Here is a 65,436-nt window from a genome sequence, read left to right on the forward strand (position 1 = left end):
GTATGTACTTCAGGGAAGCCAGATCCATGGCAGCCACATCAAAACCCGCATTCAGGGAAACTAGATCCAAATCCATGGGTGCTACATCCAGAGAAGGCGGACCATGGCAGCTGCATCCAAAGAAGCTGGATCCATGACAACCCGCATTTGGGGATGCAGATCCATGGCCACCACTGGAAACCCGCATTCAGGAAACCGAGATCCATGCAACCGCATTCAGGGAAACCAAATCCATGGTAGCTACATCCAGGGAAGCCAGCTCCATGGCAGCTGCATCCAGAGAAGCCGGATCCATGACAACCCGCATTTAGGGCTGCAGATCCATGGCTGCCACGGGAAATACCGGTTTCAGGAAAGCCAGATTCATGGCAACCGCATTCAGGGAAACCGGATCCCGACGGCTACATCCAGGGAAAGCTGGGCCCTTGGCAGCCCCACACCCTACGCTCTTACCCCGCGGTCCCCCGCACAGTGCGCTCTTCCCCCTGTCGTGAACCTTGCCCCTCCTGCCCCCCGCCACAGCGAACAGCGCAGGCCATCAGCGTGATGGTAGGTATTGTGCTGAGACATTTCTGGAGTTGGTCGACTCGGCCCCCAGCATTTGCTTTGTTGAGCATAGGAATAACCAATGCGACCCAAAGGAAGATCCCTGCAGATTTTTCGAGAACTTTGTGTCTGAAATCCTCGGCTTGCTTCGAATCTTTGGCTCGCTTTGACTTGGGCAGGCTCAGCTTGCTTTGGATATACAGGGCGATGTCGTCGCTGTGCTCATCTTGGTCCTCTAGTATTAGTTCGAAGCCACACCCAAGTTTGATGAATGGATAGTGGCGACTCGAGAAACATATGCGAAGGCGTATGCTTTTTCCAGCCGCTCGCTCGCCCAGGTCTTCGAAGAAGGATACCATGTCGGCAACGTCGTCATCATGGCACTCGTCCAGGGCGTCAATGAAGACCGACAAGTCCCGGTCACCCAGATAGTCGATGGCCCTTTCTATGGTCTTTTTCAGAGCCTCGTTCTGCCAGCCAGATCTCTTTATGACACGCCAGGCGTTAAAATCGAACTCGTCAAGGACTCGTTGGAGGTCCTTGGCATGTTGAAGCAGCTGCCAGAGCAGGGACCGGTAGACACCCAAGGTGGATTGTTCAAGGTGCTCGCCACGGGCGTTGAAAAAAAATGAGGCGAAGAGACGATTGGGATCTTTAGCAACAGACAATCTGGTCTTTTCCTCGAGGAACTTCATCAGGATCGACTTGCCAGAGCCGGGTTTCCCCTTGATCCACAAGAAGCCATGATGGTCATCAATGTTCTGTAGGTCCAGCCACTGGCGGTATTTCTCATTCCTAAGGAACCATGCGCACGTCTTGTTGAGAGGAGCCTTCAGCGATAGCAACCGAGCACCAATCTCATCAAAGTCCAAAAGGTCCATGAGCTCTTGGCGTTTGGTAAGGACCTCAGCTGCCACTGGCGAGTCGATAGTGGGTACATTTGCGGGTAACGGCTCATTGTTGGGGAACACGTCATCCTCTGCGACACCACTCCGCTGGAGATGTGGCCCGGATGAAACTTGGATATGATCGTAGATGGAGCGCAGTGCGTGTGCGACTTTCTGGTATTCTGGGTCACTGTCGCCGGAGAACCGGACCATGTCCCGGTGATCTTTTCCGATATGGCGTTTAGTTTCGAGTTCAGGATCGCCAATGCAGGAGGATTCATCTTCAACAACCTGGGTAAAGGGAGTCAGCGGCAATTCAAGATTCTTTCTTCCGAGGAGTAGTGTGATCATATCTTTACCTTCTTGCCAAGGCGGCCATCTTCAAATTCTTCCTGAAAGGAGAAGATAGTCCAACGACGGTGCTTTGATAAGATTACAAAGCTGTCTTGGATTGAATTTAAATACTCCCCTCTCTGCAACAATGTCTGTACGATGCTATCATTGTATTGTACCCCGAGTCCCGCCAAGCTCTTGAGTACGCGGTGTGCAATGTTGAGTGGGTCTGCTCCCTGATGGGGAGTGCCAAAGAATAACAAGCCAACTGTCGACTGAGGAATGCTGAGCAGATGAGCCTGGGACTTAAGTTGACCGTGTTCATTGGCTTTGGTCAAGGCAACCTTCGAGAGCAGTCCACCTAGACTGTGGGCGACGAAGACGAGGGGTCGCGAAGGCGCGTCCCGACGGTTGTCGGCCAAGGTACAGAGCAAGTCCCAGCCATGGTCGCCCACGGACTTCTGGCTCACAGGACTGCCACCGAACCTGCTACGGATATTCGTATCGTAGCCGTATGTGAGAACTCGAGAATGGGGAAGTGTAGCCGGGACCAAGTCACGGGCCCAATAGACGCCGTGTGGTTCCTGGAGGGGGTCGGGGTCAAGTTTATCCAGCCCTGTGGGCTGTTGCGGATGTGACGAGAAGATGCGTGCGATTTTGGAAGGTGGAGGTTGGACGTCGCTGGAGCCAGGCACGGGGCGCTTCCTCAGCGGAAGATTTCGCTCAGGGGGGTAGTCGAATGTCCAGGTTCTTTCGGGATGACCGGTGAAGCCGTGGACAAAGAGGATACTGCAGCGGCGACGATTAGCGATGCCAAAATCCGCGGGTGGTTTGGAGGTGGACAAGGTTGGGGACGTGGGACGGCAAGAGGGGCACAGACTCGATAGTGGGGTTCTCAGCCTCATACAGGACGCTAATTCCATGTTCGTTCACTTCGGGACCGGAGATCGAGACATTTTGACGGCTCCTCGTTCCGGTGACGCATAAGTTGGAGGTTGCAAGATGTAAGGTGCAGAACAGCAGCAGGAGGAAGTGACAAGGCTCTGGACGCTGCAGTCGACGCCCAATCGTGGCTGAGCTCACATAGCTAATCGCTTGCCCGACGACCCGCCCGAGTCCACTTGTCGACCGCCACAGCTTGTCAAGCTCTTGGCACGCAACCGCAGTCTTACAGCCAATCAAGTCCGGTGCAGTGGCGGGTACCAGTGTGCCAGATCCCAGACACCAGTCTGATCGCGCCACCTCCGAAAAGCGAAACAGCCACGAGAGTCCCGTTTCGCGATCCTCTGGCAATCCCGATCTCATGACCATAAGATCCCGATACTGCCCCAAACGGAGGGAAGACGGACGTGATCGGAGCCAGGTATCCACCGATGGGTTGTTGCTGTTGTGCCGAGCCGAGCTAACAGCTTGACGCAGTCACCTCCATTCTCTGTTCACCTCGTGAAGGCTGAGGGCAGCGCAAGACCAACGCGACTTATCCTGGCAGCATGCAGGTCCCTACCACCTTGATCCGTCTTGCCGCACCGCCGCCAATGACCTGGCCCCGCCGATATCATCGTCCGGAAACACCTCGCTACAGCCGTCGTAGTTGTCACTGCTCGTGCGTTATCTCGTTTGTCAACCCCGCTTGGTGCCTTGATCGATGGCGGGACGGATGCATCCTTGGAAATCTGCGTGAACTGGGAGGACGTGGACGAGGACGTCTTTTCACGTTTTGCCTAGTTCGCGTATACCGATAACCTACGCGGCTTTTGCGCCTATCGATAAATATGACCCTGCTAGATGTTTTGAAGAAGCCCCGGGGGGATTGACCCTGGGGAATCCCCATCCTCGGCAGCCGATATGACTGTGCAACCGGTAAATGTCAAGGACGCTTTCAAATTGCCCTACTCCTAATGTCCTATAAGATTACTGCAGACCGCACGCACACCTTATTTTGCAAGTATTACGAGCGCAAGCACAGCTGTGGCTCGCGGGCTCGGGACCCGAGTTGAACGCCTTGGCATGCGACTGCAGCGCTAAAGGGGAAGGCAGTCCCTCCAAGAAAAAACAAGACTACATCTCGACGTTCATAGCAAAACAGGGGGACCTTGCATATGCCGGCGACGTCGACGTTTGGCAAAATGTTTGGCAGACCAAGCAGGTTTCCAAAACAACAAAGTCCTTCGAGCATGTGTTCATTGGCCACGCGGGGCTCGGAGCTCTCGTTGAGGTGAAGTCTGGGGTAGGCGCTGACGTCGTCTGCTGGTGGGGGTGCTTCTCGTGATCTGTTAGACCGTAGCCATCTGCGGAACAACATATTACTCTTAATAGTCACATAGCTAGGCCGTAGGAATCAGGCGTCGCAAGGCCAGCGCTGTGGCCAAACCCAGTGCCGCATAGCCTCGCGCAAGCAGACTGCCTCAGCAGTCGAAACGCAACCGGTCGGGCACTGCCGTTCGGACTGTTTCTACCACCTTCCGCAAACCACCCTTTACCGTAAACCTGCCTAGCATACGGAGGAGCTCACCAACTGGCTGCCAGCCACCTCGTGACACACAGGTCAAGGTGCGCAGGTGAAAAGGGCCTCTGCTAGCTAGCGTTATTTCATGAGTTTGTCAGTACCGCAATAGCAGCTGCTCTTCCTGTCAGGTGCCCTGCAAATGTAAAGGTCTGCTAAACCGGTCTGCTCGGCCGACCTCAGAATAGCAACAAAAAGAATCATTTGTCAAGTTCCACATATCGTCTCATTCACGGTGAATCTACTGCTGGGTCTACTGGCATACCTACTAGTAGAAACGTCCAGAGAGCATTTAAGAATTGGAATTTGAGAATGAATCTACCAGTAGATCTACTGGTAGGTGAGTCACGGAAAGCATCCAGGAAAAGGGATTTAAGAATGGAATCTACCAGTAGATCTACTGGTAGGTGAGTCACGGAAAGCATTTAGGAAAATGGATTAAGAAATCTACCAGTAGATCTACGGTACATTTTAGTCTGCGGGAAATGAATATACAGAAGGAGGTCGTGAACGTATCAACGATACCAAGCGACAAAGACGAGCTATTCTCATACCATGCCGACGGGGTTGTCGCTGCCGCTATTTCCCAGATATATCACTACATGATCATTGGCGGTCTTGCGTACAGCTATGTTACAACTGGCGAGGCAATCATCTTCTTGAACTGGGCGTGTTAGCTTGAGGAAAATTGCTCTGATCTCTAACAAACGTATGCTTGGGGGAGAACGAATAATCACCGCTATCATAGTTCAATTATTACTGTACGATGAGGCTAGTTTTGATCGAAAGTCTGCTGACAAAATGGTTTGCGCATTCTTCGTACGAGACTAGGGGCCCTAGAATTTCTTGGATTTGGTAAACTCCCGGTGTTTTGTGCCCTCAACTGCCGTTGGCCTCTCGCCCGCCATCCCTCTGCCTCCAGCCACCTTAGCAATGCTCAATCGTAAAGGGAACACCAAGCACAGCCCTAATGTGCGAGATAAAGAGCTCGCAGTCGCTGCAGATGGCCCGGCTGACTCGTATGGTTGCCCACACTGTGGGAATCCTAGGGCATAGAGCCGCGAGATGCTGCAGTTTGAGATCCTGCTGCATCCACTCCCCTAGCTGGTCGACGGCGACGCCTCCAAAGAACACGCTCGGAAGAATGACGTGCTGATTAATGTAGTAGGCCACGAGCTTCTTCTCGGCATGCGACGCATTATTTGTGCCCGGCCGCCTCAGCTCATCCCGAGCGTCCTCAGGCAGGGTGTATCCAATCAGTTGGCACAGCTCGAGGACGTTGTCTCGCCAGACGCGGTTGTCGAGGACGTGTTCGACGGCAAAGTCAGTGCGCCAACCGCTGGCGGCACTCACGACTGGAAACAGCCTGCCACGGTCAAGGCGCGCCACCGTCTTGTACCCATCCGGGACGTCGTAAGCGATGCTCTGCTCGTAGAAACCGATCTGGATGCCCCAGTCGGTGGTCTTCGTGATAAAGTGACCATGCTTGATCTCATTAGACGAGCCTAAGATCGCTGTTCCCTCGGCCGCCGTGACGGGCTCAAAGGCCTGGAGCTTGACAACGATGATCCTGCGGTTGGCCTCGGCTTCGCCACTCTCTTGGTAGTGACCGGACTCTTCTCGCATCCTCGCGGTCCTCCTCGAGGGTCTCGCGTAAAAGTAGGCGCCGCGCCCCTTGCGGTCCTTTGCGCGCGGATTGGCGCCGTGCTCGAGCAGAAAGTTCACGACCTTCAGCCGCCCCCAGAGCGCGGCCTCCATCAGCGGCGTCCGTCCGCGACTGTCGGCATTGTTGAGGTCGCCGCCCTTGTCGCGGAGTAACTGGATCATCTGATCATGGCCTTCGACTGCGGCCAGGGCGATGCAGTTGACGCCGTCCCTGTTTCTCCGGCTGACGAACGGATCATCCTTGTACGTCTCTAGCAGGGACGCGACTCCGCGCAAATTGTTAAGGATACAATGCGAATCGAAGAGACTCTGTCGATAACACGCATCCTGCATAAGCTCTCCCAAAATCTTATCGAACGAGGGGGGCTTTAGTGTTTCCGCATCGCCGATGCTAAGCCGCTCGACTTGGTCCTCGAGCGTTTGCAGCTGATCACGGTTGCTGTCGCTTCGCTCTGCTTGTAGGCTTCGGAGATCTCTGTTGGCTTCTTCGGCTTCCTCGCCCTCGCCCTCGTCATCGTCTTCCTCACTTTTCTCGTCCTTGCTCTCCTCGTCCTCGCTCTCCTCGTCCTCGCTCTCCTCGTCCTCGTCGTCACTAGGCAACTCGACGCCGACAGTCACGAAGAGGCCCCTTGCCTTGTCGATTCTGTAGGAGTATTGCGCTTGAGACTGCTCTTCGAACGGGTAGCATAGCTGGTAGTTCCCTGAATCTAGACCGCAGTGTGCCACCCGATTCCGGCCTGTCAGTGGAAATCCGCCGAGGCCATGACGATGGCGCCCAAGGCAGTAGGGACAGATGACGCGCAAGGTCTCGCTCCCCCACTCTGTGACAAGCGCCAGGGGAGTCTGGCGCCCTCTGCTGTCGAGGATGCCGTTTGAAAGGGGTGGTTTGTGTGCCGTCATTATAGGCGATGGTGTCCTTCAGCTGGAACTTAGTTTATCTGTGCGGATTCTCATCAGTAGTATTGCCTCCGATTGTGTCGAGGACGATTACTCCACGATTGAGACATGGATGTTGCGTGACCCCGCCACTGCTCGTCAGGTCTCAACTCATCGTCGGTCTTACGTTTTCCCGAAACCGTCAGTTAGGCAGCAAGCCGGCGGGCAGCTGCATCTGACGGCCAAACCTGCGTGTCCAACGACTCCTTCACACCAGGCGGATTGAATCCTGATGCGCGTACTCCGCCGGACTAGTGTACGTATTGCCTTTGACGACGCGCACCATCGAGCCTTGCGTAGTCGACCTTGTGAGATTCCTTTGCGAGTGCCAGAATAGTGGTTGTGCGCCGATTAAGCTCCGACTGTGGAAATACCATCAGCTATTGGAGGCACAGTGGGGTTAAATAGCCAGTTTCTGCTCCTGTTAGGAATTGCTCCCTTGGTACATCCCCGCTACAGTGCATCCTGCTAAGCCACACAAGCCACAGGCTTACCCCGCAGTCGCTAAAAAAGTTAACTAAAACTCCAGCGACACCCATTTCGCCTTCTACTTGTACGGCGACAAAACTCAGCATCATGCTCAGCCGATAGAAAGTAGCTTTATGCGAAACCTTGGGGCAGAGGCTTTTACTCGGCTACAACTAGTGTTCCTCCAATTTGCATGTGAATGCCCCCCCATGATTTCTCTCGACTTCCGACCAGAGTCATATCGGGATTATATAAATGTCCCTAGAATCGTCCCTCAACGCCATCCCATCCTGCTGAGATGTTAAGAAAATCCCCGATTTCCGTCGGATAACCAGACCTTCTTATCCTCGGCGCAGCGACGGCTTTCAAGCGAACGACTGTTCCCTCGGCCTACATTTGAAACAAAACTGTCGCAAGTGGGTTCTGACACAGCATGGATGGACTGGGGAAGCTGGAGAGCCTAGCAGGGAGGGTGACAATGGATCTAGCGGACGGTCCAAGTAAAGACGTTCCGATAGTATTTGGTACACATTCGGGCTGCAAAGGGCCTTTTGAAAGATCGCAAGATAATAACAAACAAGCAAAACGCGGCCTCTGAGTAACTACTCTCGACCGAGCACCTTCCCCTTTCAGCCGTACTCCGCTAGATCCAGTGCCAAGAGGTGCCCGTTGCGGCATTTTGTGAGTTAGACGTGCTGGACTTTTGAGTGAAGGTGGGAGGGCGGGCTTGCAAATTTCCATCACACTTTCATGGTCATTATCACCCCCGGGTAAATAAGTGTCTCCTCCTAACTTGGGAAGAGGTAATGCACCCTGCAAGCCTTACTACTGTAAGCCACGGAATAAGGTTCTACCTCTTTCACGTGGGCGACTGGTCAAGTAGAGTAATTCAAATATACAGACTGGGCTAGAGCTCAATGTTCTCGTGATGGTTACACAAAATCATGGTTCTTATTCTTCTTCAAAACCATGCATATATATCAACATCAACACCTCTCGAAAGCGCTGGCCGACGCCTTTAGAGATCAGATGTGTTAATTCATGTCTTCGTAAGTTGTGCAATACGCTCACGGCCAGGTACAGTACTTGTCGACTTTTCGAACAAGAATTTATCCTGCGAATGGATTCCTCGAAGCGTATCGAGGTACGTGACACCCTTGACAAACTTATCCAGCTTTCTATCTCTGGTCAATCGAGCCCACTACAGGACATTCATACACGACATCTATATTTAACGACGGACGAGCTCTGCGAGAAGCTTCAAGAACAAAAACTTACAACAATCGCGTTTCCTCCTGTCATATGTCAGGGCCGTATCCACCTCGCATATGTCGATACGGAAAAGCGATGCATTAGATACAGCGGAGTGATGACCGCGGAGAGTGTAAGATGCCATAAGGACTTCAACCATCCAAGCCTTGAGGACTTGAGAGGGCTTGAGTATTTTCTTGACACAGCGATCTCCTTTGCGGAGTGTCACTGGGGTGCCGAATTGCGTTCATCGCCAACAGACCTCTATCGATATCCGAACAATTATTGGGAGGTTTCGGGTAATGGATGGACGTACAGAAGTACATCTACATGCGAACAGATGGAATTCTTCAAACGGGGCTACGCAAAAAATGAGAAACCATTCCGGATATAACAACAATCTGTATAAGAACGGGACATAGTAGCACTGTATTCTAGCAGAGCAAATAGCGCCAAGGACTATGTGTTCGAAGCCACCCCTTTACCGTGTACAAATAGGCTTCCTAAGTCGTTTTCGAGGTTTGGCGATCTTGTTTTTCCGATAACTACTAGTGCTCTTGAACTCACCTTCCTTCTTCGCGAAGGGTTCCAAGCGCCATTCCCATACTTTTTTGCCTCCTTGTCTCTTTGATGGCTGACGCAGGTACGATGAGAATGCCTAAGTAAAGAGTTAAGTAGCTAGTATTTTCACAGATTCAGTTCGATGTGGAAGACATCGACTACTAACCATGTTTAAGCTGAGATTGTGACGCACACTCCCACGCCAGTTTTGGCTCATGTAAGCTACTTTCGTAGTGTTCTTCTCTAGCCATGCGTAGATCTCTTGAACTGTCATGCCTAGCCCATCCCCTGTTGTACTTAGGAGAGCGCGGCGGATAAGCTTTGCATACGAGACTGTACCATTATGCTCAGGTGTCGTAGCCTCTACATCCAACCCAAGAGTAACAAATTTTAGAAATTCTATCACGTCATAGATAAATTCAGTATTCCAACACTCGCCATTATCGACCTTATACAGCTCTCCTTGCCTTCTATCACTTCCTTCGCCAGTATACATAATAGCCTCTTCAAGGATGGATGACGAAGTACCACAGTGTACTGTACCACATCGTTAGTATCAAAAGAACTTTCAAATCTGTAAGTGCCGTCATTGCTGAAGCCGCCGAGAGACTGGGTTGGAGTTGAAGAGACAATAGGCCAGACACTAGTCAGTGGTATAAAATGAATCCCATTCGTTTCTGCTGATAAAATCTCTGTACGCGGCTGCGGCGGCTGATCGCAGCATGGTGCAGACCAAGGAAAATTCCGCCCAGTAGTCGGGTTGACACAGCTAGTACAAGCTTGACACTCTAAGATGCCCGTCCCAAACTGGAGGTACATGTCAACGGTACAGGTCCTCTTCGTTGATTCTCTCCGTTATGCTTCCCAGTGACCCTCAAGGACCAGCAAACATAGAATTGACTACATAGGGAAGAGCCGCACTTAAGCTTTAAGGACTAATGTAGCCATCTCAGAACCCTAATCTTGTTTCATTACAGATTGGCTTGAACGTGAACGCATCATCAACACTGCGGGCTCGACGGGGCGCCATAATGGGTGGATTCAGGTCATCTCTGCAGGTTTGTTACACAAATGGTAGTGGGTCAAAGCGAGGCCTTGTTTGTCTGTTACCAAACGAGCGAACAACCAACACATCGTACAGAAACAATCACTGAGATCGGCAGATTCCTCATCTGCCCCAGGACACTTGATTGTTGTCACTAGTTCCACAATTTTATCACTGCAGTATTAGTTGAGCGGATGTTCGAGCTGGTTCGCCTTGGCTTGTCTCGTTCATCAGTTAGAAGCTAGACCAAGGTATAAAGCTCTGTGTTATGTCTAACATCTGTGCAATGTGTAAAAGGTGCAACAGCTCTATAAAACTAGATCTTTTGCAAGGACTAGAGACAGATAACCAGCTAACCACGCCTTGAGTGTCTTGATGTAGAGTGTCTTCACACTAAACAAGTTGAGCAGGCGGGATTTCCTATCGAGAAGCATGTTCCACGCGGTATTGCGTTCCAATGCGTAGAGAAGGTCAAGACGTGGCTAGAACAGGTCTAGGGCCAAACTATTATATAAATACAAATTCTACTTCTAATGAAAATAGTAAGGTCAGTTCTTTTGCCGCAAGCTGACTCGTCGATGATTTGAACGCGGAGGCTCTATACATATAAAAGCCCCGTAACTCTGAGTCCCGTTGCTGGATCGACTTTATAGGTCTTGATATCGTGGTCAGTGACACTTCGATGCCGAATTTATCGTAAAAGAACTTTATCATTTCGACTCAGTATTGTGACCGTGCAGGGTGGCAGCAACCAGATCAGGTGGTTCCAGGTGCCAGGGTACTTAAATTCCTTAGAGGTCGTGGTGGTTTTTCTTGTACATAGACATCATCAAACACAGACAGCACCTTGAAGGTGGCAGCGACTGCTTTTTCGTATCCTCGTCAATTCGATTGATTTTCTCCCCATTTTTGGTCCCCATTTTTGGTCCCCATTTTTGGTCCCCATTTTTGGTCCCCAATTGAGGAACACGGTGATCATTCCATTCCTCCCAATTGCATCCCACTAAATACCTTGGTGGTGGTGCTGGCTCTCCCATTGTCAAAAGGCGCCTTCGGTGCCTGATGGCCTGCGATACCTTCACCGCGGACCACCCATCAGCTGCGGTAACACCGCCGCAACTGGGCAGCACTTGGTGGTCATCTGGTTATGGTAGGCGGACTACTATGATCACCGGATCCCACTTGCCCCAGGACAGTATATAGACGGTTTTTTCGCCAGCTCCTCGTGGAGCGCAGCTCGCATGAAAGGGTCAATCTTGCTGCGGCGGCCAACACGGGTCGGGGGCGACACCGCAGTTCCGAAACATCCAAGTTAGGCCCTGATTCTGCGAATGGCGCGGTTATTGCAATCAACATACTTAGCTATTACGATATAGTCCACTCCACGACCTAGCAAAGCCTCGATTTGCTCATGCTTCCATACGGGGAGCTGCGAGACCATAACAAGACGGTCGCAGATTCTCCACGTCGACTTCACCGATGCTGAAAACCGGTACCTGCGGATGCTCGCACGCAAGCGCTATAGACGCTGACGCTTAGCGACGGGAGGGCACGGCCCGATACGCGATCTTCGACATCTTCCCAAGAAAGAATCAGATCGCTTGTTGCAGGACGGTATCTTAAAAGACGTCCGCGACAGGTTCGCCGAATATGACGACCCCCCTACTAACCTACTGGCACGTACAACAACGGACGTGCAAAACTACATGCGCGACCTAATTCATCGACGGTATAATACTCTCACTCGGTGCCTTCGTCTCGAGCCAGCTCGAGACAGCACGACACAAAAGCCGCCCCGAAAGACACCGCACTTGCTATTCGCGTGCGAGATAGCAGGCAGACGTGGCTTCGGTGCTTTACGACGGTACAAAAGACTTCCACACATCGTTTAGGAACGAGGTCGAGGACTGCCTCGAGCCGAGGATGGAGTCCATAAACTGTGCGGGCGATGTCGTTACTATCTCGTGGCTGTCAAAAAATGAGGTCATCTGCGGCGTAACGACGCACTCTGACAGTCGAAACCAGCAGTACAACAAGCCTGGCCGCGTCGACTGCGTGTAGTGGCCCATGCGCGGAGGCTACAAAACCTTACGATTCTGAGCATTTTGAGCCTAAAATCAATCAATTCCGGCTTTATTTCACCCGGTTGTGGTCGATGCAAGTTGCTCTTTCGTTAGCTGCACAGATCCAATGTGGCCATAACTAGCTGTAGCTATTCGCGCTTTTCGTCACAGTGGAAGTCCCGTACCCGTGCCACCCCCCACGCGCCTTTGGCCGTGCGTCCTCGACTTCTCGACGTGCCAGAAAAGAGTGGGACATGGCACGGGGCACTCGAATGTGGGGCTCACGACGCGCTCTTCTCCCGTTATAATTTTTCTTCGCATACCCCGAATGATTCAGGGTTACGATAGAACCGGCTGCTGCTCGGCCTAGAGACAGTTGCAGTATTCCTCTTGAAGGCGACGGTTTTGAAATTTTGTAGAGATGCAGCTGAGGCTCGCCTCCTTTACCCGACGTAGGAGAGCTAGATCGTGAACCGCTTGGAGCTGAGACCCGCAGTGGGGTATAAACCTGAAGTCTAGCAGGTTAACCTTAAATCAACGACAATGCTTTGCAAAAGTCTTCGCTTAGCACGGTCTTGGTACCTCGTCGTCGCTAGTTGCCAACTCACCCACACCTCACATCCCTGCCAACAGCACATACCTTGAGCACCACGCCGACGTCGATTTCTCTATCTTTACGACCGCTGTCGATGCGACAGTAAGCTAGCAAGCTCATTAAACGTAAGTCCACTGCTTCATCGTCTCCGGTGCGCCCTTCCTCGTCGTCTGCTTCTCTATCCAGAACCAGCAGGGCTCGATTGCGTTGAGATCTGGTGAGTTGCTGGGCCATAGCATTTTGGCCACATCCCACAGCTTGTAGGTCTCCTCTTGGAACAAATGGCGATGGCAAGGAGCGCCGTCCTCTTGGACGATTGTGCCTGGCCTCCAGAGCTGACACCTCTTCGCAAACGGCTGCAACTTCTCAAGCAGAATTTTCTGACGGTATCGCTACTAGTCTACCCCATTGCCGCTGCGGCGTGCTAACATCCCAGTCTTCTGGCTCCATCTCCAAGTCGGCTTCCGACCTCCAAAGCGTGTCGCCAGCTTGCACCTCCTGATGCTATTGCGGAGCTCCCGCTTGTCTCGATACTTCGGCTCCAACTCTGCGTTTAGGCTGTTGGTCTCCGCTGTCGCTGCCGCCCTCTCTGCCTTGTTCTCTGGCCGCTATTTATGACAGGGCCCTTCTGGTCGTAAGAGACACACCCCTAAAACATGAACTCCGAGTACCCCTTCTATCGCGATCGAATGTAGGACTTGATAATCCGCCCTGTGGGCTTTCTCCAGATCTTGTAGCTGCCTCGACGGTGGCTTAAGACTACCGAGGACTCGTCGGCGAAAATGACATTCTTAAAGTCGATATCGCGGTGTCCGGGGGGCCAGGCTAACCTCTTCGCTTTTATCGCTTTAGTTATCCTAGGATTACTCGTCGGCTTCGTTTTGCGGTACTGGGCACGGCGGAGAACCCGCCAGACTGTCGTCGTCGATATATCTATTCCTTCTGCGTTGAGCTCGTTTGAAATCATCGAGCACGCCTCCTCGCGACCGTACATGTTAAGGCGTACCGAAGGAGAGCGCAGGTTGCGCGTGCGGCGACGCCGAGTTTGACGTGTGTGGCTATGCTGACGGTGTTGTTGATGTTGGTGGTGTTGGCGGTGGCAGGGAGCTCTGCAAGGAGCAGAGTGTCCTCCGAGTTCATTGACGAGTGTCGAGACCTGGCAGATTTCGACTGGACCCATGGACCCGAGGGCACTGCAGTCCCGGTGATTAAGAAACTGTGGCAAGCACTGTACGTCCTCCTGCCGGGCGCCATTCGGCAGCCTGATAAACATGTCCATCGCCTGCTCTCCAACACGGCCCGCAAATCCGTCTGGTTACAGGAGGCTTCCGAGAACGGGGCGCGCACTCTGCGACAAGAGAGCCTCGGCAGACCTCGCACTTTGGTACAAGGGATAACACACGAAGCAAGCAATGCTCGACAAAGGGGGCTCTGCTTTCCAGTATCTCGGGGTACTGTGATGCGTAAGCGAGAGAGGAGGCAAGGAGACTGTCCTATCCGTTCGAATATATCAACCCAGATACCAGTGATGAGCATGGTTCCCCTCCGACTTCCTGTATCCAGCCTGTCCGAGCACGAAGAGCGACGGTTCGCCGCTAGCCTCTGTTTGTCGATACCTGCCCCGGTGCAGCGTCGTCGAAGGCCTGCGGCTTCATGGTCTCGACCGTGCGGGACCGGGAGTTCCTTAATCGATAGGTCATCTCGTCTAGGTTGTGAGTTCCGAGCGCGGCCTCATGCTCGCTAATGACATGCTGGAAGAGGTGGGCGAGGCTCAGACGGACAGGAGCCAGCGTCAGCTCAGCCTCGCGATGCTCAGGGCTGGGCCCGAAGATTACCCTTCTGAGGACGCACTTCTAGGTGCTCACAACGTTGTCAATGAATGCCGCCTTGCACCAGAACTGGCCGATAAGGAAGGAGATCTTACAGATCTCCACCGAACCCAGGACTATTAGGATACTGTCGTTCTGGCGATCGAAAAGCTGTACTAGGCGCTGTAGGCCTTCAGACTCAACGCTTTTCGGCCCCCGAACAGACACGTCGTCTGCCTTTTGTCTAATACTACCCCCGAATCCGTCCGGATAGAAGGTAAAGACATTCGACCTCAGTCCGCACCTGGGTGTTCTTGAGTTCCCAGCCTCGCGAGATGACACCTGTAGCGGCTATGTGCATACCCTGAGACTGATCCATCTTTTGCGGAGCTACTGCGCTAGAACAAGTCATTCCTCGGGAATATAATCCGTTAGAATATGGCAATTGATAGGGGGGCATGACGAATTGATACGCGGGCATGACCCTTAGGGGGGCATGACTTTTCGGGCCTCTGATTCGTCAATTTCTTTTTTGTTAGTGTTGGCAGAATTCTGCCGTACCCTGTTAAGTACCTCAAGGCTATCTCCCCTAATCTCGGAGCTGACACGACGCGACGCGATCAGATCAAGCCCACCAACAGCAAGCAAATCCACCATGGTCAACCTTCGATAATTGGGAACTTCGTCATGTTCCAATCCGAGTCTCCTTCCAACTCGAGACGACGAACCCGTAGTTCTAGTCCCCACGCTCAAGATCAAGTACGGCCTCGAAAACGACAGCGGCAGAGCCGACAGGGCAAGTTCAGCCCGCCGATATTTGCGAATCGGCCATCCTCAGCGAGCAGCATAGCAACAAGTATCGGCCAATACTACGGAGTCGGCGACGAAGATGTACTCGGAAATCTCTTTGCATCTTACCCAGAAACCTTCACGACAGCTCCACAGCCGCACGGATGGCGTGGACTTCACGAGCCACCATGGGAGCTCCGTTTCGATCACGAGGTGCACCTCTCAAACGATTTCCCGTCCGGTGGAAGGCAGTCCTTACGAGTGAGGATTCCTGTCCCAGGACCAGAAACCGACCCACTGTCTTCCTTGCCACTTCAATCAGCACAACAGCAGCAATCGTCACCCACACGGGCCGAGTTTCAATCTGCCCTGAAGCTAGTACGAAAAGTGATTGGGACGGAGCGGAGGCTTACGCTCGAGCTCGCTCGGTCATACGAACGAGTACGTCAATGGCGCGAGAGATGGGGCTACTCACCACTCAGCTCAGATGCGATTGAATCGCCTCCTCCCTACTCACCGCCCCGAGAGCCGTCCGCCCAAGCTTCATCTCCTCAAGAGATGCGATCTTCTCCTCGGATGTCTTCGTCCCCTGACCCAGACCCGATCCCGAATCCGCCGATCCCAGGCGACCCAAAGCCGTCAGCCGAAGCTTTGTTCGACGTGGTAAACACCTTTGCGAAAGAGAATGGCTTCGGCATCGTCCGACGACATGCCTATTCCTACAATGGTCGGAGGATGAGGTACTCTTTCCAATGTGACCGATACGGAGAACCACGGCCGAGTAGAGGTACAGGGCTTCGGCTACGCAAGTCTCGGAAGTGTGGATGCAAGTGGATGGTCATTGCTGAAGCTCTAGAAGAGGGCAAGTGGCTCCTAAGACAACACCCAAACCCCGAACACAATCAACACAATCATGGACGTAGCATTAGGCCGTCTGCGCACCCTTCCCACCGACGACTCACTACACCCATCAGGGCTACCATCGAGTCGACGAGCCGTCGGGTCGGTATCCGGGCCCGTGACGTACGGGCTGTGGTCCAAGACCAACATCCCGAGTCAATCTTGACGCAGAGGGACATCTACAACGCCCGAGCTCTCATCAACCGAGACAAGCTGAATGGCTATACTCCCACCGCCGCGTTAATCAAGCTGTTTGACGAGATGGAGATTCCCTATCTCGTGAAGTGGGCGGACGATGAGCCAAACCGTCTCGTTGGCCTTGTCTGGACTTTTCCCTACTGCCTCCAGATGTGGAAGCGGTTTCCCGAGGTGATCAGCTTCGACAACACATACAACACCAATCGCTTCAAGCTTCCATTATTTCAGGCAACAGGACAGACCTGCCTTGGCTCTGTCTTCAATGCTGCTTTCGGCCTGATTGACAACGAGAGACGGGAGGGGTTTCAGTTCCTCTCCGAGAGTATTCGACAGCTCTCAGAGCAACACTCTATTCGCCAACCGGACGTTATCATTACCGACTTCGACGATCAGATGAAGGCAGCCCTGAATGATCAGTTCCCTGATGCACAGCAGCAGCTGTGCATCCACCATATCAATTCTAACGTCTTGCTCAAGTCAAAGCAGAAGTGGGCCAAGGGCCACAGCAGCAGCAGTTCCGACAGCAGCGACGGAGAAGACTCTGCTCCACAGGCACAGGCTGAGCTGAGCCCCAAAGACCGACAGTTGGTCCACGCCCCGACGGCGGCGGTCATCCCTCATAGCTATCGAGGGGTCCTCATGATGTGGAAGCTCGTCATGTTTGCGGAGACTGAGGAGGCTCATGAGAAGGCGTGGAGAAATCTCTGCAATGAGTTTGATGACCAGCGAGCTATCCTGCGGTATCTCCATGGAACTTATATGCCTGTACGGGCGCAGTGGGCGCGCTGTTTCATTCGCAAGTATCGCAACTTCGGCGTCCGCGTCACCTCTGGTACAGAAGCAAGCAACAACAACATCAAGAGCTATCTCCTGAATGGTATGAGCCATCTCTATCGGCTCATGGAGGCTATGCAGGACATGATGAGGGACCAGGAGCGAGATTTCAACGACGCTTGCGCAGCGGACGAGGTACTTACCGCGCGAGAGTACATTGGGCCTAGCTCGGAGCATCTCGGCGAACTCCGGACGGCGCTCTCTTCCAAGGGCCTTGGACTGATCAACAAACAATATCGGCTTGCAAGGAAAGCAATGCCGACCGGGAAGAATCCGTTCCCTGAATCCCTCGGGGATTGCGGCGAGGACTGCTCGTTGTCGATCGAGCTTGGAATTCCCTGCTGCCACAGGATCTACTCAAAGCTGAATAATGGTACGCCTTTCACGAAATGGGACGTCCATCCTCGGTGGCACCTACGAGAAGCATCCTCTCGAGATCCATACCGACGAATCCTCGACCCTAAGATCGCCACTGCTCTCCGTGGCAGACCTAAGAACGCCAAGCAGGCCGTTCCATCAGGGCTAGCCATCGAGACTAGTAGTCAGCCGATTGGTCAACCGGTCGACCAGAGGGCCCCCGAGCCGTAGGCGAGGTCGTCCACAGGGCAGCTTGAACAAGTCGACTCAGGCCAGAATGGAACTTGGGACGAGCCGACAGGCCAGTGGCCAAGCTGATGTCTCGAATCAGCGCCAGTTACGCAGCCAGTCGACCCTTCTAGGGACGGGAAGAACCACAGGAGTTCGTGCCAGCGGGCGGAGAACGCAGCCCAGCATTCGGAGACGGAGGAATCAATGGGAGCTGGCTGATGGCGAAGAGGAGATTCTTCCTTCCATAGTAGTAAGGGGAGACGTAGACAGCTTTGGTTATGAAACAGCCCTTGAATACCCTGTACCTGTGAGGCGGGCCGCACCCACTCAATTAGGAAGCACTCGCTGAGTCAGCGAGCGCCCGTCTCTTACCTGTCGCTCGCCTGGCGCTCGCCAATCGAGCGACGGTAAGGCAATAGTCTTGTACGACAGCGACCTTTTGGAATACAGAGAACTTCCCATCGCGTGCCTATTCCGGATCAGTACCTTCTCCTTAACAGTACCGAAAGCAATACTTCTCTTTGACGCCTGTTCGAAAGGGTTAGTGTTGGTCGGGTGCATTTGCGGTCACGAAATCTGGGCTTGTTAAGAGGGCTGGCTTCACCGCCTTTGCTCGGAAGTATTTATGGATCTAGAAAATTTGGCCCAATCAAGTGTTACAAAAAGTCATGGCCCCCTAAGGGTCATGCCCGCGTATCAATTCGTCATGCCCCCCTATCAATTGCCTATTTTAATGCCTCATTTCCGCACCCCGCAGCGGAATTTAGCACAGGCTCAACAGACAGCATTTTCCACTCTGGTATGACATCGTCCGGTTTGTCATGGCATTCAACATCTTTGGCAACGCGACTGAGGAGACATCTTGGGTGCCCAACCCAACCACCCGAGGAACGTCGAATATCCTTCTGCCCTGCCTCATCACGATTTCACTCTGCGTCTGGTCGGCTCTGCATCTCAACATACAGGGGTACCGTGATGGTGAATTCATCTGGATGCTCTACCAGACGTGGAGAAAATCCGGCTGGGTCATAGTTGGTCTTCTTGCCCCGGAGTTTCTCATTTACACCGCTTGGTATCAGCGATGCGAAGCCAAGCTCTGTGCGACCGCATTCAACAACACAATTGGGATCACCCCTCCTCCCGGGACGTTTAGCATAGGAGCGAGACTCCGAGAGGGCCTGAAAAAGGCGGTTCCGGTAAGGGCTGATGATTTTCAAGACTTAAAGTGCATGGAGCACATGTAACGTAAACTTTCCTTGGCTTACATCTGGATATGCAGAAAATATGGTCAAACGATCAACGCAATGGAAATGGCTTCGATGTAGAAATGGGGCACATTGAGGACCAGCAGAATCAGCAACGCCCTTGGACGATTGCACAAGGCTTCTACATTCAGATGGGAGGGATTGCCTTTGGTACGATCGAACAGCATCCTATCTCTCTACTCCAGGGCCACGCGGTCTTGGACAGAAAAACTTTTCTCTCCGTTCTCGGTGCCATCGACCTTCCAGAAGCCAACGCGCCCGATTTCACCGCCTTCAGAAGTCAACTCGATATCTCCGAAGAAGATCTTGTGGACAAACGGAAAGGTAGCGGTATTGCCAAGGCCCTAGTCTGTCTCCAGGCCATCTGGTTCTGCCTCCAATGCTTCGCTCGCGTGCTCCAACAGTTGCCGCTCTCCCTCCTTGAACTCAACACCTTCGCTCACTCTCTCTGCGCCTTGGTGGTCTACATCCTTTGGTGGGAAAAGCCGTTGGATGTTGAGCGGCCTACCTACCTGACAGTTAGTTCAGAGCGCGAGATATATCTATGGGCCCGCGAGTTTCCCAATTTTTGTTACCAGTGCTTGGAGAGTAGCGAAAGTACTGTGCGGGAAACGTTCATTCAACCTATTCTCTCCTTCTTCAGGACTCGGCGATATGGCGTACCTACTGCGGAGCCACGACAGTGGATTGAGCTCACTGCTGTCGACGATCAAGCCATCCCTTCGAGGTATAGACTCCTCAATTTGAGAACGTCCGACTCTAGCTGATTCAGTCTCTAAGGTTCGATGCCAGGTGCTCCGGACAGACCTATTGCGGCCTCCTGGTTCGGAGGCATATTGATGCCGAACTGGGCTTCTGGATGCCACTGCGCGATCGCGAACCTCAACCTCCCCCAGAACTTCTCAGACTCAATCGGGCAGACAGCAACAACCCAAACCATCCTAACGCTTGGGGATTTGAGCTAAAAGCTCCTTGCGATCACCAAGAACTGAACCCAGAACTCAGGACCCCAGACAGAGTCACAGACTAGCCTGGGTTCCCTACTCGGCACATATTGTTAAATAGCTGTGCTATCCGTCTAGGCGCGTTGCTTGCCCCCCTCAACAGAGGAGTTGATGAACCCACACTTTGAATTGCGCATCGACATCCTTGAGGAGTGTATCCTCGCTGAGGCCACGAGCTCGGAGGATCTGCTTGATGGCGCGTTGTAGCTCGTCTGCACGGAACGTCCCCGAAGGTTGCCTCTCATATTAACTCGGTGGCTTTTCTTGTCGAAGACCTTGTTTAAGAACTGACAGGTGGATTGGATGCAATGGTGTGTCACTCGAATAGTTCTTGAGCAGGTTTTGAAGGTCCCAAGATAGTATGATGGGAAAAAGCGGCAAGATTATTGTTTGGAATGCTTGCAAGTGGAAATACTAGGTATATATCAGCGTTTTAACTCGCTCATGAACGGCAAATAACTACAGCTTGCGCAAGATATTGCTCCGTCGTTGTAACGCGAGGCTAGACTAGTAAAAGATAATAAATCAAGATTTGTGCTGGGTGTGAGCGCTCTACTGCGACATAGGAAATTGTTCTAGGCGCCAACAAAGACCCCTGACAGTAGTGGTTGTTGTAAGAACTGAGTGTTCCCCTGAACTTCAGAGTTGTAAGGCCTCAAATCCTAAAATGCCCCAAGACTGTAGGCCTCGGTGTCACATGACCCTCTGAGAATGAATATATATGTGGCCATGAGATCCAATAACAGCTGCATTTCCATCTCGTTGATGTCATGGCAGCCGAGCCTGAACATGCATTTCTGTGTCGACATGTGGCTTAGGGAAGCCCAGTCCTTGTTCGTGTATGTCACGTCGTCATGATACTTAGCGCTGAGGATCAGTGCGGCGAGAAAGACCCGGTGGCAGCTGGAGGACGATCCTGTGCAGGACGCTAAGCGCCGCTTGAGTCTCGCCATGTAGACGAGCGTCGACATCCTTTCTTCATGGGTATCGCCCTTTGGTTTCGACATACAGAACGACAGGGAGAGACGATGGGTTTGCAAAACATGTGTATTAAAGAGGAGGATACCCATTGCAAACTATAAGGCCGAGGGCACCCAGAATATCGAACGCCACCTCGACAAATCCCATAAGATCCGTGACCCAACGGGAAACCGCAAACGACCCCTGACGAAGACATATCCATCTATTGCCGACCACTTGAGCATGGATCGAGAAAACCCTCAGCAACAAGCCATTGTGAACACTTATATTAAGCGTATCGATCGAGTCCAGTTTCAGAAGCTCGTCGTCAGCTGGGTCGTCGAAAGGCAGCAATCCTTCACAGAAGTCGAAAGCGGAAGTCTCCGAGCTATCTTCGAATATCTGAATCCGTCCATTTCGGTACAGGATGCGCACATCAGCCACGACACTGTTTCGTCACCAGATTTCAAATGCTAGCAGACGATTATCCAAGCCCTTGCTCGCGCTCCAGGTCAGATCCGTATCTCCTTCGATGGGTGGCGATCGCGCAATCGCCATGCTCTCTATGGAATCTGCGCCTTCTTTCGAGATGAGAATATTCGGCCGATGAAAGTTGTTTTAGGGATCCCTGAGATTGCAGAACGACACTTTGGGGAGACCATTGGTGCTCAGATCCTCAGCATTCTTTACGAGTTCAAGATCGAAGAGAAAGTCGGCTATTTCTGACTCGACAACGCAGCTAACAACGACACCGCCATGGAGACAATCGCCGATCAGCCTAGCTTCGAGCCCAAGGCTCGTCGTGGACGTTGCTTCGGCCATATTGTGAATCTCGTCGCTAAAACCATCCTTTTTGGCAAGGGCTGCGAAGCGTTCGAAGCTGATATCCAAGCCCAGAAGCTTGCTGAGGCTGAGCATGAACTGTGGATGAAGAAAGGCCCAGTCGGCAAGCTCCATAACCTCGTGGTCTGGATCCGTGGCAGCGACACGCTTACTCACCTGCTACGCAAAATTCAACAGTCTGCCAATGGGGCCAGTGAGAACCCAAAGATTCGGGTTCGCAAGCCTCTTGACCTCATCATGGACAACGATACGCGGTGGCTTTCGCAACTTTTTATGATGCGCCGAGCCCAACTCCTTCGACCGTCCCTCGAGACCCTCCTATTCGAGTACAAACAATTGTGGGAAAAAGAAAATCTACGCAAGGATGGTACACAGAAGAAGGGCAAGAGGTTGCCATTGTGCCTCGGAGAACAGAGCAGGTTAACGGTCGCGGACTGGAACGTGATCGACGGCTTCATTGAGCTGCTCGAGCATTTCGAAAACACGATCCTCATTCTGGAAGGCGACGGGCAAGCTCGAGAGAGAGCAAGACACCATTTCAAGGAATCGTACGGCAATATCACGGACGTCTGATGGCGTACGAGTACTTGCTCTCTAACCTTGAAGATGCAAAGGAGAAGATCGACCAGTACGCCGAACCAGAGCACTTCCGAGTGAATGTGCAACTAGCTTGGGAGAAAATCAACGAGTATTACGAAAGGCTCGACGATACCCCGATGTAGTACGCCGCCCTGGCCTTCCACCCGGCGTTTGGCTGGAAGGTGATCGAGCGCGAGCGGGATACTCGACCCGAATGGGTTCGAAAGGCGAAGGAGATTGTTAAGCAGGTGTGGGAAGATAGCTACTCGAAGCTTGAGATTGCCCATACGAGCGGTGAACCCGTTGCGAAGAGGAGAAAAACGTTCCACAACAAGTTCAGCAGGTTCAAGGAAGATAAGCGCCGGATAGCCTTTACATCGCCGTCAACCAGCTCGTTGGGAGACGAGTACGAATGCTGGCTGCTGAGCGCTTCAGAGGTTGACAGCGAGGTAAGTGATCCGTATGAATACTGGCACTCCAGGCGCAAGCAGTTCCCGAGGCTATCTGTGATGGCACTGGATTTCATATCGATCCCACCGATGTCTGCTGAGTGCGAGCGACTGTTTTCGGCCGCTGGGCGTATGGTTGCCCCGATTCGGAGCCGACTGGAAGCCAACATGATCGGGATGGCTCAGTGTCTTCGCTCCTGGCTGCGTTCGGGCCTAGTGGACGAGCTCGGGAGCAGGCTGCTTGTCACCCCTGAGGTATGCAGAGGCAGGGGGAGAGGCTATAGTGACGAGGAGGAGGCATGGTTAGCTGCAGAGCGAGTTTGACAGGGACGGGACGGGTTGCGGGTAGAAGGCGGGGTGATATATGGCATGCTGTTGGATGGCACATGATCCCCGGCGGGATGTCAATTCCACCCACTCCAACTTCACTAGAGGCGTCGGTTGATCAACCCCATGCAAGAAATCTGTTGCAAGATCCACTTCAATTTCATATGCCTCAGCGGTGGATTGGATTGAGTTGATCGCCAGCTTGATAGTGTGTGGTCTTGTGGAACACCGCCTGGCAAATCATAGGGAACCGAACAATCCCGTCGAGAGCCAGGCCTTCAACACCCCCAGGTGCTCCGCTACATATTCGGCCCGCCGAACGGCCACGAGTGTACCCATGCGCCGTCTTGAGGTGCGTCATCAAAGCTGTTCGCCCTCGACAAACATAGCGCTCTCTATCATCAGAACAGAGGAGACAACAAATTCCGTCCCGAAAAACTGGAATGTGTGGAATGGGCTCGGCATCTGGCAGGGGCTTGACGGTTTGACGAATCAGCTCTGGTGCTTGAAGAGTGGAAAGTTGAAAGAATGTGTTTTCGAGGGCTCGTATGGCCGCGGGATCGTATTGGCGGATAGGACCATGGTGCAGCTGGACATGGCGTACAGCAGAGGTGTGCAAGATGGATCTGCATTCTATACAGATAAGAATGTGCCATTTCGGCTCGTGGCAGAGCAGATCTTGTATCCTCATTGCACAGTTCGATGCAAGAGTTTTAGGGAGCTTGCAACATACAAACGAAGCCAGGTCGTCGCGTCCGCTGGTTTACTGATCGCGTCTCGACGCGTGTGGTCGGGAAGTGGGCCCATTAGACTTGAACGCCGGGGACTACCGTACAGGGGGCTCGTGACAATTCAGGGTAGGCGACAATTATAATATGAGAGTAGGGCGTCGCATATTTCGGCCTGGATGAGAGCCGGGACACCGTATAGTATTCGTGACAATGCAACAAAAAAACCGGATACCTCGACTGACCATACATTGTCCTCACGCGTCAACGATACGCAGCACTTAGTCGACGGTGAACATGGTGGATATACAGATATGCGATAAAGGGCAGCCCGGGCCTGACAAGCAGGTAATGTAGTCGAAGCCCCTGCCGTTGTCTCCGTCCATGCTAGGGCGTCTGATGCTGCAGGACCTGTTTCTGGAACGCCGACCAATATTCTTCCTCCAGCCAGGTCACAAGGCATCGTAGGGACGAAATGATCTTGCAGACGCCTCTGGCCTTGGATGTCGACCCAAGAGATATCCTTGAATAGAGTGTTGGGGTATTGACACCGACCAAAAACGGATCCCGAGACGTCGACGGTCGCGGGGGAACGGTCGCGACAAAGTACCACTCATGGCCGTGGACGATGATGCCGGGGAGGAACTCGATGGCCTGAAAGGACGCGTCGGGACATTGGTGAAGGAGACTTCGTAACTGTGCCGCATGCCAGGTTCCCATTTGGACCTCTGCCTCCGTAGTACTGCCCTCGGGACTCTTAAATTCAAGGGAAAGGCCGATTGGATACTTGCACAGAGCTCCCGAGTCTGTGTGGTTAATGGAGATGCCAGGGCGGGATGCGCGTAGCATGTCGATCTGGCGAGAGATGTCGCTACCAGCCCCAGATTTGAGGACCAAGCAATAGTCCACCATCTTCGGAGGCAGTGTGGAGGGGCTGAACGCGCGGTTGATCCTGGAGGAGGTGCTGAGCCATGATGTTAGCACAAGGAACCGCGGAAGGGAAACCAGCGCAAGCAGAGCGCACGTACCAGGCGTGGAAGTCGACGAGCCCAGAAAGGTCATCTTTTGGTCTGAGTACCCACGAGAGGATCTGACGATAGACCTGATCGCTCCAGACGCACTCTAACTCGTTGTTCTCGTCGCACTCGATAGCACGCTGGATCACGCGAGTGATGAAGGCTGCCAGTGGCACGTCAGGGCGAGAGCGCGATTGCGATTCTTGGTCAGCTTGTTTGAGAGACTGGAAGTACGTCTGGGGGATTTTGTGGTCGGAAATTGCCTGTTGTTCGTTTGGCGGTTAGCGGAATGCATCAACACACGTCGCAGCACCGTTGGTTATGAAGAGTCTTGTACCTGGTCCCACCATTCGTACGGAAGTCTAGTTTCGCCGCTATCGATTTCTTCTAATCTCTCGAGAAGGGCCTGCAAGCTTGTCGGTAGACCGCTTGTGTCGAGGGGGAAGGCACGTCGGGTGTAGCCGTTCTTGTCGAGCTCGGCAAGGCGCAGCTGCTTGGTCGGAGATGAGTTCCTCGAGACGGACGACACCGATCGCTTTGACGAGGATCTGCTTGACGACGTCCGGCTTGGAGACGGCCTGTTCGGTGCGGCCAGCGGCCAATGTTGAGACCGCGGCGGCGGTCGCGGGGTCGTCATGTTTGCTGCATCATCCCCAGCTTGGACGATGTCCTCTGCGTCGCTGGCCATAGCAGGAACTGACCGTTTCGGTGGCCGCGAGGATCGTTGCGAGGCCTCTGATTCGGTAGCAGGTGGAGAGAGAGCTTGTCTCTTGGCAGGAGTATGGTCGGTATCGGCAGGATCGCGAAATCGTTTTCTGTCGCGGGGTGACGACTTAATTAGCTGGTCACTCGCCTCGGCGGACGGTGGGCTTGAAGCCTCAATGCCCTGAAGCCAATCGAGTATGGCAGGATGGTCTTGGGTCTGGTGTGGTGACGCTTCTAACATTTTCGACTCCGATGTGAGGTTGTTAAGCACTGCGTGCGACATTGATTCGATCCATCACGCAGGACAAGACAATGAGGAGAGGAATGTTGGTGGGATCCGATGACATAACGCCCAACCGGATTGACACTGAATTGTCCGGGCAACCGCACCGAGCGACCCCACTATCGGTTTACGTAAGCCACACCGCAAACCATTTTGATGGCAAATTGATAACGTAATCTACCCCCTTCCCGATCACACCCCCTACTCGGTCAGAAATTCCCCACAGACGCGACCCGCACCTCATGGAGAGACAAATCGAACACAACACCCGACAATTCAGCCCAAAAGAGACAAAACAAGTAAATCAGGACAATCTATCTATTACATCTACGGGAATTGTGTTCAAAGGACCTGCATTTACTACACCGTGGTGGTGCGCGCTGTCTTGGGACGATTGCCTCCTCGTCTATCTGTCGTTGGACCCGCTCCTCGTCTTCTCGCTGTTGCTTGGCCCACTCGTGCTCCCTTTCTCTCCGTCGGTTGGCACGCTCCTCTTCCTTTTCTCTCCGCCGCTTGACACGCTCCTCTTCTTTTCTTTGCCGTCGCTCAGCCCGCTCTTGCTTCTCTCCTCGTCGCTGCGCCCGCTCCTCATCCTTCTCGCGACGTCGCTTGACCCGCTCTTCCTCCTCTTCCTTCCGTCGCTTTGTCCTAGCTGTGCCTTCTGCAACCGACAGAGTACCGCCGTCGCTAATGTATTCGCGGCGTTGCTCTCTCTTCCGCTTCCGCCTTTGGTTTTCTGAGCGAAGCAGCCTGTTCTCGTCGGAAAGCAGCACGGCGCTGTGCATGGCCATCTGACAACCTTTGATGAGCTGGCCATCAGCCCTTTGTCCTTGGCCCGATTGTGCGACTTGTTGGTCGGGTCGTCACAAGATATTACTCCCGTGCAATTCAGTGACTAGGTCAAGCGTGAGACTGGAATGGTACATAGATTGATCCCTGAAGTAGAAAGGTACTTTACTGTAATGACTGTCTGTCCAGGAATTCTTCATGCCTTACACATACCTTTCTCCCTCCGCGGTCCCACAAACTGTTTGTGGTTTGTTTGTGGAGCTGTCAGTTCCAAACATGAACTGCACAGTTCCAATGTCTTGGCACGTTGTTCTCGCGGGGTTTCTGCCCCTCTGCCTGTCTCGCTGCGACCTGTTGGTCTGTACTGTAGTGACCGCGAGATGTGTCCGCTTTTCAGACATTACTTGACGTTCCCGCACGGACCAGCACGGACTGTGCCTTGTTGGCTCGTACTGTGCAAACCATTCCACAAAAAGCACTCTCCGTAAGTGGCGCAAACCACTTGCGGCCACATTTTTATCCAGCCCTAGTCCTAATCCATCCGTATCGCAAGGCATTTCGAAGCAGAACTTTCGGCATAATATCAACGAATTTTCAATATGGCTATCAAAGAGATCTTGTCTATAGATGTAGGCTTTCTTTCGACACTTGGATTCAGTCGGTGCACACATTCACAGCTTCCTGCTTCGATCATTCTTTTCCACATTGCAATCGTCTTCAAGAAGTCTTCTAGCACCTTGACTTTCCCACAAGCACACGCCATCTTCCTCAGAGTATTGCGGACCGATGAAGCATCCTTTGGGTGAGATTACGGCGAGGATATACGCCGCTAGCTCTACTCTATTCTTAGCCTGGCAGTGGTCTCTTTAGCATCAGGAAAGATCTTGGAAGCGGCAAAGTTAGCTGGCTGGACTTTCACTCACCGACTTTTCGATTGGACAGGCCGATCTGTGTTTAGCTCGGCACAGCTGGAGGCAGTCTTGCGTTCTGTGTTATAGAACGTCCTCTGGTGGAGGCAGCCTTGCCACAAAATCTTTCCACTTTAAGGTCTTCCCAAGATACATTGAGATCGCTTCCAATATATCCTCATCCCAATCAGGGGAAAAGAATTTGATCCGTGGAGGTTTTTCAGCCCGGTGGTCAGACAGCCGCATCACGACCTGCATCGCTGTAGTCTGCGAGTACTGAAGACCTGCAATTGCCAAGTCTTGAAGCTCGCCGGCTTGCTTTCCAAACAGATCAAGCTCATCGAGCAATAGTTTCCTGGCTAAGCCGCTTGTGTTGCTCCCAAGTTCAATTGCCAGAATGCACTGGACAGCTTTATCGATTAAATCGCGTGCGCTCTGAGTCTCGAATAACAAACGATCGTTATTTCTCGAAATGTGCCGATGGTGGAACGGCGAGGACATGATTCTGACGATGAACCTCCTCTCGCCGCTTTCGTCAGGAAGGTTGTAACTCTCAAAGGAGCCAATTGTGGCGCAGATGTCCTTAGTAACGGAGTTTTGTCCTGGGATTGTCGCGCGTCGATAGTGCATGAAGAGGTTTCCCGAGTCCGAGAGGTCTCGGAGCTCGCTGACCTCCATCCCGAACATGAAAGGGAGGATTGATTTCGTCCGTGCAAATGGGGAGAAATAGTGTAAGAAGCAAGTGGGGTTAACCGGTTTCTATAGGAGAATTAGTTGCATGTAGTGGGGCTGAAGCGGGGGAGGCATACACAGTGACAATTGGCAACTTGTTCACAGTCAGGAATTTCATGCCCAACGCACAGTACTAAGACAAATTTCCACGCGGTTTCTACTCATGCCTTAAAAGTATGGACCGTGCGGAGATCATCGTAATCAAACTGCTTGCGGAGACTGATATCCGGTACTTCTGTACCTTATCGCCTTTATTGCTCTAAGTCCAGGCAATGCCGTACTGTACGGAATGCGCTTACGGACAAGTGTGCCTCCACAAAGCACTAGTTTGTGGTGCAGCCAGCACTGTGCATGCCACGATAACCCCGCACAGGTTGGTCCGTGCGGGGATCGCAACTAATATCGATAAAATGGACACGGATTGTGGTCACTACTGTACAGGAAATCCTTCGCTTCAATAGGTCTTTCCCCTGAATCGTGTTTGTGTCTATTGGTTCCAGTGTTTGGTCCGAATGGATCACCGTGATCTAGGTGATCCATTATTCTTGTCGGTCACATGCGCCCAGCGTGCATGACCTTCTCCTGTCCTTGGCCCAATCTTGCGACCTGTTGGTCAGGTCATCACTCATGCCCATAAAAGCGGAGCTTGCATTTCCTTGTGAGTCACCCACCGCCTATCTACAAGGTCCAGCTTTTGCATACGGGAGTAGTCCATTTGCGATTATGATCTAAAAATAAGATGACTTGTTTGATCCGGAGGTACTTCCGAGACAAGTAACCGACTGATTCGCCAGCTCGCCAATCGTTGGTCTATAAGAATCCCAGAGAATCCCATCAAAACTTCAAATCGTACGATTCCTCATACCAACCGAAGTTTCCAAGCCATATGTTGAAGCGAATATTCACTCAAATCAATCATTCATTATAGATCCGCCGATCCTCGATCCAAATGGACAAGGCAGGAATTGCATCATATGTAACTTACCCATAGATTTCTTGCCCTACGGAACCTCCTCGCCGCGGTCTGGGAAGGTGAGACATAGTGTCTGGCAGTGTAGGTGCGGGCCATTCGTAGGCGAATCGACATTTGTATCTACATAAAGCTGGTCAATGTATCTCTCGTTTAGTTACACTTCCTGTCAAGAATTTGCCCGAACCTTGCTTGTCTCAGCCAGCAATATGTGTGACCTGATCTAGCGAGACGAAGCGTAGCTAATTGCCTCCCCTACCATCTGGCGGCAAGGAGTAAGCCGCTACCAGGCGCTCTTCCCACTTGGTATGTAATACAACTTCCTACATATTGTTGCCCCTCTGTTCATGCAAGTTTAAGTCCGCGTCGAACCACGTCCTCTCCTGCAGCAGGGACGCGGAGCGGCGTTCCGCCTGGTGCGCTGTGGCCGATGTCCCACCCCGAACAAGCCGTAGATAATTGTTTTTTTTGTTTTTCTTTTGGGCCGAAGACGACGGCCCACAAGCCCAGCCAGTCCGACGTGCTGAGCTTGTGGGATGCCCCGTGACCGAATACCGAGGGAGCTCACCGCTGTTGTGGTGGAGTCCTGTTTCAGCACTGGGGCGGGGGCGGCTCTGTCGCATGTGTACAACATCCACCATGTCCTGCCAGCTCCTCCTCCCTAAAGTGGCAAGTGAGGTGGGGCAACGCGGCTTAACATTCGTCAGGTCTTTGACAGGCCATCGCGCAGCACGCATCGTGCACAATTATGCCAAGCCCAATCGGAAGGATGATGATCATGATGGCACGTCTTTATTTCTAAGGTTTTTCGAACCTGTCTGCCATTTTTCGCGGTGCTATTACGTATCTGGCCCAGGTCCCCGTTGATCCCGTTAGAAAGCCAACGGACGCCAAGCCAATTGTTTGTTTACGTTCTGTCGGCTAGACCCCAGCATCTGACTCCACCCTTCGTCTCGCCCTGCTGGAGCGGTTTGTTTGTAGTACAGTAATCTTAAATGCGGTGTTGGGGTGGTTGGGACCGCTACTCACGCGACTTTAGGCACGGCTGTGGAAAAATTTCCACGCCCGTGGAAAAGCTTCCACGCCTGTGGAGAAATTTCCACGCCCGTGGAAAAGCTTCCACGCCTGTGGAGAAATTTCCACGCCCATGGAAAAGCTTCCACGCTCGTGGAAAACTTCCCCAGCGCCCCGCATTTCGCGAACCCCCTTTTGGCCAAAGCGACGTCTCTCAATCATCTTTGCGTCTTCATTCTCCGTGTTATCACTGCCTATGGAGGCTATGAAGTATTTTGCCCCGGGCCGGGCTAAGATCGACTATAAAAGTGACGGCGCCCCACCATGCGGTTGGACATTTCCTTCATTCGAAGATTTAGAACGGATCGTGTCAGTGTTTGCCAGCCGACATGGATACAAGGCCAGAACGAAGGAGAAGAGGAAGAGGACCCGATTCTATGTCTGCGGATATAAACAATGTCCCGTTGCGTGGAGCGCACAACGAGTGGTCGACAAGTTTCCTCCGCTCTTAGATTCGCTTGAGGTGGTCCGCATACAATATTCAACCACGATCAGCCACAACCACCAGCTTACCGCTCGTCCGGAGCCAAAACCCCTTCCAGTCGATATGATCTGGCTCGGAGTCCCATTTGGCCCCCTGGTTGAGGAGGGTCGATCTGACTCCGCTATACCATTAGGTGTTCCGATGTCTCAGGAGGGGAAGAGGCTAAAGTCGTCTGCTCTCGATCTAGTAAATGTCGAGCCGCATTTCAAACACCAAGAACATGACGATGACGAGACCGTATGGGTCTATGAGCCGTTGATCATGGCGATCTCGGCAACCATCAAGAACCCGTGCCTTACGATGTCGGCGACTTTAACATGGAGTGCAGACTTGTTCCGAGACCTTCGCGAACAGCTTGCCGATGCCACATCTGAGAGGAAGAAGCTCGTTCTTCTCGGATGCATGTCAACGCCCATCCTGGTGCCGGAGGGGCCCTCTTTCGATGAATATTGCGAATATATGAAACTGTTTATGGACAACAATGCTTTTATTAAAGCATATCCTACCACGGAGGAGGCAACATTCCAGGCAAGCAAAGTTGGCGATCTTAGAATCCTCGACGAGTGGGCCGCAAAATTCGACGGCCAAGGAATGAGCTGGCTCGCATACCGACCCATAACGTGCGATGGTGGGCTATCGGCGACGTGTAACCTGCCACCTTCTCATGGTGGCCGCATGGTTATCAAGCCGACACATAGCAGCAGTGGAGAGGGAGTCAAGCTTGTTAAAGTCAGCAATCGCAAGGGACTGAAGTGCCGAATCCCTGGGAACAAATGGGATGCCGATATTCAGCCCAGGAACCATCTCTTCCACCAAGAGTATGTCGACTCATTAGTCAAATTTGGCGAACTTCGGGTCTGTATGGTGCGTGATCTATCTCAAGAGGCTATAGACGGTCTCATTCCCCCAGGTAAGATCATTAGTATCACCATCACCAGACCAACCGCTTCTGCCGGCAAGGTTCAATTCTCGGATATGAATCAGAGTCCATTCAGTCACGAAATATTTGGGGAAGGAGTTGGGGATGAGCACGCTCAAAAGCGCAAGTATCATGAACTGAAGCAGTTCGCCTCTCTGTGGTTTGCCATTCTTTTTAGGCTTGCCGATTTTGAACCTGGTCTTGCCTCACTTAAGGATGGCGTACGTCTCGACATTGGCATCTCAGAAGTCGCAACCGATGGGCGATTTTTCATTAATGAAGTCACACGATTGTGGAATGCGTCAAGCTTTTCAGAGGGGAACTCTACTAACGTTCAAGAACAATGGGGCGAAGCTATTGGCCATTCGTGTACACAGCCTCGATGTTGGCAGCAATACCCCGAGCTGTTAGAGACTCTTGGGACAGAAGGAAGTGAGGTGGGCTTACCTGGACGCCGCGCGAAGCGACAGCGGCCCGGATAAAGACGTACTTTCAACATCTCGTCTTGCTGGTTATTATCAATTCTTTATTCGTCTCCATAGCTTTCCTACTATATTCAATCAATCGGGCTTATACTTGCCGCACGGAGCTAAGCCGCAATGCGAAGCTGTGCTGCTTTTTCTACTTATCCTGGCCAAGTCTATTAGCGTACGACCATCCTCGTCGCGGTTATCAATGTCGGCGCCGCTATCTAGCAGTTTCTGCATAACGTCGTCACGCCCCCAAGATGTCGCCCATGACAATGGAGTCTTCCATCAATATCTCGGCTATCCACCTGAACGCCTCTCGCTAGCAGCAGATCTATAATGCTGATGTATCCCTTTTCGGCAGCTAATGATATCGGCGTCCGACCATGAATGTCTTTACTGTCGGGCTCTGCGCCACTGTCTAGCAGCAGCCGCACGACGGCTTTGGCCCTGTTGTAGACAGCCCATGCGAGCGGTGTCCGACCAAAGGAGTCTCTTTCGTCAATTCTGGCGTCTCTATCGAGCAGCAGCATCACATTCCGCTCGCATCCCATGCCGGCAGCCCATGAGATCGGTGTCCGACCGGTCTCATCTGCACGATCAACCTCAGCGCCGTTGTTGAGCAGTAGCAGCACTACCTCGTCGTGCGGATTGCTAGACGCCCATGAGAGTGGCGTCCGGCCGGCCGTAATCTACCTCGGCGCCCTTGTGAAGCAGTAGCTGCACAAGATCTGCGAATCCGTTTTCAGAGGCACAAGCTAATGGTGTTCCCGCGTTACCACGAAAGTTGATATCAGCACCTCTTTCTATTAGTAGCCGCACCGCCTTTGTATGCCCTTCGTTGACAGCATACATGAGCGGCGTGAACGCAGGCATCAGCATCGTCATAGTACCATTTGTGGCACTAATTAGCGATCTGGTCAGACGTGCAGCTGGTCTCGGGCTAGATTGTCAGCAGTGGCAGCCAGCACAGGCAACCGGGCGAGAGGAGAAGCCGCGGGTGTCACGGCTCGTCTTCGTCAGTGCAGATCAGGTCAATAGCACAGAGTTCCCGACTTATACGGACTGGCTGCGAAGCCGGGGTCTGCTCAAGCGGTTCTTTGTCGACGAGTGCCATACGATTATTATGGACGCTAGCTACCGAAAGCGGCTTACGGAGCTGAAGTGTATCTACCGGTACGGCTGTCCGGTCATCTTACTGACAGCTACACTACCGGTGCGGCTTGAGGCTTGGTTCCGCCAGATAATGCTTGCAGGGGACGCCGAAATCATCCGAGCAAGGACCGACAAGAAGAACATCAGCTATAACGTCATGCAAGTCACGGGACCAGGTCGGAGCGCAGTCGAGGACGAGGTCGTGAAGCATGTCATCCGACTGACCGGCCGCATGAGCGGGAGGCAATAAGGCGTGATCTACAGCCGGTCCAAAGCAAACTGCACACGGCTGGCGGAGCTGATCCGATGCGGGTACTACCACAGCGACATGAGCTTGTTTGGATTACGCGGCGCTCCAGAGACGACCGCACGGCGGGTATGTGGCATGCGGCTCGCCATCGCTGAAGCTTCCATGGCCCCCGGAAGCCTCTGAGGGCGGCCAAGCGATGTTCCAGAGCCTGTCGCCATGAACGCAGAATCGTCCCCTGCAGCCGGATTACTTTTCAATCCAAGTCGCGCCACACCAGGCGGCCAATTGGGAATGAGCGGCCATGCAACCTTGACCGCACGGGCTGGACAGCTGAACATTGATTCGGCTATGACATAATATCGCTGACAGACTTTGGGACAAGCGCGAGTATGGTGGGTATGGAGGAATTGATAGCGGGGGTTTCACGCCAAGACTCTAGAGCTAGGTCATACTTTCTGTCATTGATGGCGTCGGAAATGCAGGCTAGAGCCGATCTTGCATGTAGATCGGTCGCTCATACCACGGCCAGTGCCGCGATCTCGTCGTCGGCAGGCGTGCCTACTTCGCGGGACGATTCTCGTTGAAAACCTCCACCCATAATCAGACCCTAGGACCACGGCATATCACTCATAACGAAATACCCCTTTCCCCCACATTCGATTTTCATAGAAATCTCTCGTGGTGACTTGGTTCCTGATTGATTGCAAGCTCTAGAGTCCTGCTCGGTCGCCCAGGTGCGCCCCGCATCAGTGTTGCCCCACTCGTTGTACTGCATTAACAGTCTGGCTTGGGCGCCACTCACGTACTGTACCAGACGAAGAACAGAAAATATTAAGGATTTTGAAATCGATATGATCGACAATTTCGTAGTGCACTTGACGATGCGAAGATACTACTCATATACTCTTTGAGGCTCTGGGTGGCCGGCCGACGATATTATTGTGCAGCTTGTGCGGCACGTCGAGGAGCAGTACAGCAGAAGAAAAGCCCGAACCAACTTCCCCAGCGGACGTAGATAGACAGCCTAATCACTTCAGCGAAAAGCTCTTCCATGTGCTTCGCAAAAGCCGGGAAGTTCAATGCTTGTATCTAGCCCATGCCAAGATCACGCCATGATAATTTGAAAGGACCTCCCAACTCGCAGATTTTGAAGCTGTACCCTGATTGATTGATTGATAAGCCTGTGTGCTTCAAGTGGCGAGAAGGATTTTCGTGATCCATTTCCGGGTCACGGGGAATGTGATCGCCTGCATCACGTCCAAAGCATATAGTAGAGAAAATGCTGGATACCGTCAAGATGCGCCCGGATGCTGAAGGGGTTCCTAAATGCTCTCTAGGGAACATCGTAGAGTTAGGCCAATATTTTCAGCTCGCTTGACGTATGGAGGCGCGAAACTAAGGCGCTAAAAAAGAAGCCGCCTCAACAATTAAACCCCAAGTGGGCATTGTCTCCACCTGTTGATTCACTGATACAGAAGGTACTTGACGTCGGTCGCGGAACAGGTATGTTTCCTCCTCATGTTCTCACAATTGGCGCACATAGCAGCTTACTCGTCCAGGCATTTGGGCAATGTGAAGAATGAACGTCTAACTTGATGCCCTGCGAGGCCGAGCTCATATCTTTCAGTGATTTTGCAGACCACCATCCTCATATTGAAGTGATCGGCCTGGACATCTCCCCGCACCAGCCACACTGGATTCCTGTAAATCTGAAGTTCGAGATGGATGGCATCACACAGGGGGTGGACATATCCCGCCGACACATTTGACTACATCCACATGCGCTGGCTGGTGGGCTCAATAAGCGACTGGATCACTCTCTACAAGGAGATCTTCAAGGCTCTCAAGCCAGGCGGCATATTTGAACGCAAAGAGTCGTCCTGCCTGATTCAGAGCGACGACGACTCCGTCGGCCCGAATACTGCACGAAATCTCTGGCGCTTCTATACGGCAACGTCTTGTCTTCGGGGTTTCGACAAGTTTCCGTCCTTCACGCGCGCCGATTGATCTGTTAGATATTGCCACTTGTCCCAAGTCATGAAAAACACGCCCACTGCTCAGTACCCCCAACGCCCGAGGGTAATTTCTAGATACAGACTACTCTCAGCGACTCGCATCCTTAGGGTATACGTCCCCAACTCCAATAGACTTCTCCACCGACATAGCAAGGCGAGATAATTGGGATCTTCTCCCGAGGACCGATGGCATGATACCAGCTGGATATACGCGTCTGAATGTTCTGCGCAACAGCGTTAGAAATTCTTGGGCTCACGATAAACAATTGTCAACATTTCACACGAGGCTGACATTAGATGCCTAACATGAAAGCCGCCTAGAGCTCGTAGGCTCAAATAGCCGATCCTGTTTATTTCAGCGACATGTTTGGATTTTTGTAGCCATCCATGTTAAGCTGTGCCTCGTGGCCGAAGACCATTCAGTTCTTGCCCTGAGGTGGCAGCCGACTTTACGTGCCCCACAGTGGAGGCATGATGCTGCTGCCACCCATTCGCTGGTGAGCTTAAATCGACCTCCCAATTCGAGGCTGAATGAGAGTCATTCTCAAAAGCTTTAGCCAGTAACTCCGGCTTGTACTCCGATTAGAGAATGCATTTATATTATACAGGTCCTCTATAGTGTGCAGTCCCTTCATCTATGCATGGCCAAACATACTGTTATCGACAGCGAGCAGTCATTAAATGATAGCGGAGCTGTGCCGCAGATAGGCGGATCGTCATTCTTGAAAGGACGTCAGGAGGCGAAGTCCTCGCACCAGCATGAGACAACGGCCGCAGGCTCGCCGCAGATTTATCATCTCCTGAGGTGCTTTGGATCGGTCGGCTTTTTTTCACTATGCTAGGCTGTGTTTCTGTGGCTACCTACCTGGCCTGGCTGTTATGCTCGGATCCACGTTGATTCCCATTGATCCCCATCGAGAGACAGAAGGATGCAAAGCCAGTTATGCGTTTATGCTCCATCGGCTAGACCTTGTTTGGTCAAAACCCTGTCGCATCTGGCCCCGCCCATCGTCTGACCCATGGCTGCAGCGTTCTGTAGTCGACGCCCCGGCAGAAACCGCCTCCACTACGCTCCTTCCCGAGGTCATGGGAACTTCGACATGAGCCCGCCGTCATTTCCATTCCGTTGGACACCAACACCCAAGCGCTCACAAGCACGACCGCGTCGGACATTCCCTTACTGACGTTGGATAGAGTACGCCTCTGAAGCCCGGGACAAACCATCGCGCGTTACAGAACCCGCTTCCACTTTGGGTCTGTCTGACCGCGTCCTTGACAATGGCATCCACATTCACGCCGAATCCGCATTTTTCGCCGACAAGCTCGCTACGGAGGAGAGCCTCGCCGCCTTTCGCAACCTCGCCTTCCCCAAGCAGCTCAAGGCCCTCGAGCAGTACTTGGGCGCTCAATTGACGGAGCCCAAGACTGCTCTGCTCGCCGTCGTCCGCAAGTCGGGACAATGCGAGGCAGGAAACACGCAGAAGCGCCAGGCCTGCTGCCGCTCAACCTACTACGAGCCAGCCGAGGCCGAGCGCCAGCCCTTCGTGGCTGTCCAGGATGTCTTTTGCAGCAAAACCATCGCAAGCCCACCAAGCAGCTGTTCCTGCACATCGATGAGTCTCTCGGGCGAGGCCTTCGCGTCATTGCCTATCACACCAAGAATGACTACGTTTGGTCCCCTGGTTCGGTCATCCCTTCAAGCCAAATCCTGCCTATCATGGATTTTAGCAGGTAGTGACTCAAGTCGAACGAGAGGAGCTAATCGGATGGCTCACATATCACCACACCCCGCCTTCGTCGGAGAAGGAGTTCGGCCGTCGAAACTATGTGTGGAAGACTTTCACTTGGGATCAAGATGGCCAAATGCTTGCGGCGGTTTCGAAGGGCGGTGGTAAGAAGCGGACAGTCATCATCGAGGATTGCATTATCGAGGTAGTAGAACTCGTGCATACCTCAAACGGCCATGCAGGATGGGACACCACATGGAGGGATGTTAATCACTCCTCTTAACGCATCATGCGAGCAGACGTGATCTTCCTGCTTAAACGGTGGGACATTTGCGTATCGAATCCTCGCAAGCGTCCAAAGGGATCCAAATTGACAGAAGCTAGCCCAGACCGCGCTGGTCTAGATGCTTATGAGCGCCAGAATGGCAAGGACCTCCTGGGTCTGGTACACAGCTTCATGATCGAGGCCTTGGACATGGCGATGCCGTAGGGGCGAACAGGTGTTGAAGAGAATAGACAGGGGGCGGATCTGACTCGGCGAGGATCTCTTGGCTTCTGCGTTCTCTGAGATATCAAATGGAAATACTGGACGCGTTTGTGTCTTCATTGTGCTGCTCCTTCTGTTCTCGCGCTCTCCTCCATCTGCTTTTTGAGCCACTCGGCAAGGTGCTCCAGGGAGGTTGGTTCGGCAAGACTAGCGTGCCCCAGGGGGTCCCGTTCGGATCCTTGGATGTCCACCCTCTTCAACCCTTGCAATGTACAAAGGTCCTGGATGCCTGCATTATTCTTGAAGGACTCGAATCCTCTCTTCTGTATCAGGTCACTGTCAAATTGAAGAGACAAGTGCCGCAGCCGTTTGCACTGTTTCAACAACTGGATACAAATCGACCACGTGGGAAGCTGTACGAGCCCCAGGTCTGAAGATATAGCCCAATTGTTGGTAGGCTCCGAACTGCTTTCCCAAACTGAGTGCAGCGTTTCAATGTTCTCGCGTCCGATTTGGCCAGCTGCCATGAGGAACATGGTAGCGCTTTTGAGGCTATCGAAGCAAAATGTGATGAGGCGAAAGGCCAAGGGCAGCGCTTCTCCGCGTATCTGCTTGTTGACATGAAGAACCGATGACGCTTTGGCTCAATGGGTAGTAGAAGCCGCTGGGGTCCCCTATACCCCGAGGGTAGTCATTGTGTTCGAAGTCTTCGTCGTCTACTATTGTCCATTTCACTCCACGCAGCGCGAATTTGTAGATGATTTGGCGAATCTCCGAGGGTAAAGCGCTTAGAAAGCCAGGGGCGGGGTCAGGGGTAGAGTTTTGAGTTGCTGCCATTTGCTTATGGAGCTAGGAAAAATATGCATCGTCAGCTTGGTGTTAAGTTACAGCCGCATTGCACGATCACGGACGCGGAGAGGACACTGACCTCCGCCGTAGACAGCACGTTCGATGCCTGGGCCTCGGAAAAGGGAATGACAAGGCCCAGTCCGAACTTGTAGCAAATTCTCATGAGGACTCCGTAGGAACCAGGACCGCGATCATGGCTAAGTATGACGGAATCCCCGTTATACACCACGGTCTGGTGAGCATTTTGTCATTAGCTTGCCTCAATAGATTCAATTTGCTAAGCTTACCTCGCGGTTGTCGTTGGAGACGGAGTCCCAAACGGAGAATAGGCGCGGCGTGAGCATTCCGCTCGAAGCCGTTGGGCCGCTCGACAAGGCCTCATTCAGGCTCAGCCAAAATCCCTTCTTTTCCTCCATCGTCTGGAGGGGCTACGTTTGCCATGCTTATGCCAGTGTGAACATAATTCGAACAAAAGGATGAACCAAAACAAACATACAAAAGAGGTTGTGGTAGTACCACAGCAGAAGCGTTCAGCGGAGTTACGTTTCTTGAAAGGCCAGTTGAATCTCATCCACACCTCCACCACAGTATTTTCTTGCCCCTACAGTACAATAAGCCAGACTTCATGCACCGTAAAGCTTGACTCCATGCCACGTACAGCCGAACGTAAGCACTCCATGTTTTATAGGTCATCCCGGCTCGCCCCCTTACTCTCATATTACAATTGTCGTCTGCTCCGGTATTGTCGCGAGCCCCCTGTCCCAGTACAAAGCGGCCTTGAAGGCATGGCATGGATTTATTACGCCCGGAGGGAAGTCCCTATAGGGCCTCGACGCTACCTTGGCCTTGAAGGCGGTGGAATGGGGTGACGATGGGAATTGCCTTTGAGGGCAATTTGATGTGGGCGGGGCGATTGACTGCTGGGCCTTAAATTGCCGTCGAGTGCAGTGCACGTGGTGCGAACGGGCGGTAAATTGGGCCAACGAAGTTTAACTAGGGAACCCCCCCGGACGGAAGTCAGCGACTGGCATGTCGTGTCGTTATTTTACCGTCAACATCGTCGGTATCTCCCCTGGGGTCAGCACCAGGCTCGTCGGACAACCAATGACGAAGAGGTCACGGACGGACGATGGGGGCAGACGGGGCCAGGCAAGCAGGCCGGTCAAAGAAGCAAGCAAGTCAGAAGGTGGGCAGCAGCAGGCGGAATGGAGGGTTGGAGCGGTCGAGGCGGATGTGGACGGCTTCATGGAGGCAGAGTCTCTAAGAAGGCAGGCCAGGCCGTACCTCTTCGGGGTGGCCAAGGTGTCGCTATCGGGACTCGATGCAAACTGGGGCAGAGCGACGTCGGGCTCGGGAACCGGAAGGAAGACGCCCGGCATGTGAAGAGGTTATGTGAAGTGTTCCTCCAACAGAGCCTATGGTCCAGGGAAGCCTCCCGCGACTGGCGCCTTGCGCTAAATCAGGGCCTGATTCAAGGGCGCTCGGGCCCCGCCGGGCGTGCATGGTTGGCAAGGGTTCGGGATCGTGATTCGAAAGACAATTGGCACAGTAGTGACCGCGAATTGTGTCCGCTTTTTAGACTTTAGTTACTGCTCCCGCACGGACCATAAAACTGTGACACATTATGCCGCACACTGTGCAGATTGTCCTAATAGCCAGTACCCTCCAAAAGTGGATTACAGCATAACATGCGGCAGTTGGGGGCCGTTTCTTCGTCACCTCATCTGCAATGGTGATCATTGCGAATCGTCGGACAACGTTCGCCATGCCCGTCGCAGGATGACGGCACAGTATGACACGGTTCTCACAACACGGAGCATTAAAGTCCACTTTGTGCCTGTTGATGCGGGATAAATTTTACTCGAATGTCTATTCTGCACACATACATATGCAAACACTTTCTGCTGCGGCGCACGACCAAAAGTTGGCGTCATGGTCAGCCTCTCCTTACGCGAGGAAGCCCAACCGGGTATAATAAAGGAGAAGTAGCCCTTACACTCGGCCCACTGATTCTGGCCTCCTACAACGGCAATTGAGGAAATGCGCTCTGGTCGTGTCACGTTCGTTGCTCGCGATTCGCATCTTGCAGGTTATTGTAGAACGATGCGAACTGTTTATGAGCGTCATTGCTCCGATCACGATGCTTCCTCATTGAAGAGAGCATTACGATTTTCTAGCACTCCTTAAGTAGCCATTTGGATCTCCGTATCAGGTGCCGATGCTACCTGAGTATGGTGTGCGGGAGACGTTGTCATAAACATGGTACCCATCAACATGCTCCTCATTAACTTTAAGTTTGTGAGGTTGGAACTTTGCCCAGGATTGATCCATGTTTGATACTGTAATTATCTCAGATCATCAACTGCAGCTCTTTGCACTGCCAATGATTCAAAATCGACACTCCAGATAATATGAGGCAAAGTTATATTGCATAGTTATGCACATTGTATCGTCACAGGTGAGTGACGAGTCTGCCTTACCCCGCACTTTCAGCCTTACATTGGGACTGAGAGACGGCCCAATATCCCACCATGATAATGCTGATGCCTGCTTCTTTGCATCCCATTTGACCTTCACGTGGGATATTCGGCGACCGAGATTCCCTCACCCCAACCAGGAACCCTGAATGCCATCGGTAATACTCTACAATGCGGCTACTGCAACGAGATAACGCCAACAACTACACCCTCACGGCCGATCTGCGCGCTGACGACATCCCCCCCTACGCCATCCTTTCCCACACCTGGGGCGCCGGCGAAGTCATCTACAACGATGTCAAAACGAGTTCAAATGACTGGCAACAGAAAGCCGGCTACGATAAGATCAAATTCTGCGCCGACCAGGCCAAGCGACATGGCCTGCAGCATTTCTGGGTAGATACCTGTTGTATCGACAAATCTGACGCCGTCGAACTCCAGACGGCAATCAACACTATGTTCAGGTGGTACCGTGGCGCGAAACGATGCTACGTGTTCCTGTCCGACGTCTCCTGTCCCCCGACCTCCAGTCAGCAGCGGGGAGTGATATCGGGGGAGGCTGCGTTACGAGGCAAGTAGGTGGTTCACGCGGGGCTGGACACTTCAAGCAATATGATGGGCCTGGTGTCACGATCCGGTCTCCGGGGGTCAAGCCGTCTGACCGGGCGCTGGGGTTTGTGTTCTGAGAAGGTAGGTAGAACCTGCGCAATACTGACTCCGTGCTGTCGTGATCTCTGGGGGTTGTCGTTCGTGTCTCTTGCGAGATATCACACTTGGATCAATTGAGTGACTAGGTCAGGTGAGTGATATTTAGATTGATCGCTGAGGATGAAAGGTAACGACTGTCTAACTAGGAGATGCCTCATGGCTAAATATCCTTTCCTCCTCATCAGCTTTCTGTAGCGATTGCCTGTGCTCACGGGTCCTTGTCTGCTGGCTCACCGTGATCCAAGGTTTGGATCACTGCGAGCCGGTGGTGAGGGTCACTGGCTCACCAAGTGAGCCGGTGATCCTTATCGTCCCCTTATCGCTTCTTGGTTTACGTAAGCATGTCGTGGTTCCTGGTATCGTCCCGCGTGCATGACCTGCCCTTGTCCTTGGCCCGATCTTGCGACCTGTTGGTCGGGTCGTCACACTACGGGCTCCAACTCCTAACGAGGGGTTCGCCGACATACCCGCCCTTTGGGTTTCTAAGACGCCCAATAACCCGACGGAGGCGAGCTCGCAGTCTGATTTTATCAAAGGCCGAATCGCCCGTCATTAGAATAGCTCTCCGAATTCGATTTACGAGGCTGTTGACCAGTTCTCGAAGGGGGCGCAAGGAATCATGTACAAGGCGGTGTGGACGAAGTCGGAGATCATGATCCTACGAGGGGAGATCGAGGCCCTTAGTAAGCGTCGTAGGTCCAAAACAAAACGAGGAGGGAGCCTGACTCTAGCCGAGGGACAGGACATACAGAACTAGAAGGACGTGGAGGTCCGGATCAAGGAGGAAATGCGACGGAGTAGTGGTCGGAAGTAGAGGACTAAACTGAAGGAACGGTGTTGTGGTATATGTAGCCAGCCCGGACACAACGCCCGCATATGTAAGGTAGATGTGGAAACGTCTTAGGAAGACGATTCCGATTGATTTCAATTGATTTTCTGGCGCTATGATTGACCTTGCTGGGATTGTTGTCGCGTGGTCGTTATGGAGTGTCCAGCTCACGTGTTTGTCCGGCTCACATGTGGAGTACGTTACTACCGAGACGTACGGCACCTTCACGCACCCAGTTTGTACGTAGATTTTTCTCCATCTTGATAGTAAACAGCATAGGGGTTAGTCAGTGGAATAACTCGCTAGAGGCCTTTTACACGACGTATAGGGTAAAAGAGATTCAATCTGTCGTCCACACGAAGTTCGGAGTGCTTGCAAACCGCCGGTCCAGGCAGCAATTGGATTTTGACGCTATATGTGCTATGACCATATCTCTTAAATCACGCACACCAGCCAACTTCTCCCCCCCTCACGGTCGTGCGTCAAGTAGGACATTTCAGCACCTAGTCAATGCGGTGCTCCCGGTATCGCAAAACCTCCGCCGGTCACTTGATCCACCGACCGTTCCCGTGCAGTCTTGGTTCAGACCATCTAGAACACTTGGCTCTCCCGAGTCAACCCGGATCAACATATCCACACAGCCGCGTGTCAGGGTTCCCGTGAAGATACCATTGGTCTCGCTCTCAGCGATAGTGAAAGTATCGCCAGCTGTAGTGAGAGAGGTGGGGAACTCGTAGGTGCAGCCGTTGCGCTCACCGTTAGCTCTCGCCCAGGTCAATTGGCAGTTCACGCCGTTGTGATCGAAGTTGAAGGTGGCAGAACCACTGGGATCCGTTCCGATGTCGGCTTGCCTAGGCATGCCTGCAGTGAACCCATCACTGTTTAGAGGTCTGATAGTATCTGCTGTGGCCAGTCCGACGGGAATAATGACGCAAGCTAGCTCGAGAATTGCCTTGGTACGCATGATTGGGGCTATGAAAGGACCGTTAGTCACCTTGGCTAAGACTGCAGAGGATAGGAAAGCATGTAGAGGACGGAGTAAGCCTAAGGAAGGAAGCCGCACCTTTTGATAAGAGAAGTTGGCGCGGGGCAGATACTAAAGACGGTAAATAAAGAATGGTGGGATCTATCAGAGGTTAGCAAATATTACTAAAGTAGAGTTTGTTATGAAAAGTGGAGGGAGAAGGGAAGTGAAACGCCGGCCCACCTCGTGAAGACTCAGACCTTGAGCGAAGATTGAAGTGCCGGATGTCTCTGAAGGAGTGAAGAAAGACGAAGGCTCAGAGATAAGTCGCATATTTATATATATGGCGATGGCTAATTGTGTTGAATGCTCCGGTAAACTGACGAAAGTATTCAGTGCCAGAATCCGGGGTCCTGAAACTGAAACTGCTAAGCCAATTCATGAAACCCCTTCTGTGACGCCGAAAGCTCAAAGAAATTGAAGGATGCCTGGCCAAGTAGAACGTATGCAACACTCCCGAGCTCCCCTAAAGCATTGCCAAACGCCCCAAACATCGTTAAACTCGATAGCACTTTGCGTTGGAACAGGTGATCTACAGGGTCCTGTCTTAGCCCCAGGCCTAGGAATCCTTGGCAGAACTTAGCCCGAACCTAAACTCCGCCTACTACCCCAACTTATTCGCGGAACCTTATGCTGGCCGCAAGCTATTCTACATTAAGTTACTCCCCTTGGTACTAACCCTTAACACTCTTGAGCAGCGGGCGGTTGTGGTGCGGCCACTTGGGCCTTAGATATGGATCACCCAGCAGGTCAGGCAAACATGACTCCCGTAGGCAGCAATTCTGCCTGACAGGTTGATACATCTGTTTCGACCCAATGGTGGACGCTAGGTACGGCTTCACTATGTTCCATGGTACTTGGGTATGTTTGCCTCTGTCTACGGCCTGCTATGTCACTTGGGTGCTATCGGGTATGGACGGGCGGGCAGTATGGGCGCGGAGCAAGCAGTTTGTCCAGGTATGGCACGAGACTCAGTCAGAGTGGGATCGTCTCTGTGCCGACGTGGGGGGGCTCCTACAGCGCTCGGACTGGATCCGTTTCTGTCAGTGCTTCTCTGCGGCCTCGTCCATCTCACCCCAGCTGTGGAGAATACGCGATTCATATGCGTCCAGAGCCAGCAGGTCAGAGTCGGTCACGGCGGGTTATTCGGAATCAGGTACTCTGCGCCTGGCCTCGCCGACAGTCCGGTTTCCCTTGGTGCGGACAAGAGGAGGAAGGCTATTACGTCAGCCCATTTTGACCGATACTTGCTGTGGGCTAGTGCGACAAAAGCGAGGTACGAGTAAAAAAAACGTTGTGTCAGCGAAGGGCTCCACCTATTCCCGCTGATGTAGAGCAGACCCCTGCGCTACAAAACCGGCTCACAACCCCGCCGGGCTGGGTCATCCTATTTCGAGCGATAGAGTCCCTCGGATTCCTGCAGCAGGACGACGCTATTCCTAATACAACCATCATTCCCGTGCTGCCAAGTCACGCCTCAACGTGATGTTCAGTTGGCAGTTGGTCGCTCATACCACCTAAGGTCGGAGATGATGTTCTGCCCTTTATTTTCCACCTTTCTTGTCGATCATTCCTTCATAATTCCGCTTGTACTAGCCGCCGGTTCATGTTCAATATGGCTTCCACTGATACACCCGCGCCGGTTATAGAGTCGCCCAAGTCGGGTCAATCTCCCAAGTCGGCGACCTCTCCCAAGTCGGCACGGTCTCCCGGTGAGACAACTGCCCCGTTGGTATACATCGACCGCACCGAACCATACTGAGGCTGTTGTAACCCGCTAACAACCCCTCCAGGAAGCCGACACGTTTGACGGCGACTCCGTTCTGGGGGTGGTATGGCACGCGGACGACACGCTGGCTGCTTGATTCTGACTACTTCACTTGCAGACGGACGAAGAGCTCTCCACGGCGTCCCTGAGTTCCAGCCTCCGCGAGTTTCACATGGTCCATGGCCGTGCTTACCACAAGGACGAGAGTGGGTGGCCGAGCAACCGTACCACTGATCGTTGCGACGGACGTGCGCCCCAGACTACTTCCTCCCCAGCGATGAGGTGATTTTGCTATGACGGACAACTAGTTATTGAAATTGACTGACAAACCTCCAGTAAGAGTCAGACCGTCTGGGTAAGTGTGGTCACTGGCCACTTCATGGTCGACCGTCAGCTCATGTGATGGACAGACTTCCAGAATCACCAGCTCCTTCTGACCTTTGACGGTCGCAAGTACTTCTCTCCTAATGCCGAAACAGCAAAGAGGGTTCTTGATGTTGGCACCGGCACCGGCATTTGGGCCATTGACTTTGGTATGCAGCCTTCCGAGCATATGTGCACCTCTTGGACACGTGGAGTTGACATTCTGCAGCGGACGAGCATCCCCACGCCGAGGTACGTTCCTTGTCTGAGTGTAGGCTGAACGGCACTCATAATCTCTGGGTTGTGGGAGTCGACATTGCACCCATCCAGCCTGGCTTGTAAGTATCCTTGTTGAACTTGGCTGGCATGACATGGGGCCTGACCGCAGAGGCAGGGTTCCTCCCAATCTGCGTTTCGAGGTTGACGATGTCGAAAAGCCTTGGACGTGGACACAGCAATTCGACTACATCTTCGTCCGCATGCTTGTCGGCTCCCTGGCGAGCTGGGAGCCATTCTTCAAGCAGGCTTACGAGTGAGCTCCTGCATCTCCATCAGTATTGAAACGCAGCCCGCTGACCATACGCCAAAGTACCCTCGAGCCTGGGGGCTGGATCGAGCTCCAGGACCCCGGTACCCCCTCTGTCTCTGATGACGGCACCTTGAAGGACAGATCCCCTTTGTGGCAGCATGACAGACGCTTCATCCAGTCTGCTAAGAACCTTGGCCGCCCGATCCATCTCGCTGCCGACCACGACGAGCGCCTCAAGGACGCAGGATTCATCAACGTCGAGCGCAAGGTCTTCAAGTGGCCCATCAACACATGGCCCAAGAACCCCAAGCACAAGGAGGTCGGCTTGTGGACTCTGGCCAACATCGAGGGCAATCTCGAGACCATCAGCATGGCCCTGATGACCCGCGGCCTAGGGATAACTAGGGAGGAGGTGGAGGCCTTCCTCGTGGGCGTCAGGAAGGACCTTCGGGACCGCAGGATCCATGCTTACTGGCCGGTGTGAGTGTTCAATATCTGCTCGAATTATTTGGGGAATAAAACTGACATCGTCTACAGCTACGTGACCATCGGCCAGAAGCCGTTGCTGGAGAACTAGACAGCTCAAATTGCATCAAGTCTTGACAGTTGGGATCAATATTACGCGAACATCGCACATACAGATTGGTCTCATCTAGTAGCGCGGGGGCGGTGGGAGCAAGTGTTGATGATGATTTAGTTTGGCATTCATTACATCAAATGGTAGCATATGCTGCACAACAGCACTCTTTACTTCAGCACATCGAATTCGCAAGAGGGTGGTGATTTCAGTGTTGGCGGAAGCGCCCATGGCAACGAAGGCTCTGCAGCCGCCGGCCGTAGCTTGGGACTTTCGCTCTGGCCCGGCGCGGTATCGTCCAGGGCGGTCTCCGGACCCGACGCCATCGTTGAGAAGTCCCATCACAGATGACGGAGAATCTCTTAATCCGTGGACGTCGCGTCGAAGAACGGGTCGTCACGTCGAAGAAGGGTCGTCGCGTTCGTAGCAGGATCATCTAGATCGGCATCCTCAACGGGCTGCCCAGTCCGACTTGGCCGACGTCCGTCTCGACGACGTCGTCCGAGAGGCCAGAACTCCCTCGTTCTGTCTGTGTTGTACTCGGAGGGCGCTCTGAACCAGGGCCGGGCGGAGGCCTCTCTACGTTCGCCAATGCACCGTCGAGTGGGGTCACTGTTGCCGACCACAGGATATATCGGCACGCTGACCATCCTCCCGAGGCAACACTACGGAACTCAGCATCCTCACGCAGCGACAACGTGCTGGCCATGGACATATGCCTGGCAAAAAGTATCCAGGATGGCACATGGGATGGGTCTGTTATTCGGCCAAGCCCACTGCACTCCCATGACGAAGACTCCTCAGTGATGGCTTACGGGAGGGCTTACTGAGCCAGCAGCCTGGCTTCGGGCAACGCAGGGGCCTCATACAATAAGTAGTGCCACGGCCAGGGCGCTGCTACCGTCAAGAGTCACCAGTTTTAGGGCACGCGTTTAAGGGCGGCACATATCCCACAACGAGCCTCGATGGCGGAGGACAAAGGATGACGGTGATCTACGGTGCAGGACCGCCCTATTCACCAACACAGGATGTTTCACATACCACGCCACAGCTTACTTCAAAGGGTTAGAACGCGACATTCGATATTCGCCGCTCCGTCAGAGGGAAGAGAGCGCCCAATATCATTCTTCGGCAGCTGGCTTCTGGTAGCGCGTCGTATACTCAGGAGAGATGTGAGAAACTAGATGACTAGTACCACGGAGACGATGAGGGATGAGGGATGGGCTACCAGGAACCTGACTATCAAGCCCATCCAGACACATCCCAGCCTCAGTCTACGCTTGAGCCTGTATCTTTCTTCACCTCTTGCACAACCTCTAGCACCCTGCGGTTGGCAACATCTCGCTCTTCCAGGTCGAGTGCCCCGTATGCCTCCCGCACCTGTCCAAAGACCTTGGCTTCCCATGCACCGCCGATGTTCACCTGGCCGGCATCGTCCCAGCAAGCTTGCACGGTGGGACCGACGTTCTTGAGCAGTCCTTCTAGACCGCCGGGACCGCCCCCGGCATGGAAGCTCTTGAACGGCCCGGCATATGCCCAGCGCGGCCCCATGCTCGTCTCAAGAATTGTATCGAGCTGCTCAACTGTCACGATGCCCTGGTCCACAAGATGGATTGCCTCGCGAAGCAGCACCCACGCCAGCCGACCCGCCACAAAGCCAGTAATCTCTTTCTGCAGGAGGACAGGCTCACGGCCTCTCCGGCGCAAAAATTCAACCGTACGGTCGATAACAGATTGCGACGTCTGTGGAGACGGTACAATCTCCAAAAGAGGCAGGATATGTGGCGGGTTGAAGGGGTGCACAACGATGAGGCGGGACGGGTCTCTCATATGGGCGTTCTGGCGGGAGGCCGGGATGCCGGAGGTGCTGGTCCAGAACAGGGCGTCTGGCGGAGCATGCTCCTCGACCTCGGACCAGAGGGCAGATTTGAAGGCAAGGTTCTCGGGACCGCATTCTTGGACTATGCCGCTGTCCTTAACGGCGGCTGGCACTGATGAGGCCAGCTTGACCTGTGGGACGCAAGGGTGCAGGCTCTGAGGGAGAAATGCCGGGAGAGACCTGAGAATGTGCGACTCGAGGTCCGGCCGAACATCGACGATGGTGAGGTTTGAAGGAGTCTTCAGATACGTGAGATGTAAAGCGGCAAGAGAGAGCCCGATGGTACCGGCACCAATTATGGTGATCCGCAGATTCGCATCGTCTCCGGTAACATTGACGCTGGCCATTCGAGTATATGTAAGAACTATCCAGCTTCAAAATCAAGACGACTCAAAAAGGTGTGCGAATTCAGTCAGAGCTGGGGGATGGCTCGTGAGGGCGGGGAATCGCGTCGCTTTAACACGATTGACACACGCAGTCACGTGATGCGAATGCGCCTTTCTGATGACATGCTGCACGGACCTCATTACCATTCCCTGGGAGGGCCCGTCGATGGTGGCAAGCTCGCGAGTTGAGATGAAGCCCGACTCGGAATCTTGTGTTGGACACGCGCTGAGAGTGTCCAAGCTCGAGCGACGCAAGATCTCGCGACCGCAGCATGACGCTATGTTGTCGTCTGTTGGGCTGCTCACAGCCAAGGTGGACCCAGTGTCTCTGTCCGAGGCGATTGAGCTTCTACCCAAGCCGCCAAAGACGCGACCCCACTGAGAACAGGATCGATGTCAAGCTCGGAGCAGTTTGCGCTGGCCGGCTCCATCATGGTTGCTGCAGCCCCTATCCCTACCAACAAAGACATGGATGAAGGCTCAGTCGGCGTACTCGGCGCTCGACGGCTTCCCCCTGGTTTCCTTGACTTCTTGGCCGGTCTCTCTGGTTCTCCCGGCAGCGGCTTCCCCAGTCCCTCAAGCCAATTCCCTATCGGCTTCCCCGGTTTCTCCGGTCCTCCCAGCGGTTTCCCTCCGTTCAATATCTCCAATCTCCCCCCCGTCGGCTCTCTCCCCGGCTTCGGTTCTCTCAATATCCCTGACCTCAGTTCTCTCAATATCCCCGGTCTCAGTTCTCTCCCCGGCCTCTGTTCTCTCACCGGCCTTCTCGGTGGCACAGGTAGTCCTCACAGTGGCGGTCAAACTAAGCCCGAGAACGCTGTTCATGGTGATCTTCTTGGCGGCCTTCTTGGGCCTGTTTTAGGTCTTGTTACCGGTCTTCTTGGCGGTCTTGGGCGGTCTTCTTGACCTCGCCGCTCAGCGCTGTAATGGTTACCATATCAACGTTCGAGGCGGCACGCTTATGTTCTGGGCCATGGCGGTGTGCCCCTTGGAATTGTATATTAGATCCCAGCTCAAAGCTTGGGGCATCATGCCAGTCGGACCTCTGTAAGCAGCCGTACAGAAGTGGCCTTCTGGGGATTCCTTATTCACACAAGTACCACGCGCTCTAGTGCCTTCAGATTTGTGAAATGGGTGTCCTGAAGATCGCTCGCGCAGACGGCGCGGAAACGGAGCGCACGGAACAGCAGCTGCCTACATCGGTTTCCGTCCCGAGAGAGAAATCTCTAGTGAATTCCTCGCTCTCGCCGTGGTATTCGCCCGGAACAACTGCAATAATTCCCATGAGTTCTGTCCTACAAGTTGGTATTGCTTGGAGTGCGTCTCGTTCCCTACCAACCTAAAATTGCGTCTTCACCTTCTCCAGCTTAACTGAGTTCTCGTCGCAGTACTTGCGCTGGAACGCCGGAGCAAGAAGCTTCTGACCGGTGCTGTTCTTCTGGAGGGAAATCAGTATTTTGGACATCTCGGACTCTGGCCTTGCTGGGCATCTACGTGCGAAATAGTCGGGCTGCACTCTAGCGATGTGAAAATAGCTTATGGTTAAAATACCGCTGCCTTTGCCACCTCATTAGTGAAGTAGCACGTCCTGGTTTTGCCTAATAATGGATGGATCTACCAAAGTACAGTATCAGGCTGACTCAAGGACTCGGCCCTAGGAAGTGACCCGAATGCCAGGCCGTTACAAAAGGCTTACCACTCGTAGCGCAGTGTGACCGACCCTGCCATGTCCTCAATGAACAGTTATAAGCCTTCACACTATAGGCAGTCCCAGCAGCATGAGCCGTATGTAAGTAGCCCTCGCAGCGTTCCTGGACTTACTAAGGAGACGCGATACCGTAAACACGCAACTTACGGCGCTCCACGCCGGGCCGGCACGGCATTACGTCAGCCGCTCGTACATCCAACAGGTCGGGAGTCGAAGCGGCGCAAATTGACCCAGTCTCTGGCATTATCAAGGCACAGAAAATTAATAAAATGAGAGCTAGTACAGGCCTCGCATAATCTAGTACTACCAGATGCTATATAGGGTACGTAGGCGCTACGTACTATGGACAAGTAAGCTAACACGTTAGGGCCTAGGACCGGTCCGAGGATAGGTCTAAGAACGTCGAGTCCATCACTACTTAGTAGCGACGGCGTGATCCCCTACAAAATTAGTAGGCGGCCAAGCTCTAGCGACTCATCTCCCTACCTAAAGGTACGTGAACCGTGCTCAATTGGCCCTAGCCCTCTCGCTAACTACTTAGTAGAGCAAGAACGCGCCGCCGACACGTCGAGCAGGAACGGCGGACAGATTCTAGTAAAGGTGCCTTAGGCACCTACCTTTAGGTCCTTAAGCAGCTCACATTTCTAAGTGTTCCCCCGAGTTTCCTAAAGACGCCGAGGCTCTTGATTCACAGCTAGAAGCCGAGCGCTAAGAGAGAACTGGAAGTATATCGAACGGGCGCTTTGTTAGCTAATCAGTTGCTTCTGGAAACCTCTCCGGGTCATCGTCATGGTTCCTTCATAGCTTAAGCCCTCCTTGCGCCATCACTATTCGTATAGGTATAAGAAGCCGCCGCTTTTCCACGAAAGCTCAGCGACTTACATGACATTGCTCTTCCCATGGAAAACTCAACAGATATGGGCTCGCGGCTAAGGCGCCTGTTACCTGCCGAAACTTCAAAGACTGGATCGCGTGCCCGGGCTTCAATCTTCTCAGGCGATGTCATCCGAACGCCACTGCAGAAACTCAAGGGCCGCCGCAAAAATACCGCTTCTGCTTGCCAGTCTTGTCAAACGAGGAAGACGAAGGCATCCTTGCCCCAAGCCCGCTTTGCCACCTTCCTGTTCTAACGCCGTGTGTAGTGCGATGGCCGAAGGCCGGCCTGCTCTCGTTGCCTCTCGTGGCTTCCAGTGTAGCTACTAGACTGCCGAAGGAGAGACTTACTCTGTCGCTCTATAGCAAAGATACAAATTGCTGCAAGAAGAGAATAACGTAATCCACAAGTGACTTGAGACACCCAAGTGAATGAGACACTTTCCGGGTGCTCGTACGACAATATATAAGAGAATTCAACCACAACGCCTTAAATCAATTGAAACTATGAGGAATCCTCTTCTTCAGAGGCAGATACAACTTTCTGACACGTACGAGCATTATGGCCGGGCTCGCCGCAGACGCCACATCGTCGCGCGCGCGTTTCGGGCCTCCTCGTACGACCACTATTCTGACTCGTTTCCGCCCTCAACTGCTCCGTCGCGTCGATTTGAGCCTTCAAATCTTTTGCCTGATCAATCGTTAGGGACCCTCCTTTCTGTAGCTGTTTTCTTTTCGTACGACGACGGCGGCTAAGGCGGTCATTTGCATCTCGAAGTTCGGCGAGGTCTTGGCGCATAAGGGTCTGCTCGTGCACCATCATTGTGATTCCTTTATTCAGCTGCCGCAGGCTCTCAATAATGGACGACGGAGAGCTATTCTGGTGTCGTACGATGCGATTTTTAATATACTCCGTCTGCGATTCGGCCTCAATTGGGTTGTTCGGCGTCTTTGAAACCCTTGGGGCTGGTAGTCCAGCAGAGGAACCTGGCGGTGTCGGCGTATGAAACTTCATATCTAGCTGCGAAATCACATAATTCGGGTCGTACGGTACTAGGCCAGTTGCTCTAAAGCCTGCCTGGATGTTTGACTTTGCCATCGCAGCGTCGTACGCCTTATAAAAGGCTGGGAGGAAGTCCTCCTTCGAAACGTGGGTTACGTGCGCCCGTATGAGACCTTCGATTTCTTTACCGTACGCCCGTTTCAGAGGTCCAAAACACCCAACATCGAGAGGCTGGAGCTTATGTGACGAATGAGCAGGCATACAGAGCGTTACAATGTTCTGTTCCTTGCAGTAGAGCTCGAAATCGACGGAATGGTGGCTCTCGTGGCCGTCGAGGATAAGGAGGCGGTGGGTACCCTTCGTACGACTCTTCGTATGGAAATCGAAGTGTTTTACCCATTCTAGACCTCTCTCGTTCGTCGTCCAGCCATTGTCTGAAAGCGCGATTACCCAGTCGGCCGGTAGAGGGCTATTCGCGGTCCAGGAGTCGAGGTGGACCTTCCCCGCGAAGATAATATATGGTGGGATCGAATAGCCGTACGACGCGATGCCCTGGATTACTGTAACCCATTCCTGATTGCCTTGTTGTACGGCACTTGGCCTCCCGCGTCGATCGGAGGTTGTAACGACAGTTTCGGCGGAGATCTTACCCATCGCGAAGCCCGTTTCGTCGAAGTTGTAGATGTCGTCATTGTGGATCCCGTACTTCGCAATTATATTTCGTACGAGCTCAAACCACGCGCGATACGCGTCCGGATCCTCGCAGAGGACCCTCTGGTAATCGATTCTTCGATTAAAACGCGTGCGGAGCTCTAGTCGTCGTCGTACGAAGTTTGAGGCCCAGTTCGTTCCGACGCGTGGCGCGTCGCGTACGCGGAGGAGTCGATCCGCCATTTCTCGAACACCACCTAACCGCGGTGGAAACGATCGCGAATCTAGGTCGATTATATATCGTACGATACTATCCTCTTCGTACGAGGTTAATTTCTGGCAGGGTGGTCGGATATCGCGTTTCGCAGCTTGGCCGTTTCGTCGTCGTGAGAGGGTCGCATGGGATACATTATAGAGTAGTGCAGCCTTTCGTACGCTTAATTTTGGGTTTGAATGGAGCGCATTAAGCGCTAGGACTAGGCCGCTTTCATTTGATTGTCGTCCCATTATTGTTGGTGGAGAAAAGGAGGAAAGAAAAGGGGGGGTTAAGAATGGGCGGAAAGTGTCTCATTCACTTGGGTGTCTCAGTCACTTGTGGATTACGTTAAGCAATTAAAAGAAATACTCGATTTGGTGCAGGAAAGGCTTGATTACGAAGCATACGAGATTTTCCGCCGCATACGGTTCACTCGAGACCCGGTTGGCGTCCTCCAGCACATCAAGCATGGCGATCTCTCCGGAGGATGACCCCGACCGCCGGACCAGGGTGGTAGGGCAGAGAAGGGGTTTCCAGAGTCGGTACTGATTCCCATCCACCGGGAGGGGAGGCTTCGTAATCTCTCCGCAGCGATACGGTACGCACTCCTCGAGTGGTCGGGCAGACGGCGAACTCGAATGACGTCTGCATATTGGGAGCCAGCGGCGTGTTACCGTCACCACCCCACAAATGCGCGGACGACAATCCGACGGGCTTTTGCGTACTCATAGAAGCCGCCGCAGTTTGCATAGAAATCTCTCTCTATTGAATAGGGGCTGGAACAACTCGAGTTGGTAGGTGGTAGAAACACCTTTCGCCGCCACCAATTTTGCTGCTTGGTTCTTGATTAACTCGTCGACCAAAGGGCAACCACACTCGCTGTGTTGTAAAACTATACTTTTGAGCCAGAGTGAAGAACCCTCCATCAGGTTCGGCCCGTAACAGGAGTTAGTGATCTTCGCTCCCTCCAGCCGCCCGGCATTGTCCATTTACGCCTTCGTTCAGAGCGCCTCCTTGACGTCGGATCCCTGAGTGCAGCACATGATTGAAACCACGAGTCACTTTCTGTTTTAAGCGAATGGGCAATATCAGAGTAACGTGTCTCATTTTACGATTCGTGATCTCCACCATTAGTTGTTAGGCAGCAATAGAGACGTTGCGGTTGAGATGCTTCCGGAACCAACCACTGGTGTCATACTTTTGGAGGCATATCTGCAACACAGAGATCCCTGGGGCTTCTTAGGACACTCCTCCTACTTCTCCCATAGCCCCAGCACGACTATTTCTGCTACAATACAAGCGAGTCATCGAAGTGCCCGAGGGGTTTGGCTTCGACAAATTTGGTCTCCGCCAACCACCAACCAGCCACTAACCCATTGGGGGCGGTTGATTGTGCCGACCAAGGCCATTCTCCGGCAGGGCTGGCTGTATTGATCCTGCATCCATTTCTCGATTGCAGGACGGTAGACAAAGTCTGGGTCGGGAGCGAACGGCACCATGCGATGGGGCCTGCGGGAAATCGAGGCATCCTCGATCGTCTGGAGCCCCAGGTGTTTGACCCCCTCCTGGATGTCGACGAGTACGGCACTGGGGTAGCATGTCAGCCTCAGCAGCCTCAGCAGCGGTAGGGGACTCGTCAGTGTGCGCACGTCTGATCAATCTGGAGCCCGAGCAGGATGGTCTTTTCATGGCGCTCAAGACTGGAAAGCACCTGGTCGACCTCTTTGCTGCTAAACGGCCACTTGATAGCTCAGATACCTAGATGACGCATACCGGTGCGTGAGGGTCTCGGCCGAGCGTCTTCTCCAGTCGCTCCAGGTCGACGATGCAGTCGCGACATGAAATGCCGAGCCCCTGGGATATGAAGAGAGGCTTGCCTTTGTTCCCTTCCACTAGGCGCTGGGCGGCCCGCACCGCAGTTCCAGATGGCTGACCTGGCTGTGGAGAGGCTGGATGTCTGCTCGGGCGCCGGCGACCTCCTTGGAGTAATGGAGGCACAGCGTCGCGACCTTCGCGGAGAGGTCGACAACAGCGATGACGTTGGCAGCGACTCCGAGTCCTTCCATGATGATGCCGGCTCGGACTTGTCACATTCAATGATCGATGGAGATAAACGAGGGGAATGAGCGGAAAGTTTGGATACATTTCATTTCTATGCCAGGCTGCAATCTGCATGGAGGGAGACACAGCTGAGCCTTCTTCTATCGTCATTGGCGGGCGGGCCATCAGGCGCAGCATCCATGATGGCGATGGGCTGGTCCACGAACAGCAGCTCAAGAATCAGGCTGCGGACTTTCTCATGGAGTGGCGCTCGCCATGGTGGTAGCGGCCGTCTGTACCAGCCCACTGGTTAAATACGAGGAGGTGCTGCCCCACTACGCCCGCGAATCCTGAGGCCCGGTCGTACACCTGTCGCCTTTTACTCACAACAGGAAGCGGCAGCCAACTCAATGGGCTCCGGCTGCCGTGACAGTGACCAAGGATCGTGAGCAACGACGGCACCGGGTTGCGCCGAGGGTCGGGTTTGGTATTTGGCCGGCTTACCCCTCCTTTTACCACAACAGGCTTGAGGTATTTGAAGAGGTCGCGGGGTCTCGAAGCATTCTTCAACTTTACCTCAATTTTGTCCACCACTCCTCTGGCACGTTCTGCGTCGGAAGCCTCCTTCCAAATTTCGAACGGCCATGGAGCCTCAGACGATACGGGATTTTAACGCCCTAGTGGCGAACTCGAAATTTGTTTTCGCCCTGGGTAAGTCGTGGTGCACCGCTAGAGGACCAACTGACGCTATTGATTTTCTGACGATTCTAATAGTGTACCGCGGGCACTGGTGTCCCTTCTGCATCTCACACATTCGATCCCTGAAAGCCCTCGAGCATTTAATCCGACATGCAGATGGAGAAACTGTCATCATCACCTCAGAGCGTGAAGAGCATCTCCCAAAGGTCAGGTCTGCAACAGGATACACCGGCCCCGCCATCGTTGACACACAGAACCTGTTGGTGGCAGACTTGAAGAAACGGGATATTGTGGATGTGGCTATCAGCGATATGAGGCTGAGGAAGTATGAGCACGGCATGGCTCAGCCTGCCGTCTTTGTCATTCGACAGGGTGGAACCGTTCTGTATCGATGGGCGATTGTGCCTAGCCTGGTAAGCAAGTACCTACTTCGACATTATCGCGCCCTTTGCTACTGCGACTGCTAATGCAAATGCTTCCTGCGTAGATGAACTTGGGCGGAGCAAAGGACAGGCCGCTTCTCGAGGAGATCTGGCATAACGTGGATGCAAGCCTTCATGGGAAGGAAGCAGTACACACGACATATTCGACCGCCGGGGTGGCGGCAGTGATTCGGGAGAAGCTCCGGTCACGCTAAGTTCGAGTGCATCGGGGAATTTCCGTAAGGGAAGGTGCAGTCGCCAATATTTTGCTCCCTCACTACTTCCTAGGTTCTCCTCGCTCAAATATTAACGGTTCAAAGCACGTATTGCACCGCTTCAGCCCGTATGTCAGAATTGAAGGCGAGCGGATCAAGTGTCACTACGCTTCCATGTTCGACCAATCTCTTGATTCCAATGTAGCTCCAAGGCGATTCGTGTCTATGGAAACTTGTAGTCTATCAAACGTCGCCAGCCGCCACTTTCCAGGTCGTAGTCGTATCAAACCTTTTACATACATGCCGACCTCGCGAATGCAGGACCCAGGCGGTACTACAGAAGCCGCAGCGTACCATTATCGTTCCTAATCCTCTCGTCCAGGACGATTGCACTCCTAACCCAATCCCCACGCTCGTTTTAGCTCGGCCTCCAGCCTCCGACCACCGTCAACGAGGCGCACATCCCAGGCTGATGAGGCGAAATTACCTCCAACCCCGCCGCCGTGGCCGCCGCCAGGGATCTGAAGAATTTGTCCCGGGTGAATTAGGTCAGGGTTGTGAAGGCCGTTGTGTCGGGCGATCTCTTCCCATGAGCATCCGTGATCCGCAGCAATGGCTCGCAGCGTGTCGCCTGGGCGAACTGTGACGCTGCGTGGGCCGCCGGAGCTGTGGCCGCCTTGCGAAGCCCAGCGAAAGCTGCCGCGGTCGTTCTCCAGAATCTGGTTCAGGCTTATCGTGCTGGACTGGTAGGACCTGTCCTTCCACTTGCGTATATGAATTCCGGAGACATCGTCCCGGGCTCATTTGTCGATCCCAACATCCGCATGATCGCCATTCGCCTCCGATTGGTTAATCGTTAGCGTGTGGCCTCTGCTGGAGAGAAACCCCGCACGACAGATGCGGCTTGAATGGATATCCTCCTCGCTCAAGACCGGCGTGTGCGAGTCCTGTCGCAGCAAGCCACAGATCGCATGCCATCGCCTTTGTTTATATCTGGGTCTCCCTGCTTTTGACAGGCACTAGCTTCTCAAATCACGTCCTGTCCCTGTTGACTTCTACGTCACTCCAGATTTCTACTCACACAGATGCATACCAATTCCACCAGAGAATGAATGAAGAAGATATGGTTGGGGGCCTCTACCTCCATTCTGGGAACTTGGCCGCCTGTTGGGGCTGGCTCAGGAGGTTGGCGAGACTCGAGTCTGGGTTCTCGGCGAGATAATTATACACGGCATCCGCTGCTGTCAGGTTGGTATCGGAGGGCACATCGGCGTAGACGATGAATATGGAGGAGGAGTTGGTGAGGAGGTCGAGAAAGGCGTCGGCAGGGCGCTTGCGGTAGAGGGCATTGGAGATGGAGAGGAGGAAGGAGTTGAAGACGCGCCTGCAGGCGAGAGGGAAGGACGAGTCCCTCGGCAGGATGGGTGAATACCACCACTTGACGTAATCTCGGATGACGGCGTCAACGAAGCCACCCAAGGCCTCGCGGATCCCTGGTTTGAAGTCATCGAAGGTGTTGATTGCCCGCTCCTCTTCCTCCTTATCCTGAACCTTAGGCTCGGGGACCTTGTCGAGACCCAGCCTCGTGAGAACCTCGGTGCCTCGTTCGCCACGGACGATTCGAGAGATCTCGGGGTGCCGTGCCTCGTAGGAGACGCACCAAAGGCGCCGATAAGGATCAGGCCGAGCTTGCCCAGGACGACATAGGTCGCAGCGGCAAGGCCGACACCGATTCCGCCTAAGGTCTCGGAGGTCGCAGTGGAGAGAAACTTGAGACCTTTCGTAATGAAGTCGTCTTCTGAATTGATATTATGTTGGGGAGGAGCTGTTGAAGAGGGCGTTGACTCGGCCGGAAGCGCCGGCTGCTTCTCGAGGGTCGTCGCATTGTCAACGGTCTGCTCTGCAGGGGGTTGCGACGGAGAGTCCAGGTTCGGCGGCCCCGGCGGGTGCGTCTTGTCCACAATCGTCTCCATGATCGGGCGCGAGTCGGTATCGTCAAGGAACAGTGTGTGCCAGAGTTCTCTTTACATCCCAGCGACGGGGTCGAAATCGGATGCAGGCTGCGCACCGGGGCTGGACAATGGATTACGACAAGGAGGGGGATTGCGCGTGCAGCTCGCGCAGGCAGGAATGTGGCCACAAAGAGGAAATGCCAAGGGCACGCACAAGACACCTAACGTTGTCTCAGGATGTCAGAGCTTCGGCCCCGGATTTCACGAACGTGTTTTCTCGTGAAGAATCCGAAACTCGAGCTGGACGGGAAAGACGGGATTGTGAAAGGGGCTTCCCATGCACACTGCAGAATAAGCGAGAATTGGGGAACGCTGTAGGGCCCGTTTGATTTTAGATGGGTGCTTGGCGGGCTCTAAAATTACGAACCCCAACGCCGCCAGAGCTGTCATCTCTGCACTATCGCAGTGGCTCCCGCCGTCTGCCGTGAAACTCGGCACGGGCCCTTACTTGATTAATTAACAATACCGGCCAATGCTGTGCAGGACGCGTGGGTAGAGTGGCGGGCTGCATCTCTTTCCGGGGAACACCGTAATATCTCGTGCGTGCCGGCGTTTAATCAATACGAAAGGGCCGTCAGATCGTCTCGTTACGAGTGAGCCGTGGTGCCGTGTTGAGATGAAACAACACGCCCCCTGTCGGAAACGGGGGCCTTTGCAGATTAGCGCATCTCCCGAGCTGTTGGTCGCTGCTGCCTTCTGAGGCGTGAGGCGACATAAGTGGAGTAGCAGTCCTCGTTGAATGCATCACGTGAGATCTCTCTGGCCACCACCGCCGTGGAGACCCAATGGCTCAACGATAACACGTACTTGGGCCCTGGCCAATTGTTACCACGCAGTGAGCTGACGAGTGCAATTGCAAATCTCCTGTGTAAACTGTCAGACCATGGATCGGCAGTACATCATGTTCGATTGATTGTGCATCCACGAGAGCTCTGGTAGATGCTATCGATGTCGCGAGACTAAAATGTGTATGAGAGCCACTGGTATGTATGGTACACGTGACATAGTCCATCGGCGGTAGCGAGGATGGAACCTGACACTCCACGTCTTTTCCCCTGCGACATGCCCCAAGACCTCTCACGATAGTGACCAATTGAAGTCTTCATTGAAATCATTGCTGAACTACAGTGAAGAAGCATCCAGCTTTATGCCTTCTTCAGTGAGCCATTGTTCAGTTGCCCGCTACGCACTGCTGGCAAACCCCCTTGGTCTCAGGCTGCACATCTTGCAGATTGTGCCTGGGTCATAACGCCTATAGCGCTAAAGTTAGTGCAAGATGAGACCCTAGGAGATAGCATCAGGTCTCAATAGGAGCTTCCCGGGACTATCGCCCCATGTCCTAGGGCAAAATCTGGGGACGCCTAGAGCCGGATGCGGAGAGTTGCCGGGTGTAGGCAGTTCGGGATGCCTCCGATAATGTTCGGGAGGGTCGGGGATGAGAGTTCACGGTCCGCCCTCGCCGCGGAGGACCATCGGAAAGACCGGGCTTCGCTCTTCTTCAGCACGCTGGCATTCCGCCATGCAAGGATTACTGAGGACGCCTTACCCTCACCCCCCTTGATCAACGACAATGGATCACCTCATCGTGCAACGGGCTTTGGCTGCAGTTCGGGCTCTCGCTCCATACGCTGTATACGCCTCCGCAAAGGTCAACGACCCTCTAGAATATCTTTCCCGCCAGTGCGCCCCTTCGGCCTTTGAGTCCTCGGCAGCTACAGCTCTCTACACCGTCCACTCATTATCCCAAGCCGTCATGGTCCCCTTTTGCAGAGCGCTGGCACTCAGTGTCGCGTTCACTTCCGCCCTCGCGCGGGAGCGTGTCGATACCCATATCCATGCTCTCCCTCCTCCGTAAATCGAGGCCCTCGAGGCAGCGGGTGGTAATCCGTCCGGCTTCCCAACCCCTCAGTGGACACTCGAAGCCACTCTACGGTCCATGGACTTGGCAAACACCCAAGTCGGTAAGTGGCAAAGAAGATGGACCAGGTGGTCAAGGCATATGCTAAGACGTATCCCTTTGCAATAGCCATCCTATCCCTCTCCACGCCGGGCATTCCCATCGCCGGCACGGGCGAGGTTGCCAGAAGCCTGACCCGGACCATAAACGAGTACTTTAGCAACGCGACGTCCCTACCCAAGAACACCGCGCGGCTTGGGTTCTTCGGCGTGCTCCCGGACTAGCGGGACGTCAACGGCACCCTCGCCGAGCTGGACTACCTGTACTCGGAGCAGAAGCTGTGCAACGGCGTCACCGCCTACACCACCTACGGCGACAGGCTGCTCGGCGACCCTCTCTTCGCCCCCGTCTGGGATAGGCTCCAGCGGTACAAGGCGCTCGTCTTCGTCCATCCGGATACCCTGACCGTCGCGCCAAAGTTCGTCGCCTCCAGCCTGGCCCAGCCCATCGTCGACTACCCGCTCGCAACCACCCGCACCGCCGTCGACCTCGTCATGACCCAGACGATGCGCCGCTGCCCGGACGTCGACGTGATCCTCTCCCACGCCGGCGGCGCCGTCCCGTTTCTCGCGGGAAGGGCCATCGGCGGGCTCGCGCTGCCGGAGATTGCCGACGCCGTCGGATACAACGCGCTGGGGGCCAAGAAGGACTTTGCTCGGTTCTACTACGACATCGCTCTGAGCACGAGCGCCGCCCAGCTCCATGGGCTCCTGGACTTTGCGGACGCCTCCCACATCCTGTTCGGCTCCGACTTCCCGTACGTTCCGAAGGCGGCCATCAGCACGCTGCTGGCTCAGTATGCTACGTTCGTGACCACGGACGCCAGAGGGCCCATGGTCAGCCCCGCGAGGCTTCGGGAGAACTCTCTGAAGCTGTTAAACAGACACACTTTGGGAAAGGCTTTCTAGGGGATACAGTGTATCCTGGCTTACCGTTCTTAGTATCTGGATAGATGTAGTGTTTTACTTTTCTTCTGCTTCTGTTATTTCTTCTTCCTCTCCTTCTCCTTCTCCTCCTCCGTCAACCAGTTCGCGAATGGACCACGGGGTCGACAAGGGTCTCTAGATAGGAATTTTACGCCGGAGATGGGTTAGTATAGAGAGATGAATTAAATGATACATCTCCGAATTTTATGGGCAAGCATAGTAGAGCGGTGATACTTCTCGTGGGCTGCGTTATGTGATATGCGAGGCGCCGGGATAATTCCGAGCATGTTCGCCATAACCGTCGGAATACACCCGACTACAGCCATGGCGCAAGTGCCGGCAACGTGGACACATCGAATCACTTCTCCTCTCTTAATAGTTACAAGGACAATAATAAAGTGGCTGCAAGACAGTCGGCATATGGAATCCGCGGACTCGATCAGCCCTATCCAGAGACGCCTGCACCCGTCCCGCCCTGCAACATCATGCTCACGCGTCTCCTAGACACCGTCACGGCCTTCCGCCAGCAACACCCCGCGTCCTTCCACCTGTTCACGGCCGCAGTTGTCTACGCATCGGTCGCCTGGGCGGTTCTCGAGTTCTTCAAGCCGATAGGCAAGCGAAGGGCGAAGAATAGTACGAAACAGAGGCTACCTCCGGGCCACCCCGGAGCGCCCCTCTTTGGCTATTTGCTCGATCTAAAGAAGGCGGATGGCCCTTCGCTGAGATCAAAGGTACAGGCATAGTGACTAGATCAGTACACATGACGGACTCACCATAGAGCGTGCGCTAACGACGACGACGTGTCCTGAACAGCTCCGAAACCTAGCAGCGTACGGCGAGATAACAACGCTACACCTCGGGTCGAAGACATAGGTGCTTCTCAACTCGCACCGCGTCACCGAGGAGCTAATCGCCAAGAGGGGTAGCCAGACGAACACGCGGTCCCCCATGCCGGTGTCGAGCGGCCTCGTCAGCCGGGACCGGCGCTCGCTGCTGCTCCCGGCTGACGAGTGGACGGAGCGGCGGCGGGTGATGCACGGGCTCCTGAACGGCACGGCGCTGAGGCAGTACGGCGCCTGGCAGGAGCAGGAGAGCGCGCAGATGATGGCCGAGTACGTCCTGCGGCCCGACAGGTGGTACAGGCACCACTACCGCTACGCCAACTCGGTCGTGGTCCGGATCGCGCTGGGCGAGCGGCCGCACAAGTCCAGGAGGGAGCTGGAGGAGATGCAGAACGCCGTGGCCTTCTTCGTCGGCAGCATCGGGCGCAGCATCGTCGACTGGTTCCCGGACCTGGCGCGTCTGCCGCGCCGCCTCCAGGTCTGGCGGCCGTACTGGGCGGCGCTCCGCCGCTGGAACCACGACCTCTACAGCAAGTGGTACCACCCCGTCAGGGACAGGGTGCGCGACGGCACGGCGCCGCCCTCCTTTGTGCGGGACCACCTCATGCACCCGGACACGCGGTTCAGGGGCGACGACGACGACCTCATGTACATGGCCATGCAGCTGATCGAGGCCGGCAGCGACACCACGCGCGAGGCCCTCAACATCATGGCCATGGCGGCGCTGGAGCGCCCCGAGGCCTTTGCCGCGGCCCGCGCCGAGGTCGACCGCCTCTGCGGCGCCGGCCGCGACGCCAGGCCGCCCGTCCTCGCCGACATGGCATCGCTGCCCTACGTCTGCGCCACGGCCAAGGAGGTCCTCCGCCGGCACCCCATCTTCCCGCTCACGCCTGACCACGTCGCCTCCCAGGACATCGAGTTCGAAGGCTACTACTTCCCCGCCGGCACGGGCTTCACCATCAACGGCGTCGCCGTGTGCGACGAGTGCAACGACCCGCGCGTCTTCCGGCCCGAGCGATGGCTGGACGGCCACGAGACCGACATCGCCCACGGCCTGTGGCAGTTTGGCGGCGGCGGCCGCATCTGCGTCGGTTACCGCCTAGCGCAGCGCAGCCTGTTCATCAACATCGCCCGCCTGGCGCAGTGCGTCGACTACAGACCGGTGAGCTGCTTGGCCTTGAGCCCCCCCCCCCCGGCTTCAGTGGGCCAAAGCAGCCAATATCGAGTGGCTGGAGGAGGTGGGATGAATGTGGAGGCATGCAGAGCGTGATGATATTGTTCTGCTGGCAATGGAGCTCGAATTCGGTCGAGTGGTGGCTCTCGTGGCCGTCGAGGATCAATAACCGGTATTGGCCTTTCGTACGAGGTGCTGTATGGAAGTCGAAGTGCTTGATCCAATCTAGGCCTACCGCATTGGTAGTCCAACCATTATCGGTGGTTGCGATGCGCCAGTCGGCCGGGAGGTTGCACTCGGTATACCAGTTGGCGAGGTGGTACTGTGCGGCCAAGATGATGAAGGGGGGGATGGCCCAGCCGAGGGCATTGACTCCCTGGATCACCGTTGCCCATTCGCGGTTGCCAGGCTGGGCCAGCTTTGCCTTGCTACGGCCATCCGAGGTCGTAACTACTATACCCGCGAAGATGATGCCCATCATGAACCCAGTCTCGTCGAAGTTGTAGATATCGTCATCCACAATACCGTACTTGGCCTTGACGTTCCGAACAAGGGCGAACCACTCGCCAATGACCTTTGGATCCTCACACTTGGCCCTCTGGTAGTCGTATCTACGCGTATAACGCGTACGGAGCTCTGGCTGGCGTTTGACAAATCGATGGGCCCAGAGTTGACCGACAGGAGGCGCGTCGCGTACGCGTAGCAGTTGGTTGGCCATATCTTCCACACCACACAATCTAGGTGGAAAAGCTCGCGTAGATAGCTCAACAATATATTGAACAATAGCTTCTTCTTCTGACTGAGTAAGCTTCTTCGACTTGGGCGTACTGTCGCATCGTGCAGGCTTGCCGTCGCGTCGGCGCCCTAGAGTCTTACGGGCGACCCCGTAAATCTCAGCAGCGGCTCGCACGCTTAGATTTTTGTCGTTTTGAAGAGCCCCGAGGGCCAAGATTATCTGGGCTTCCTTTGAAGTAGATGGCATATTGGGTGACTGAGAAAATTAGGTGTTGAGAGCGAAGGTGTCGCGTCGCGTAGAAAGTGGGCCACTCGCTGATATGGGCCACTCACTGATAATGTACGTTAGTGCTTCTGCCGAGTCGCAAGTCCATTCTTCGAGGATGTGCCGCGCCTGGGTATACTCGGGACCATCGTGCAGACCA

The 65,436-nt window shown here is 53.8% G+C and overlaps 21 protein-coding genes across 21 annotated transcripts in view; 11 read left to right on the forward strand and 10 right to left on the reverse strand.

Annotated features, from left to right (window-relative positions):
• Positions 1-449: 449 nt before the first annotated feature.
• Positions 450-3,555, reverse strand: B0I36DRAFT_300281 (uncharacterized protein; the record flags this gene model as incomplete). Its single annotated transcript, XM_046152016.1, has 3 exons — positions 2,647-3,555; positions 1,793-2,555; positions 450-1,724 (listed from the first exon to the last, which is right to left on the reverse strand). Exons 1-3 carry the CDS (start codon positions 3,075-3,077, stop codon positions 450-452), a joined length of 2,469 nt encoding a protein of 822 aa, XP_046004116.1. The 5' UTR covers positions 3,078-3,555.
• A 1,447-nt stretch (positions 3,556-5,002) lies between these two features.
• On the reverse strand, positions 5,003-6,498 carry B0I36DRAFT_341675 (uncharacterized protein; the record flags this gene model as incomplete). Its single annotated transcript, XM_046156025.1, has 1 exon — positions 5,003-6,498. A coding segment is annotated over one exon (1,080 nt), but the record flags the coding sequence as incomplete, so codon positions are not given.
• A 1,879-nt stretch (positions 6,499-8,377) lies between these two features.
• Positions 8,378-9,646, reverse strand: B0I36DRAFT_356516 (uncharacterized protein; the record flags this gene model as incomplete). The annotated part of the gene is made up of 4 exons (XM_046157644.1): positions 8,378-8,539; positions 8,660-8,817; positions 9,157-9,247; positions 9,317-9,646. The coding sequence occupies 4 exons, from the start codon at positions 9,644-9,646 to the stop codon at positions 8,378-8,380; spliced, it is 741 nt and encodes a 246-aa protein (XP_046004118.1).
• A 9,145-nt stretch (positions 9,647-18,791) lies between these two features.
• B0I36DRAFT_257457 (uncharacterized protein) lies at positions 18,792-20,002 on the forward strand (the record flags this gene model as incomplete). The annotated part of the gene is made up of 2 exons (XM_046151016.1): positions 18,792-19,166; positions 19,322-20,002. 2 exons carry the CDS (start codon positions 18,792-18,794, stop codon positions 20,000-20,002), a joined length of 1,056 nt encoding a protein of 351 aa, XP_046004119.1.
• Positions 20,003-22,749: 2,747 nt separating this feature from the next.
• B0I36DRAFT_57482 (uncharacterized protein) lies at positions 22,750-23,487 on the reverse strand. Its single transcript, XM_046163044.1, has one exon. The coding sequence runs from the start codon at positions 23,238-23,240 to the stop codon at positions 22,884-22,886; it is 357 nt and encodes a 118-aa protein (XP_046004120.1). The 5' UTR covers positions 23,241-23,487; the 3' UTR covers positions 22,750-22,883.
• Positions 23,488-24,424, forward strand: B0I36DRAFT_57481 (uncharacterized protein). Its single transcript, XM_046163043.1, has one exon. The coding sequence runs from the start codon at positions 23,735-23,737 to the stop codon at positions 24,269-24,271; it is 537 nt and encodes a 178-aa protein (XP_046004121.1). The 5' UTR covers positions 23,488-23,734; the 3' UTR covers positions 24,272-24,424.
• Positions 24,425-24,512: 88 nt separating this feature from the next.
• Positions 24,513-25,778, reverse strand: B0I36DRAFT_257513 (uncharacterized protein; the record flags this gene model as incomplete). The annotated part of the gene is made up of 3 exons (XM_046151020.1): positions 24,513-25,089; positions 25,154-25,365; positions 25,479-25,778. 3 exons carry the CDS (start codon positions 25,776-25,778, stop codon positions 24,513-24,515), a joined length of 1,089 nt encoding a protein of 362 aa, XP_046004122.1.
• Positions 25,779-26,353: 575 nt separating this feature from the next.
• B0I36DRAFT_341687 (uncharacterized protein) lies at positions 26,354-27,274 on the forward strand. The gene has a single exon (XM_046156026.1). The coding sequence runs from the start codon at positions 26,372-26,374 to the stop codon at positions 26,867-26,869; it is 498 nt and encodes a 165-aa protein (XP_046004123.1). The 5' UTR covers positions 26,354-26,371; the 3' UTR covers positions 26,870-27,274.
• A 222-nt stretch (positions 27,275-27,496) lies between these two features.
• Positions 27,497-28,535, reverse strand: B0I36DRAFT_341688 (uncharacterized protein). Its single transcript, XM_046156027.1, has 2 exons — positions 27,842-28,535; positions 27,497-27,769 (listed from the first exon to the last, which is right to left on the reverse strand). Exon 1 carries the CDS (start codon positions 28,511-28,513, stop codon positions 27,911-27,913), a length of 603 nt encoding a protein of 200 aa, XP_046004124.1. The 5' UTR covers positions 28,514-28,535; the 3' UTR covers positions 27,497-27,769; positions 27,842-27,910.
• An 8,457-nt stretch (positions 28,536-36,992) lies between these two features.
• B0I36DRAFT_370206 (uncharacterized protein) lies at positions 36,993-37,902 on the forward strand (the record flags this gene model as incomplete). The annotated part of the gene is made up of 3 exons (XM_046159880.1): positions 36,993-37,017; positions 37,087-37,451; positions 37,621-37,902. 3 exons carry the CDS (start codon positions 36,993-36,995, stop codon positions 37,900-37,902), a joined length of 672 nt encoding a protein of 223 aa, XP_046004125.1.
• A 3,699-nt stretch (positions 37,903-41,601) lies between these two features.
• B0I36DRAFT_341700 (heterokaryon incompatibility protein-domain-containing protein) lies at positions 41,602-42,235 on the forward strand (the record flags this gene model as incomplete). Its single annotated transcript, XM_046156028.1, has 1 exon — positions 41,602-42,235. A coding segment is annotated over one exon (410 nt), but the record flags the coding sequence as incomplete, so codon positions are not given.
• Positions 42,236-43,338: 1,103 nt separating this feature from the next.
• Positions 43,339-44,225, reverse strand: B0I36DRAFT_341703 (uncharacterized protein). The gene is made up of 3 exons (XM_046156029.1): positions 44,177-44,225; positions 44,033-44,118; positions 43,339-43,941 (listed from the first exon to the last, which is right to left on the reverse strand). The coding sequence occupies exon 3, from the start codon at positions 43,931-43,933 to the stop codon at positions 43,466-43,468; it is 468 nt and encodes a 155-aa protein (XP_046004127.1). The 5' UTR covers positions 43,934-43,941; positions 44,033-44,118; positions 44,177-44,225; the 3' UTR covers positions 43,339-43,465.
• Positions 44,226-44,704: 479 nt separating this feature from the next.
• On the forward strand, positions 44,705-45,269 carry B0I36DRAFT_341704 (uncharacterized protein). The gene has a single exon (XM_046156030.1). The coding sequence runs from the start codon at positions 44,844-44,846 to the stop codon at positions 45,231-45,233; it is 390 nt and encodes a 129-aa protein (XP_046004128.1). The 5' UTR covers positions 44,705-44,843; the 3' UTR covers positions 45,234-45,269.
• A 616-nt stretch (positions 45,270-45,885) lies between these two features.
• On the forward strand, positions 45,886-47,400 carry B0I36DRAFT_300292 (S-adenosyl-L-methionine-dependent methyltransferase). Its single transcript, XM_046152017.1, has 6 exons — positions 45,886-46,009; positions 46,172-46,294; positions 46,354-46,462; positions 46,519-46,656; positions 46,714-47,133; positions 47,191-47,400. Exons 1-6 carry the CDS (start codon positions 45,934-45,936, stop codon positions 47,228-47,230), a joined length of 906 nt encoding a protein of 301 aa, XP_046004129.1. The 5' UTR covers positions 45,886-45,933; the 3' UTR covers positions 47,231-47,400.
• A 1,099-nt stretch (positions 47,401-48,499) lies between these two features.
• B0I36DRAFT_257523 (uncharacterized protein) lies at positions 48,500-49,456 on the reverse strand (the record flags this gene model as incomplete). Its single annotated transcript, XM_046151021.1, has 1 exon — positions 48,500-49,456. One exon carries the CDS (start codon positions 49,454-49,456, stop codon positions 48,500-48,502), a length of 957 nt encoding a protein of 318 aa, XP_046004130.1.
• A 210-nt stretch (positions 49,457-49,666) lies between these two features.
• Positions 49,667-50,585, forward strand: B0I36DRAFT_436913 (uncharacterized protein). Its single transcript, XM_046162866.1, has one exon. It carries the CDS (start codon positions 49,889-49,891, stop codon positions 50,399-50,401), a length of 513 nt encoding a protein of 170 aa, XP_046004131.1. The 5' UTR covers positions 49,667-49,888; the 3' UTR covers positions 50,402-50,585.
• Positions 50,586-55,380: 4,795 nt separating this feature from the next.
• Positions 55,381-56,491, reverse strand: B0I36DRAFT_401190 (uncharacterized protein). The gene is made up of 2 exons (XM_046161696.1): positions 55,636-56,491; positions 55,381-55,573 (listed from the first exon to the last, which is right to left on the reverse strand). The coding sequence occupies exon 1, from the start codon at positions 56,222-56,224 to the stop codon at positions 55,745-55,747; it is 480 nt and encodes a 159-aa protein (XP_046004132.1). The 5' UTR covers positions 56,225-56,491; the 3' UTR covers positions 55,381-55,573; positions 55,636-55,744.
• A 179-nt stretch (positions 56,492-56,670) lies between these two features.
• B0I36DRAFT_370212 (uncharacterized protein) lies at positions 56,671-57,362 on the forward strand (the record flags this gene model as incomplete). Its single annotated transcript, XM_046159881.1, has 3 exons — positions 56,671-56,737; positions 56,801-57,138; positions 57,213-57,362. 3 exons carry the CDS (start codon positions 56,671-56,673, stop codon positions 57,360-57,362), a joined length of 555 nt encoding a protein of 184 aa, XP_046004133.1.
• Positions 57,363-58,499: 1,137 nt separating this feature from the next.
• B0I36DRAFT_370213 (uncharacterized protein) lies at positions 58,500-59,335 on the reverse strand (the record flags this gene model as incomplete). Its single annotated transcript, XM_046159882.1, has 2 exons — positions 58,500-58,963; positions 59,023-59,335. 2 exons carry the CDS (start codon positions 59,333-59,335, stop codon positions 58,500-58,502), a joined length of 777 nt encoding a protein of 258 aa, XP_046004134.1.
• A 1,609-nt stretch (positions 59,336-60,944) lies between these two features.
• B0I36DRAFT_426093 (uncharacterized protein) lies at positions 60,945-62,445 on the forward strand (the record flags this gene model as incomplete). Its single annotated transcript, XM_046162373.1, is given in 4 exon segments — positions 60,945-61,022; positions 61,236-61,335; positions 61,401-61,540; positions 61,556-62,445. The coding sequence occupies 4 exon segments, from the start codon at positions 60,945-60,947 to the stop codon at positions 62,237-62,239; spliced, it is 1,002 nt and encodes a 333-aa protein (XP_046004135.1). The 3' UTR covers positions 62,240-62,445.
• A 297-nt stretch (positions 62,446-62,742) lies between these two features.
• B0I36DRAFT_436915 (cytochrome P450) overlaps positions 62,743-65,436 on the forward strand; it is a gene marked incomplete at both ends in the record, with an annotated part of 2,771 nt that continues 77 nt past the window's right edge. The window contains 3 exons of the mRNA XM_046162867.1: positions 62,743-62,991; positions 63,134-64,264; positions 65,433-65,436. The exon at positions 65,433-65,436 is cut by the window's right edge and continues 77 nt beyond it. Of these exons, the coding sequence (XP_046004136.1) occupies positions 62,743-62,991; positions 63,134-64,264; positions 65,433-65,436 (1,384 nt within the window). The remainder of the gene's footprint in view (positions 62,992-63,133; positions 64,265-65,432) is intronic.

This window comes from Microdochium trichocladiopsis (genome assembly GCF_020744255.1).
Source record: "Microdochium trichocladiopsis strain MPI-CAGE-CH-0230 chromosome Unknown B0I36scaffold_17, whole genome shotgun sequence".
Taxonomy (NCBI): domain Eukaryota; kingdom Fungi; phylum Ascomycota; class Sordariomycetes; order Xylariales; family Microdochiaceae; genus Microdochium; species Microdochium trichocladiopsis.

Bases quoted from the DNA above. Each gene is read 5' to 3' on its own strand.
- B0I36DRAFT_57482 (XM_046163044.1), bottom strand. From the start codon at position 23,240: ATGTTGGCTTCCAGTCGGCTCCGAATCGGGGCAACCATACGCCCAGCG.
- B0I36DRAFT_57481 (XM_046163043.1), top strand. From the start codon at position 23,735: ATGCGCCGTCTTGAGGTGCGTCATCAAAGCTGTTCGCCCTCGACAAAC.
- B0I36DRAFT_341687 (XM_046156026.1), top strand. From the start codon at position 26,372: ATGGAGAGACAAATCGAACACAACACCCGACAATTCAGCCCAAAAGAG.
- B0I36DRAFT_341688 (XM_046156027.1), bottom strand. From the start codon at position 28,513: ATGTTCGGGATGGAGGTCAGCGAGCTCCGAGACCTCTCGGACTCGGGA.
- B0I36DRAFT_341703 (XM_046156029.1), bottom strand. From the start codon at position 43,933: ATGCGTACCAAGGCAATTCTCGAGCTAGCTTGCGTCATTATTCCCGTC.
- B0I36DRAFT_341704 (XM_046156030.1), top strand. From the start codon at position 44,844: ATGGTACTTGGGTATGTTTGCCTCTGTCTACGGCCTGCTATGTCACTT.
- B0I36DRAFT_300292 (XM_046152017.1), top strand. From the start codon at position 45,934: ATGGTCCATGGCCGTGCTTACCACAAGGACGAGAGTGGGTGGCCGAGC. The intron at 46,010-46,171 runs GTGCGCCCCAGA...TGTGATGGACAG, and splicing joins CACTGATCGTTGCGACGGAC to ACTTCCAGAATCACCAGCTC. The intron at 47,134-47,190 runs GTGAGTGTTCAA...CATCGTCTACAG, and splicing joins ATCCATGCTTACTGGCCGGT to CTACGTGACCATCGGCCAGA.
- B0I36DRAFT_436913 (XM_046162866.1), top strand. From the start codon at position 49,889: ATGTCAAGCTCGGAGCAGTTTGCGCTGGCCGGCTCCATCATGGTTGCT.
- B0I36DRAFT_401190 (XM_046161696.1), bottom strand. From the start codon at position 56,224: ATGCTGCGCCTGATGGCCCGCCCGCCAATGACGATAGAAGAAGGCTCA.